Source organism: Oncorhynchus gorbuscha, linkage group LG19, assembly GCF_021184085.1.
Source record: "Oncorhynchus gorbuscha isolate QuinsamMale2020 ecotype Even-year linkage group LG19, OgorEven_v1.0, whole genome shotgun sequence".
Taxonomy (NCBI): Eukaryota; Metazoa; Chordata; class Actinopteri; order Salmoniformes; family Salmonidae; genus Oncorhynchus; species Oncorhynchus gorbuscha.
Genome location: NC_060191.1, coordinates 49,689,224 through 49,758,359, shown reverse-complemented (window position 1 = coordinate 49,758,359; position 69,136 = coordinate 49,689,224). Strand labels below are relative to the sequence as shown.

Here is a 69,136-nt window from a genome sequence, read left to right as displayed (position 1 = left end):
TTGTGAAGAAGTTTAAAGCCGGATTTGGATACAAAAAGATTTCCCAAGCTTTAAACATCCCAAGGAGCACTGTGCAAGTGATAATATTGAAATGGAAGGAGTATCAGACCACTGCAAATCTACCAAGAACTGGCCGTCCTTCTAAACTTTCAGCTCATACAAGGAGAAGACTGATCAGAGATGCAGCCAAGAGGCCCATGATCACTCTGGATGAACTGCAGAGATCTACAGCTGAGGTAGGAGACTCTGTCCATAGGACAACAATCAGTCGTATATTGCACAAATCTGGCCTTTATGGAAGAGTGGCAAGAAGAAAGCCATTTCTTAAAGATATCCATAAAAAGTGTCGTTTAAAGTTTGCCACAAGCCACCTGGGAGACACACCAAACATGTGGAAGAAGGTGCTCTGGTCAGATGAAACCAAAATTGAACTTTTTGGCAACAATGCAAAACGTTATGTTTGGCGTAAAAGCAACACAGCTCATCACCCTGAACACACCATCAACACTGTCAAACATGGTGGTGGCAGCATCATGGTTTGGGCCTGCTTTTCTTCAGCAGGGACAGGGAAGATGGTTAAAATTGATGGGAAGATGGATGGAGCCAAATACAGGACCATTCTGGAAGAAAACCTGATGGAGTCTGCAAAAGACCTGAGACTGGGACGGAGATTTGTCTTCCAACAAGACAATGATCCAAAACATAAAACAAAATCTACAATGGAATGGTTCAAAAATAAACATATCCAGGTGTTAGAATGGCCAAGTCAAAGTCCAGACCTGAATCCAATCGAGAATCTTTGGAAAGAACTGAAAACTGCTGTTCACAAATGCTCTCCATCCAACCTCACTGAGCTCGAGCTGTTTTGCAAGGAGGAATGGGAAAAAATATCAGTCTCTCGATGTGCAAAACTGATAGAGACATACCCCAAGCGACTTACAGCTGTAATCGCAGCAAAAGGTGGTGCTACAAAGTATTAACTTAAGGGGGCTGAATAATTTTGCACGCCCACTTTTTCAGTTTTTGATTTGTTAAAAAAGTTTGAAATATCCAATAAATGTCGTTCCACTTCATGATTGTGTCCCACTTGTTGTTGATTCTTCACAAAAAAAGACAGTTTTATATCTTTATGTTTGAAGCCTGAAATGTGACAAAAGGTCGCAAAGTTCAAGGGGGCCGAATACTTTCGCAAGGCACTGTATACAGAAATGCTGCTAATATACAGTAACAGTGCATTGTACATTGGTGGACATACCTGTTCTCTCTTTGAAACGTTTGAACTATTGAGGACACGGTTGATCTCCCAATATTCGGCTGTACCCTTCGACCCGCCTCAGCCATTGTAAGGCCATGATTGACGACATGGTCTACAATAGTGGCCCTTATGTCATCAGATATGCGCCTATGTCCTCTTCTGCCTCTTCCTCTGTTTTGCTTTCCACCACACATCCTTGCTCCTCTTCTTCCTCCTCTTGGCTGTTGACCCTGTTCATTTCCTGGACCATCCATTATTGGAAAATTGCAACTCTGTGTTGTGGTCTGTCTATATATGCTTGCCAATTGATTCTTCATGAGATGCACCTTTTGAGCAATTTAGACAACTGGTTGATTGTTGGTTGAACTAACACTTTACATTCCTTCATGAGTGAGGGTCAATTTCACCTGCACGATTCATCAATTCACTTTTTTGTACAAAAGGTCTAATAGAAATGTGTAAAACTATGCTTGACAGTTTATGACAAATAGTTCAACAATTTTGCATGTAATGGCTTATGCAAGGAACTAATGCCTAGATGTTTTGAGGGGTAAGACTATTCAACAGAGAACCATCTACTATATTTTGATCAACATGACATGAGCAATTGATAATGTGGACACTTGTACATTATCAATTGCAATTTGTTCAAAGGAATAAGAAATTGCTTTAATGTGCACAAGTGACTAGATGATTTGGAATTTGTACAAGTAGTATCAAGAATTGCACGTTTGATCTAAGAAATGCACCAAAGCGACTGAGAAACTGTAATAAAGAATAAGATTGTAGAATAAAGAATCAAGTTATTTTCATAGATATTGTGCTTCTTTTCCAGTTGCTCCTGAGGTGACGGTGGTGGGATATGATCAGAACTGGTTTGTTGGTCAGGAGAATGTGAAGCTGGACTGTGGAGCCAAAGCAAACCCACCTGCCCACCACTTCTCCTGGACCAGGTCAGGGTCCTCTACCTAGCAGCTTACCCACCCACTACACCCCACAACATGCTATACACAAACCGCATCACAAATAGCACCCCATTGGTCAAAAGTAGTGCTCTATAATGGGAATAGGGTGCCATTTTGGATGCACGACTACTGTGATCATTGCTGGCTAGTAATATCCAGATCATGTTTGTATCCCTGTGTTTGTATATTCTTTACAGGTTGGATGGGCCGATGCCTGACTGTGTGGATATAGTGAACAACACTTTTAGTTTCACTCGTCCTCTGGAGAGAAATGACTCTGGACTGTACAGGTGTGAGGTGTACAACGACATCGGTCCACGCAGTCATGACGTTCACGTCTGGATACAAGGTGAGAGAGTATGGCCTTCGTTAAACCCTTCAAACAGAGTTCTCCCACCATGACACCAGAGGAGAAAAGAGCAGCATAAACACACACTATCAGCACCAAAGGTTCAAACTGTTGTGGTTATGACAACATTAGATATCTGTGATAAGAGAGGTAGTGTTTCACGCTGTTTGTTTTTGGGAACACAGTATGCACTAATATGCAACAATATGCCTGCTTGTCAATGGGACCACATTGTGCAGACATTTAGCCCTTTTTTGTTTATCTTGTTTGTTGTCCAAGGTTATTTGTCAGGGTTGGACACAATGAATTACATACAGATACAGTAACAGACTATATTCCCTCCTCATGAAATAGGATGTGTGCTCCATGCTCTGCTGTAAGAGCTGCATGGAGTTTCCATTCTCTCAAGAGATTACTAATTATATTTACTTTAATTTAATACACATTAATTCATGTCTGACTCGCGAAACATACAGAGGATTTCCCCCCCAAAGCTCTCGAAATAGTTTTTATAAATTTGGCCTCACTTGGCTACGGTACTGGGCTGTTCTGATGCAAAGGAACACTGCTTGGAGAACACACAGCCAGCAGCTTCCCCATCCCTCCTCCTCTCCCTCCTCTTGTCTCCCTCTCCTCTCCTCCTCTCTTTACGTTTGGCTCCTCTATTATTCTTTAGGTATGGAGCATGAGAACTGTGCTCCCCATTTTCCTCCTTCTTCTAATCTATATCCAACCATAATGACTGCTACTCTTAGACACATTCATCCAAGGCATACAATCTCTCTGGTTTCTCACTGAGAGGAGAGCGGGAGAGCAGGCGGTCAAATCAAATTGTATTGGTCACATACACATAGTTAACCGATGTTAATGTGAGTGTAGCAAAATGCTTGTGCTTCTCGTGCCGACAGTGCAGTAATATCTAACAATTCCACAACAACTACCTAATACACACAAATCTAAAGGGATGGAATAAGAATATGTACATATAAATATATGGATGACCGAGCGGCATAGGCAAGATGCAATAAGATACAGTATATACATATGAGATGAGTAATGTAAGAGATGTAAACATTATTAAAGTGGCATTATTTCAAGTGACTAGTGATCCATTATTAAAATGGCCAATGATTTGAGTCTGTATGTAGACAGCAGCCTCTCTGTGTTAGTGATGGCTGTAACAGTCTGATGGCATTGAGATAGAAGCTGTTTTTCAGTCTCTCGGCCCCAGCTTTAATGCACTTGTACTGACCTCGCCTTCTGGATGGTAGCAGGGTGAACAGGCAGTGGCTCGGGTGGTTGTTGTTCTTGATGATCTTTTAGGCCTTCCTGTGACATCGGGTGCTGTAGGTGTCCTGGAGTGCAGGTAGTTTGCACCCGGTGATGCGCTGTGCAGACCGCACCACCCTCTGAAGATCCTTGCGGTTGAGGGTGGTGCAGTTGCCGTACCAGGCGGTGATACAGCCCTACAGTACAGTTGTGGCCAAACGTTTTTAGAATGACAGAAATATTAATTTCCACAAAGTTTGCTGCTTCAGTGTCTTTAGATATGTTTGTCAGATACTATGGAATACTGAAGTATAATTACAAACATTTCATATGTGTCGAAGGCTTTTATTGACAATTACATGAAGTTGATGCAGAGTCAATATTTGCAGTGTTGACCCTTCTTTTTCAAGACCTCTGCAATCTGCCCTGGCATGCTGTCAATTAACTTCTACCCTGTACCGTTTACAAAATAACAGTCTGTCCCCGATGTTTTTCCTGGAGAGAAGTGACTTCTTTGCTGTCCTTGATACCAGGCCATCCTCCAAAAGTCTTCGCCTCACTGTGCGTGCAGATGCACTAACACTTGCCTGCTGCTATTCCTGAGCAAGCTCTGTACTGGTGATGCCCCGATCCCACAGCTGAATCAACTTTAGGAGACAGTCCTGGCGCTTGCTGGACTTTCTTGGGCACCCTGAAGCCTCTTCACAACAATTGAACCGCTCTCCTTGAAGTTCTTGATGATCCGATAAATGGTTGATTTAGGTGCAATCTTACTGTCAGCAATATCCTTGCCTGTGAAGCCCTTTATGTGCAAAGCAATGATGACGACACGTGTTTCCTTGCAGGTAACCATGGTTGACAGAGGAAGGACAATGATTCCAAGCACCACCCTCCTTTTGAAGCTTCCAGTCAGTTATTCAAACGCAATCAGCATGACAAGAGTGATCTCCAGCCCTCGTCAACACTCACACCTGTGTTAACTAGAGAATCACTGACATGATGTCAGCTGGTCCTTTTGTGGCAGGGCTGAAATGCAGTGGAAATGTTTTTAGGGATTCAGTTCATTACATGGCAAAGAGGGACTTTGCAATAAATTGCAATTCATCTGATCACTCTTCATAACATTCTGGAGTATATGCAAATTGCCATCATACAAACTGACGCAGCAGACTTTGTGAAAATTTATATTTGTGTCATTCTCAAACTTTTGGCCACGACTGTATGCTGTTAATTGTGCATCTGTAAAAGTTTGACAGTTTTAGGTGACAAGACAAATTTCTTCAGCCTCCTGTGCTTGAAGAGGCACTGTTGCGCCTTCACCAAACTGTCTGTGTGGGTGTACCATTTCAGTTTGTCCATGATGTGTACGCCGAGGAACTTAAAACTATCCACCTCCTCCACTACTGTCCCGTTGATGTAGATAGGGGGTTGCTTCCTCTGCTGTTTCCTGAAGTCCACGATCAACTTCTTTTTGTTGACGTCGAGTGAGAGATTGTTTTCTGACACCACACTCCGAGTGGCTGTCTACCTGTAGGCTGTCTCGTTGGTATTCAAGCCCACTACTGTGGTGTCGTCTGCAAACTTTATGATTTGAGTTGGAGTCGTGCATGGCCACGCAGTCATAGGTGAACAGAGAGTACAGGAGGGGGCTGAGCACGCACCCTTGTGGGGCCCCAGTGTTGAGGATCAGCGAAGTGGAGATGTTGTTTCCTACCGTCACCACCTGGGGGCGGCCAGATAGAAAGTCCAGGACCCCAATTGCACAGGGCGGGGTTGAGACCCAGGGCCGCGAGCTTAGAGGGTACTATGGGGTTGAATGCTGAGCTGTAGTCAATGAACAGCGTTCTTATGTAAGTATTCCTCTTGTCCTGATGGGATAGGGCATTGTAATGGATAGGGCATCGTCTGTGGACCTGTTGGGGCGTTATGCAAACTGAAATGGGTCTAGGGTGGCAGGTAAGGTAGAGGTGATATGATCCTGGACTAGTCTCTTAAAGCATTTCATAATGACAGAAGTGAGTGCCATGGGGCAATAGTAATTTAGTTCAGTTATCTTTGTCTTCATGGGTACAGGAACAATGGTGGCCATCTTGAAGCAGACTGGGGGAAGGAGCGATTAAATATGTCCGTAAACACACCTGCCAGCTGGTCTGTGCATGCTCTGAGGACGCGGCTAGGGATGCTGTCTGGGCCAGCAGCCTTGCGAGGGTCTACACGTTTAAATGTCTCACGTCGGCCACGGTCCTTGGGCCGTGTCGGTGGCACGGTATTATACTCAAAGCGGGGAAAAAATGTGTTTAGTTTGTCTGGAAGCAAGACGTCGGTGTCCGTGACGTGGCTAGTTTTCTTTTTGTATTCCGTGATTGCCTGAAGACCCTGCCACATATGTCTCGTGTCTGAGCTGTTGAATTGTGACTCCACTTTGTCCCTTTACCGACCTTTCGCTTGTTTGATTGCCTTGCGGAGAGAATAACTACACTGTTTATATTCAGCCATATTCCCAGTCCTCTTTCCATGGTTAAATGCGGTGGTTTGTGCTTTCAGTTTTGCGTGAATGCCGTGATCTATCCACGGTTTCTGGTTAGGGTAGGTTTTAATAGTCACAGTGGGTACAACATCTCCAATGCACTTCCTCATAAACTTACTCGCTGCGTCAGCGTATAAATTGTTGTTATTCTCTGAGGAATATTTCCCAGTCTGCATGATCAAAACAATCTTTAGCGTAGATTCCGATTGGTCAGACCAGCATTGAATAGTTCTAGTCACGGGCACATCCTGTTTGAGTTTCTGCCTATAGGACAGTAGGAGCAAAATGGAGTTGTGGTCGGATTTTCCGAATGAAGGGCGGGGGAGTGCCATGTATGCATCGCGGAATTTAGAGTAGCCAGTGTATTGTCCGCGCGAGTGCTACAGTCAATATGCTAATAGAATTTAGAATTTTAAAAGTTTGCTTTGTTAAAATCCCCAGCTACAATAAATGCAACCTCATTATATATGGTTTCCAGCTTACATAGAGTCCAGTGAAGTTCCTTTATTTAGGGCTGTCGTGGCATCTGCTTGAGGGGGGATATACAATAACCAATGAGAATTCTCTAGGGAGATAACATGGGCGGCATTTGATTGTAAGGAATTCTAGGTCAGGTGAACAAAAGGACTTGAGTTCCTGTATGTTGTTATGATTACACCACGGTCCATCTGTGAGTTGGCCTGGTTCGGACTGGAGCCCTGTTCACTCAAAAACTAAGAGTGCTCCCCAGATTATACCATATTCGCTATATAGTGCACTACTTTTGACCAAAGCCCTATGGACCTTGGTCAAAAGTAGTGCACGATAAAGGTTATAGGGTGCCATTTGGAACGTGATCTAAAGCTTGCTTGACACGCTGTCCAGGAAGGACTTGCACTGAGCAATTATCTAGCCTCTCCAAGCCAACAACATGGAGGAGTCCGGCATATGCCGCTTCTCTCACTCTAAGCCGCTGTGGACATAGATGCATCTAGGCCTAAGCCACAGTAGCAGGCAGGCAGGCAGAGCATGTTGTATCATCCCCTGCCCTTCTCCTTCGTGGCTGTTTCGGATACACTGTGATGTTTTCACAGTGCCTTGCATGGCGCTGCAAGTGTTTCTCCCCACCAGCAGCATCTCATTGATGTGTGTCCCAAATGGCACCCTATTCCCTATACAGTGCACTACCTTTGACCATGGAAGGTGTACAGTGCATTCGAAAGTATTCACGCCATTTGACTTTTTCCACATTTTGTTATGTTACAGCCTTATTCTAAAATGTATTAACTTTTTTTCCCTCATCAATATACACACAATACCCCATAATGACAAAGGAAAAACTAGTTTTTAGACATTTTTACTAATGTATTAAAAATAAACTTAAATAACAAATTTACATAAGTAGACCCTTTACTCAAAACTTTGTTGAAGCACCTTTGGCAGAGATTACAGCCTCGATTCTTCGTGGGTATGACGCTACAAGCTTGGCAAAACTGTGTTTGGGGAGTTTCTCCCCTTCTCCTCTGCAGATCCACTCAATCTCTGTGAGGTTGGATGGGGAGCGTCGATGCACAGCTATTTTCAGGTCTCTCCAGAGATGTTTGATTGGGTTCAAGTCTGGGCTCTGGCTGGGCCACTCACGGACATTCAGAGACTTGTCACAAAGCCACTCCTGCGTTGTCTTGGCTGTGTGCTTAGGGTCATTGTCCTGTTGGAAGGTGAACCTTCGGCCCAGTCTGAGATCCTGAGCTCCATTCATCTTTCCCTAGATCCTGACTAGACTTTCAGTCCCTGCCGCTGAAAAACATCCCCACAGCATGATGCTGCCACCACCATGCTTCACCGTAGGGATGGTGCCAGGTTTTCTCCAGATGTGATGTTTGGCATTTAGGCCAAGGAGTTCAATCTTGGTTTCATCAGACTAGAGAATCTTGTTTCTCATGGTCTGAGAGTCTTTAAGGTGCCTTTTGGCAAACTCCAAGCGGTCTGTCATGTGGCTTTTACTGAGGAGTGGCTTCCGTATGGATGTGCTACAGAGATGGTTGTCGTTCTGGAACGTTTCCTCATCTCCACAGAGGAACTCTGGAGCTCTGTCATAGTGACTATCGGGTTCTTGGTCACCTCTCTGACCAAGGCCCTTCTCCCCCTATTGTTCAGTTTGGCTGGGCGGCCAGCTCTAGGAAGAGTCTTGGTGGTTCCAAACTTCTTCCATATAAGAATGGAGGCTACTGTGTTATTGGGGACCTTCTATGCTGCAGACATTTTTCTGTACCCTTCCCCAGATCTGTGTCTCGACGTTCTATGGACAATTCCTTCGACCTCATGGCTTGGTTTTTGCTCTGACATGCACTGTCAACTGTGGGACCTTGTAAAGACAGGTGTGTGCCTTTCCAAATCATGTCCAATCAATTGAATTTACCACATTCCAATCAAGTTGAAGAAACATCTCAAGGATGATCAATGGAAACAGGATGCACCTGAGCTCAATTTTTGAGTCGCATAGCAAAGTGTCTGAATACTTAAGTAAATAAGGCATTCAGTTTTTATTTGTAATAATTTAGCAAAAATGTCTAAACCTGTTTTCGATTTGTCCTTATGGGGTATTGTGTGTAGATTTATGAGTTTAAATTTTTACCGTAACAAAATGTGGAAAAAGTCAAGGAGTCTGAATACTCTCCGAATGCACTGTATATTGTGCCTATTGGAGCCTATATTGTGCTCAGTGCTCCCCATCATACACCATGTCCCTCTCTAGCTACCAGGATGAGATGGCACTGCAGTGGATAGCTGCTGTCTTACGGGCTCCTCACCAATTCTGCTATTTTGTGTGTTTTTTTACGTAAACTTTTTTTGTACATAATATTTTCGGCATCATTTCCTATGACCTCGTACACATCGACTCGATAATGGTACCCTGGGTACATAGCCAAGTTATCGTTACTCATTGTGTATTTAATTCCTCATATTATTATTTTTCTATTATCCATTTTACCCTCTCTGAATTGTTGGGAAGGACCCGTAAGTAAGCATTTCACTGTTGTTTACAAAGCATGTGAAAAATCAGATTTGATTTGATATGAGGAAGTCCAGCCGTGGAGGTTGGGGGTGGTTGTCTTAAGGCTAAGGAGGAGGCGTTATATATCAGCTCACTGACCTTGAGCTGCCTCTCCCCTCCCCCTTATCCCCCCTTTAGATTATCACTGGTCCCTTAGTCACTGCTTTATAATTGCAGGTTAGTTAGATTCTCACTCAGTCAGGTAAATTGCAGCCATGATGTAATTAGCTGAAGGCTATGCTTGCTGCCATCCTGATTGCATTTGATGAGGCGTAGCTAAGACTCCAGTGTTAAGGAGAGATACAAAGCTGTCCTAGTGCAGCTTAGACTCCAGTATTAAGGGGAGATACAAAGCAGTCCTAGTGCAGCTTAGATTCCAGTATTAATTGGAGATACAATGAGGTCCTAGTGCAGCTTAGATTCCAGTGTTAATTGGAGATACAATGCGGTCCTAGTGCAGCTTTCAGTGTGTCTTTGTAGTCAGGCTCTTCATGTGTCTCTAGATACAGGCTGCTTTTTGTCCTGAAGGGAAGTCAATATTCAGACACAGTAATCCTCTCTCTGTCTCTCTGTCTGTCTCTCTTTGTCTGTCTCTGTGTCTCTATTGACTGTCTTCTCTGGCTCTGGGTGTCATCATAGTAACTAGCCACTGAAGGACAAACCAGAGGCAGGAACCTCTCATCGATCACACACTGCTTAATCTTCTCACATGACTTCCCAGAGAGAGGGGAAGAACAAATCACACGCATGCACGCGTGCGCACTCACACACACACACAGTCATCTTCCCCTCTTAAATCCACATTACTTTCCACCAGAGTCACTCACTCCTTTACAGAGCCCAGAGTCACTCACTCCTTTACAGAGCCCAGAGTCACTCACTCCTTTACAGAGCCCAGAGTCACTCACTCCTTTACAGAGCCCAGAGTCACTCACTCCTTTACAGAGCCCGGAGTCACTCGCTCCTTTACAGAGCCCGGAGTCACTCACTCCTTTACAGAGCCCGGAGTCAGTCCTTTCAGAGCCCGGAGTCACTTTACAGAGCCCGGAGTCACTCACTCCTTTACAGAGCCCGGAGTCACTCACTCCTTTACAGAGCCCGGAGTCACTCACTTTACAGAGCCCGGAGTCACTCACTCCTTTACAGAGCCCGGAGTCACTCACTCCTTTACAGAGCCCGGAGTCACTCACTCCTTTACAGAGCCCGGAGTCACTCACTCCTTTACAGAGCCCGGAGTCACTCACTCCTTTACAGAGCCCGGAGTCACTCACTCCTTTACAGAGCCCGGAGTCACTCACTACTTTACAGAGCCCGGAGTCACTCACTCCTTTACAGAGCCCGGAGTCACTCACTCCTTTACAGAGCCCGGAGTCACTCACTCCTTTACAGAGCCCGGAGTCACTCACTCCTTTACAGGGCCCGGAGTCACTCACTCCTTTACAGGGCCCGGAGTCACTCACTCCTTTACAGGGCCCGGAGTCACTCACTCCTTTACAGGGCCCGGAGTCACTCACTCCTTTACAGGGCCCGGAGTCACTCACTCCTTTACAGGGCCCGGAGTCACTCACTCCTTTACAGCGCCCGGAGTCACTCACTCCTTTACAGCGCCCGGAGTCACTCACTCCTTTACAGCGCCCGGAGTCACTCACTCCTTTACAGAGCCCGGAGTCACTCACTCCTTTACAGAGCCCGGAGTCACTCACTCCTTTACAGAGCCCGGAGTCACTCACTCCTTTACAGAGCCCGGAGTCACTCACTCCTTTACAGAGCCCGGAGTCACTCACTCCTTTACAGAGCCCGGAGTCACTCACTCCTTTACAGAGCCCGGAGTCACTCACTCCTTTACAGAGCCCGGAGTCACTCACTCCTTTACAGAGCCCGGAGTCACTCACTCCTTTACAGAGCCCGGAGTCACTCACTCCTTTACAGAGCCCGGAGTCACTCACTCCTTTACAGAGCCCGGAGTCACTCACTCCTTTACAGAGCCCGGAGTCACTCACTCCTTTACAGAGCCCGGAGTCACTCACTCCTTTACAGAGCCCGGAGTCACTCTTTAACAGAGCCACTCACTCTTTAACAGAGCCACTCACTCTTTAACAGAGCCACTCACTCTTTAACAGAGCCACTCACTCTTTAACAGAGCCACTCACTCTTTAACAGAGCCCAGAGCCTTTGGTGTTTGTCCAGACACTTTACTTATTTAATCAATATGCTCTTTCAAAACAACGTCTTAGAATTTCAATTAAGCTTTTTTGTAAACTGTCATTTTCTAACAGGTTATAAACATTAGTGTATTCTATTTGTTCTGTATTCAATTATTATACTGTTTCACCAATCAGATTCATACTAAAAACATTGATTCCTACAGATTATTAACTGATATTAAAAATATATATATTCTGTCATGCCATTCCCTCCCGCCATTAAACCTCATCTCTGCCCCCCCACCCCCTCTCTTTCTCCCCCATCCTCTATCCATCCTTCAGATCCTCCCCCCACCACGGCACCAGTCCCCACCACCTCTACTCTCCTCTTCCTGGACACCAGTGACACCAGCATGGCCCCCAACAAGCGGCGAGGAGCGAGCGGCCACTTCACATCCCCCACCCTGGCCTCCCTGTCAGACAGCAGCCTGGGTACCATAGTGGGCGGGGCTGTGGGCGGGGTCCTGCTCCTGGGGTTGCTGCTGATCCTGGGCGGAGCTTGCTTCATGCGCCAGCGGAGGACCTTCAGGGGTGACTACTACACCAAACAGTACCTGGGCCCCTCCGACATGCAGAAGGAGTCCCAGCTGGACGTGCTCCAGCCCCATGAGCTGCAGGAGGTCTACGGGGACAGGCACAACTCTACCTGCAAGGACAGCCAGGAGCTGAAACCCAAGCCGGGACTGGGAGGGGACATAATTTATCCCAATGACATCAAGGACAAGGAGGACTGGGGCGACGGCCACAGGGGCCTCCGGGAGGGCAGCTACTACCCTGTTGAAAACCACAACAACATCCACCACCCCAAAGGGTCGCTCGTTCACACTCCCACTGTGACCAACGGCTCCCCCTACCTGCCGGAGGACTGCTATGACAACGGCACAGACAGCGAGTATGTGTCCCACATGGATGGGTCTGTGATCTCACGCAGAGAGTGGTATGTCTGAGAGCTACAGGGGAGCTGGAAAATACCTTTTGGCCCAAAATGACTCGGTGAGACAATAATTTAACAGGAGTTGAAATAGATATATTATAGAGAATTTGTCAATTCAATAAACAGACTCTTCAACACAAGAATGAACATTCCCGGCTCATTTGTGTGCTCTGACCCCAAGGACTTCCATATGACTTCCATATGGAGTGTGTTATAATGTCGTAGCATCTCAACAGATGATCGCAGGCTGGGAATGGCAGTAATCTGCTGTCATTATCCGCTTAACTTTAGAACTAGGGTTCATTTGGCAAGGGTTTCTCTGTACTATGTTGTTTCAACAGATGTGAGTGGTTCACTTTGTGTCGTTCTGCTTTTATGTATTTAAACACCTGTCTTACGTCATGAGTCTGGCATTTCAGCCCTCATTAGTGAAATATTTCTATCCCTTTTGAAAATTCTAAACTATGTGCCCATATGTTGCATCAATTCAAACCCCTCATATTCAATGACATTTCCAAAACAATTGCCTGTAATCATATGACTTTATGACTTTTTCATAAAGGTTACATTCTGATTGCTTGTTGCTGTTGGGAGCACCTAAATCAGATTATATTTTAGTTTTCAAACTGTTATACAGATGTGAAAGGGAAAAGGATTCAACAATGTGACAAAAAGGGAGCAATTTGCCAAGTTTATGGTTCTAGACGACGATAGAATATATCCACATGTTGTGAGCAGGATGTACAGTGATACTGGCAGGACTATGGGACGTGATAAGACTCTAAGCACATCGGAGGAATACATCTCAAGGTTTGTATCTACTTAGGACAGTGTATTGTTCTTTAGCATTTGTGGCACATTCTAGATTGTGTCCCATATGGCACCCTATTCCATATACATTCAGTGGCCAGTTTATTAGGTGCACCCATATAGTCCTGACTGTCATCAGAATGACGCGATAGGAACCAGAATTTGTTGGACCAGGCAAAACTCAGTGTGTGTCAGTGTGATCTGTGATGGGTTTTTCCAGTACACAACCAGGCACTATGACATGGTCTTTGTCCCAAATGGCATCCTATTCCATACATAGTGCACTACTTTTGAACAGAGCTGTATGGGCCTTGGTCAAAAGTTGTGTACTATATAGGGAATTAGGATTCCATTTGGGAATGAGTCCATGACATGAGGTTGTAGCTACTAAAGGGTTGACATCACCAGTGATTCTATCTCCATTAGCTGGTATTGACCTTCCATTTCCTGTTACTGCTCAGCCGGTAGCTTCGTTCTACCTGAGAAACTAAAGGATCAAAGTTACCTCTCCAAAGCCTCGCCGTTAAAGGAAAGATCTCTTCAGTCAATTGGTCGGGTGGAGGGGAGCATGTATACACTGACTGTTGGAGGAGGGGGTTGTAGAGGGGGAGATCTCCCTGTGGCATTTCAAGATGGGGCTTGGCTTTAGCCTGAGGTTTCTTTGTTTCTTCTGGGGTTTTGCAAATTGAGGGCACACTCTTTTTAATTTGATCCTTCTTTTTTTGTTGCTCCCAACCCTTTGGTGGCTCATAAAACACTTGCGTATCACACACACACTCCACATGCTGCCTGCTGCCTAGGCCACTCCAACCCTGTCATGTTCAAAGCCCAGCCTTCACCTCAAAGTTTTAGCTTTTTAATTAACTTCTCTTCTCTGGATGGACTTGGCGAATGCTTGACCTCAGTGACGTGTAGAGCATCTGTGTATGCAAGCACACTCATGTGTTTTTATCTGTTTGAGTCAAGGCTTCAAAGCTTTTCTTAGTTTAGCTACTGCTCAGACATCCACCCAGGGGTTGTGGGCACGTAGGCTAGATACAATGCAGGGATAGATTCTCATGTCTTTGACTGTTTGTCTGTACACACAATGTGAGGTTAGCTTGGTTTTACTCCCTGTTTTGAACATTTGTCCAAATACAGGCTGACCTTTGACATGTAATTTCATTGGGAGTGGAAGAAAGTGATTGAATGTTTAATTTGGCAAAGCTTTTGTTTTCAACTTGACCTTCTTTGGAATGGAAATATATTAAGTTATTGTTGTGCCTATACTGCCTTCATTTCATTTGAATCCTTTATGGTTTATTCTTCTGCTTATGTATATATGTTCATGGTTTTTATGTGTGATGATTCATGTGTTGATTTAAGTCCTGAAGGCCCCTGGAGAGAAAGGTTGGTGCCTTATGCCTTTTTATGTCCTTCTTTTTAATATTTATGATTTTGTTGCTTGTTTTTAAACCAGCACAGTTGACTTAAGGTGAATTGTTTAGCCTTATACACACAGACTCTTGTAGCAACTTAAGTTACAATGTACCTGATAATTGTATTTCACTGGAAAATTACATGGGTAGTACTAAGCAGGCCAGAATCATAGTCAATGTTATTGTTTTGAAAATATGCTGGCTTTTTTTATTCTTTATTAAAAAAACAAAAATGTTTTGTATTTTTTTGGTCTGAAATTGTCACAGTGCATTAGATTATTTTACATTATTTTTTAAAATGTTATTTCACCTTCATTTAACCAGGTAGGCCAGTTGAGAACAAGTTCTTATTTACAACTGCGACCTGGCCAAGATAAAGCAAAGCAGTGCGACACAAACAACACAGAGTTAACAAATGGGATAAACAAACGCACAGTCGATAACACAATAGAAAAATCTATATACAGTGTGTGCAAATGTAGTAAGATTAGGGAGGTAAGGCAATAAATAGGCCATAGTGGCTAAATAATCACAATTTAGCAATTAAACACTGGAGTGATAGATGTGCAGAAGATGAATGTGCAAGTAGCGATACTGGGGTATAAATGAGAGAAAAAAGAAATGACAATATAGGGATGAGGTAGTTGGGTAGGCAATTTGCAGATGTGTGTACAGGTGCAAAGATCGGTCAGCTGCTCTGATAGCTGATGCTTAAAGTTAGTGAGGGAAATATAAGACTCGAGCTTCAGTGATTTTTGCAATTCGTTCCAGTCATTGGCAGCAGAGAACTGAAAGGAAAGGCGGCCAAAGGAGGAGTTGGCTTTGGGGATGACCAGTGAAATATACCTGCTGGAGCGCGTGTTATGGGTGGGTGCTGCTATGGTGACCAGTGAGCTGAGATTTTAGAAAGAGGGTCCAGATTGTCTAGCCCAGATGATTTGTAGGGGGTCCAGATTTTACAGCTCTTTCAGAACATCAGATATTTGGGTTAAGGAGAAATGGGGAGTCTTGGGCAAGTTGCTGTGGGGGGTGAAGGGCTGTTGACCGGGGTAGGGGTAACCAGGTGGAAAGCATGGCCAGCCGTAGAAAAATGCTTATTGAAGTTCTCGATTATCATAGATTTATCGGTGGTGACAGTGTTTCTTAGCCTGAGTGCAGTAAGCAACTGGGAGGAGGTGTTCTTATTCTCCATGGACTTTACAGTGTCCCAGAACCTTTTTGAGTTTGTGGTACAGGATGCAAATTTCTGTTTGGAAAAGCTAGCCTTTGCTTTCCTAACTGCCTGTGTATTGGTTCCTAACTTAGCTCAAAAGTTGCATATCGCAGGGGCTTTTCGATGCTAATACAGTATGCCACAGGATGTTTTTGTGCTGTTCAAGGGCAGTCTGGAGAGAACCAAGGGCTATATCTGTTCTTAGTTCAATTGTTTTTTAATGGGACATGCTTATTTAAGATGGGGAAGAAAGCACTTTTAAAGAGTAACCAGGCATCCTCTACTGGGGTCAATATCCTTCCAGGATACAGGGCAGCGGTTAGAGTGTTGGACTAGTAACCGGAGGGTTGCAAGTTCAAACCCCCGTGCTGACAAGGTACAAATCTGTCGTTCTGCCCCTGAACAGGCAGTTAACCCACTGTTCCTAGGCCGTCATTGAAAATAAGAATATGTTCTTAACTGACTTGCCTAGTTAAATAAAGGTAAAAGAAAAAGAAAAAGAATACCTGGGTCAGGTATTAGAAAGATTAGAAAGGCCTGCTCGCTGAAGTGTTTTAGGGAGCGTTAGACAGTGATGAGGGGTGGTCATTTTACGGATGCAGGCAGTGATCGCTGAGATCATGGTTGAAGACAGCAGAGGTGTATTTAGAGGGCAGGTTGGTCAGGATTGTATCTATGAGGGTACCCTTCTTTATGGATTTAGGGTTGTTCCTGGTAGGTTCCTTGATCATTTGTGTGAGATTGAGGTCATCTAGCTTAGATTGTAGGACGGTCAGGGTGTTAAGCATATCCCAGTTTAGGTCACCTAACAGTACAAACTCTGAAGATAAATGTGGGGCAATTAATTCACATATGGTGTCCAGGGCACAGCTGGAGGCTGTGGGGGGTCTATAACAGGTGGCAACAGTGAGAGACTTATTTCTGGAAAGGTGCATTTTTAAAAGTAGAAGCTCGAACTGTTTGGGCACAGACCTGGATAGCATGACAGAACTCTGCAGACTATCTCTGCAGTAGATTTAAACTCCACCCCCTTTGACAGTTCTTGGCTGAAAAATGTTGTAGTTGGGGATGGAAATTTCAGAATTTTTGGTGGCCTTCCTAAGCCAGGATTCAGACATGGCTAGAACATCAGGGTTGGCGGTGTCACATCTAATCAAGGTGGGTGGAATCAGGCGCAGAGAGCAAATAGCGATATAAAGTTTATTCTCCGGTGAACAAAAATAAACACGGTCAACGCAAATACACACAGGGTGAAATTATCCAAAACAGGATAACAGACTAACCGGAGAATAATACACACAAAAACACAGACAGACGAAACGAATGACAAAATAAACAATCCAGCACAAAACAAGGGCGGGACAACCTACATTATATACAGACACTAATTAACTGAACAACACACAGGGGAAAACAATCAGACAAAACCAACAGATACACGAAAAGGGATCGGTAGTGGCTAGTAGGACGGTGACGACGACCGCCGAGCACCACCCGAACGGGCAGGAGAGCCAACCTCGGCAGAAGTCGTGACAGTACCCCCCCCCCCCCTGACGCGCGGCTCCCGCAGCGCGCCGCCACCATCCTCGAGGACGACCCGGATGACGAGGTGCTGGGCGATCCGGGTGGAGGCGGTGGAATTCTATCAGGAGAGAAGGGTCCAAAATGTCCCTCAACGGAACCCAGCATCTCTCCTCCGGGCCGTACACCTCCCAGTCCACGAGGTACTGTAGGCCCCCCACGCGGCGTCTAGAATCCAGAATGCCTCGAACTGTATACGCCGGGGGGCCCATCGATGTCCAGAGGGGGAGGAGGGACCTCAGACACCTCACCTTTTTGCAGGGGATCAGCCACCACCGGCCTGAGGAGAGACACATGAAACGAGGGGTTAATACGGTAATACCTAGGAAGTTGTAACCTATAACACACCTCGTTTATTCCCTTCAGGACTTTGAATGGCCCCACACACTGCGGCCCCAGCTTCCGACAGGGCAGGCGGAGAGAGAGGTTTCGGGTCGAGAGCCAGACCCTGTCCCCCGGTGCAAACACGGGGGTCTCACTGCGGTGCTGGTCAGCGCTCCTCTTCTGCCGTTCTCCCGCTAACCGTAATGAGTCCTGAACGGCTTTCCAGGTGTCCTTGGAGCGCTGTACCCATTCCTCCACCGCAGGAGCCTCGGTCTGACTCTGATGCCATGGAGCCAGGACCGGCTGGTAACCTAACACACACTCAAAAGGAGACAAGTTAGTAGAGGAGTGGCGTAAGGAGTTCTGGGCTAGTTCAGCCCATGGAACATACCTTGCCCACTCACCAGGCCGGTCCCGACAATAGGACTGCAGAAACCTGCCCACATCCTGGTTAACACGCTCCACCTGCCCATTACTCTCGGGGTGAAAACCTGAGGTTAAGCTAACCGAGACCCCCAGTCTCTCCATAAACGCCCTCCACACTCTGGACGTGAATTGGGGACCCCGATCAGAGACGATGTCCTCAGGCACCCCATAGTGCCGGAAGACATGGGTAAACAAAGCCTCAGCAGTCTGCAGGGCCGTAGGAAGACCGGGCAACGGAATGAGACGACAGGACTTAGAAAACCGATCCACAACGACCAGGATCGTAGTACTTCCCTGGGACGGGGGAAGGTCGGTAAGAAAATCCACCGATAAATGTGTCCACGGCCGTTGTGGAACGGGGAGGGGTTGTAATTTCCCTCTAGGTAGGTGCCGAGGAGCCTTGCTCTGAGCACACACTGAGCAGGAGGAGACATAAAATCTCACGTCTTTAGCCAGTGTGGGTCACCAGTATCTCCCTCAGACTCTGCACTGTCCTCTTGATACCAGGATGACCCGAGGAGGGAAAAGTATGAGCCCACCTAATCAGCTTGTCCCGGACCACCCTCGGCACGTACTTGGTCCCTACTGGACAGTTAGGAGGAGCCGGCTCTGACCGTGCGGCCCTCTCTATCTCAGCATCCACCTCCCATACCACCGGTGCCACGATACATGACGGTGGAATGATGGGAGTGGGCTCTACTGACCGTTCCTCGGTATCATAGAGGCGAGACAGTGCGTCAGCATTGGTGTTTTGGGAGCCTGGCCGATATGTGAGGGTAAACTGGAACCTAGTAAAATACATGGCCCATCTATCCTGATGTGGATTTAGTATCTTAGCTGCCCGGATGTACTCGAGATTACGATGGTCAGTCCAGATGAGAAAAGGGTATTTAGCCCCCTCAAGCCAATGTCTCCACACCTTCAGAGCCTTGACTACAGCTAACAACTCCCGGTCCCCCACATCATAGTTTCGCTCCGCTGGGCTGAGCTTGCTCGAAAAGAAAGCACACGGGCGGAGTTTGGATGGCACGCCCGAGCGTTGGGACAGCACGGCTCCAACCCCAGCCTCGGACGCATCCACCTCCACTATGAATGCTAAAGAGGGGTCCGGATGCGCCAACACTGGCGCATTGGTGAACAGCTCCTTCAGACGACTGAAAGCTCTGCCCGCCTCTGCTGACCAGCGCAAGCGCACCGGTCCTCCCTTCAGCAGTGAGGTGATGGGAGCAGCCACCTGACCAAAACCCCGGATAAACCTCCGGTAGTAATTGGCAAACCCTAAAAACCGCTGCACTTCTTTCACCGTGGTCGGAGTCGGCCAATTACGCACGGCTGTAACGCGATCATCCTCCATCACCACCCCGGAGGTGGAAATACGATACCCCAGGAAGGAAACGGACTGTTTGAAAAACTCACATTTCTCCGCCTTGCAATACAGGTCATGCTCCAGTAGTCGCCCAAGTACCTTACGCACCAGAGACACATGCTCCGCGTGTGTGGCAGAATAGATCAAGATGTCATCAATGTACACTACCACTCCCTGCCCGAGCAGGTCTCGGAGAATCTCATCTACGAAGGATTGGAAAACGGCTGGAGCATTCTTCAACCCGTATGGCATGACGCAGTACTCATAATGACCAGAAGTAGTACTAAATGCGGTTTTCCACTCATCCCCTCCCCGGATACGTACCAGATTATACGCGCTCCTCAGGTCCAGTTTTGTGAAGAATCGCGCCCCGTGAAATGATTCCATTGCCGTAGCGATGAGAGGTAGTGGGTAACTAAACCCCACTGTAATGGAATTTAGACCTCTATAATCAATACACGGACGCAGACCTCCATCCTTCTTCTTCACAAAAAAGAAGCTTGAGGAGACGGGTGATATGGAGGGCTGAATGTACCCCTGTCCCAGCGATTCGGAAACATATGTTTCCATCGCAACTGTCTCCTCCTGGGACAATGGATACACGTGACTCCTAGGAAGTGCAGCGTTTTCCAGAAGGTTTATCGCGCAGTCCTCTCGACGATGAGGTGGTAATTGGGTCGCCTTCCCTTTGCTGAAGGTGATAGCCTAATCGGCATATTCAGAGGGAATGCGCACGGTGGAAACTTGGTCTGGCCTCTCCACCGTAGTCGCACCAACGGCAACTCCTATACACCTACCTGAACACTCCTCTGACCACCCCTTAAGAGCCCCCTGTCGCCAAGAAATCATCGGGCTGTGTTGAGCTAACCAGGGAACCCCCAACACCACTGGAAACGCAGGTGAATCTATAAGGAACAGGCTAATCTGCTCCTTATGATCACCCTGCGTTACCATGTCCAGCGGCACCATAGCCTCCCTAATTACTCCTGACCCTAATGGTCGGCTATCTAAGGAGTGCACGGGGAAAGGTCGATCTAACGACACCAGGGGAATCCCTAGCCTTAACGCAAGCCCACGATCCATAAAATTCCCAGCTACGCCTGAATCAACTAGCGCCTTATGCTGTAGAGAGGGGGAAAACCCAGGGAAAGAAATAAATACAAACACATGACCGACAGGAAGCTCTGAATGAGTTTGGTGCTTACTCACCTGGGGTGATCGAGCAGTGTTCCGCCTGTCCTCCCGACTCCTAGACGAGTTCCTCCAGCACCGGTCGGACGTGTGCCCTAGTCGACCACAGCTGGTGCAGGAGGACACTCCTCCTCCGGTCCCCCTCGAAGCCGTACCTCCTAATTCCATAGGGATAGGAACAGGAGGGCTGGGGATTGGAAACGACAGGACCTGATCCGAACACCCGCGAGCAGCCAGCAGGTTGTCGAGACGGATAGCCAGATCGATAAGTCCATCCAGTGTGAATGTGGTGTCCCGACATGCCAGCTCCCTGCGGACGACCTCCCTGAGACTACATCTAAAATGATCAATCAAGGCCCTGTCGTTCCATCCTGCTCCTGCTGCCAAAGTCCTAAACTCTAGGGCAAAATCCTGTACGCTCCTCGTCTCCTGACGCAGGTGAAACAGCCGTTCACCCGCCACCCGACCCTCAGGTGGATGGTCAAAAACAGCTCGGAATCGGCGGGTGAACTCTGGGTAATTATCCTTAGCCGAGTCCGGACCATTCCACACTGCGTTGGCCCACTCGAGGGCTCGCCCAGTCAAGCAGGAGACGAGGGTGCACACGCTCTCCTCTCCAGAGGGAGCAGGACGCACGGTAGCCAGGTATAGTTCCAGCTGAAGGAGGAAACCCTGGCACCCAGCCGCCGATCCGTCAAACTCCCGTGGGAGTGTCAGCCGAAGAGCCCCAGAGCCAGATGTGGTCGCAGAAACAGAAGGTGCTGGAGAAGGGGTTGCTAGAGATGAGGTGGGGAGGCCACTCCTCTCCCATTGATCCATTCTCTCCATCATTTGGTCCATAGCAGAACCAATCCGGTGAATCACGCTGGTATGATGGAGGACCCTCTCTTCCATCGATGGGAGAGGAGACGCTGCTGCTCCTGCTGATTCCATGGTGGGTGCGGGATTCTGTCACGTCTAATCAAGGTGGGTGGAATCAGGCGCAGAGAGCAAATAGCGATATAAAGTTTATTCTTTATATATATATTTATATATATGAACAGAAATAAACACGGTCAACCCAAATACACACAGGGTGAAATTATCCAAAACAGGATAACAGACTAACCGGAGACTAATAAACACAAAAACACAGACAGACGAAACGAATGACAAAATAGACAATCCCGCACAAAACAAGGGCGGGACAACCTACATTATATACAGACACTAATTAACTAAACAACACACAGGTGAAAACAATCAGACAAAACCAACAGATACACGAAAAGGGATCGGTAGTGGCTAGTAGGACGGTGACGATGACCGCCGAGCACCACCCGAACGGGCAGGAGAGCCAACCTCGGCGGAAGTCGTGACAGGCGGAGTGTGCTAACGCAGTGAATAAAACAAAATTAAGGAGGAGGCTTCTGATGTTAACATTGTAATGCCCGGGGTGGAGTGGAGGAAGAAGTCTGGCACAGGAAACAGAGAATTCAGAGTAGCGATACTTTTTTATTCACCACACCGGTGAAAATGACGCCACTCAAACAAATGCCCCAAAACACAGGGGAACTAAACAGTCCAGAACAACACACGTCCACGCAAGACCATGACTTACAGGTGTGCACAAAAGTACACAGAAAACAATCCCGCACACCCAGCAGGCAGGCCCGGCTGGATAATAAAGCCCAACCAATTAACCTAACTAAACACAGGTGTAACGAATAAACAGACAAGGGAGAAAAAAGGATCAGTGGCAGCTAGTAGGCCGGTGACAACGACCACCCGAACAGGAAGGGCAGCCACCTTCGGTAGGAGTCGTGACAAACATGCATGAATCCAAGGCATTTACGGTTACAGAAGTCAACAAAAGATAGTGCCTGGGGAATAGGAGTGGAACTGGGGGCTACAGGGCCTGGGCTAACCTCTACATCACCAGAGGAACAGAGAAGGAATAGGATAAGTGTACGGCTAAAGGCTATAAGAACTGGTCGTCTTGTGCATTGGGGAAAGAATATAATGAGCAGATTTCTGGGCATGGTAGAATAGATTCAGGGCATAATGTACAGACAATGGTATGGTAGGATGTGAGTACAGTGGAGGTAAACCTAGGCGTTGAGTGACGATGAGAAAGGTTTCGTCTCTGGAGGCACCAGTTATTAAGCCAGGTGAGGTCTCCGCATGTGTGTGTGGTGGGACAAAATAGCTATCTAAGGCATTTTGAGTGGGACTGAGGGCTCTACAGTGAAATAAAATAATAAGAACTAGCCAAGACAGCAGTAGACATGGCATATTGACATTAGAGCAAGGCATAAAGCTAACACAGGTGTTGTTCAGAAGAGCTAAGACAACGGGTAAATGGTGATGAATGGGCAGAGCGGGTTAGTTAGGTACATACAGGACCTGAGTTCGAGGCTGGGGCCGACAGGTAAACATAATGAGGTACCGTGTTATTGGAACAGTCCAGGGAACATCAGCTGTGTGGCCGAGTGATATTAGGGTCAAAAGAGCAGCAATAGGTGAGTCAGGGTGCCGTTCGGTAGTCACTACTACACTAGGCGAGCAGGGGACACAGCGTTCAGAAAATCTAGCGGGCCCTGACTAGTAGATTTACACAGATATTAGTGCTCAAAAGTTTGTGACTAATTATTTTGTTGCCAATTAATTAGTTATCTGTTTGTAATAAGAATATCTTATCTGAATCATACTGAACTGTGTTGACCCATAGGTTTATATTCCCATCTCTGTTGCAGTGATAGTCAGCAATATCTTTAACCTCAAATCACATAACAGGAACAAACAAGAGCTTTATGGGTATAATAAGAACAGGTTGTTTGTTTTTCTACTAATAGTTTTTTTCTTGGCCCATAAAGTGTAATCTGATTGCATTGGAAGAGGCTGAATTGTGTGTCTCAAATGGCATCCTATGCCCTATATAAGTGCACTAATTTTAACCATTGCCCTATTGGACAGAAGCAAAGAGTGGAGTGCCCGAGGGGCCCGGATCAAAAGTAGTGCACTATATAGGGAATACGGTTCCATTTGCATCCACTTTGAAGGGACAAAGGTGTTCCCCTCTCTCAGACCCTAACCCATCTATCTCTGTCACCCTCAGCAGCCTTCACTGCCCACACCTTTGTTGATCAGTTGCTGACCCATCACCCCTCTCCTGTCTCATTCAGCACCCTCTCTATCACTGGCCTACAGAATAGACCCACTCTCTGATGGACAAATGGATCACACCTGTACTGGGATAGGTGGTTGGGTTTGGTTTCTGAACCTGTCCCCAAGCCCATTAGTCACCAATGAGGTCTTGAGTGATTGCTGCGAGATGAGTCCCATTCTTTTATTGACCTTTATTTGGTGAAAAAATAAAGCCTTATTCCATGAAGTTTCAGAGCGGGTGTTTCCTCTGTACTTTGGATTGAATTCAATAGAATATGGTGTAACGTGTTCATATCCCACTTTTATTTACCATGTTAAATGCAAAAAGAAAAGTATTGTATCAAACTGCATGATGTTCACAAAAAGGCCCCTTTGTTACATAATCGTTCTGTCGTATGCCAGCTCAGATCTTCAATTTGGCCTCTTCTTCCTCTAAGTGTTAGTATCTAATCCTCTATGTTAACCTGCTTCTGGAGGTGGCATGAAGAGTATCATTGTATGTTATTCAACTAAGCCAGAGTGACACTCACTCCCCTCCAGCCCAGATAAAGAGAGAAACCAGATCTAGTATGTCAGACTGAAATCTCCCCTCTTTCAGTCTTGGAGTCTATCCCAAATTGCACCCTATTCCCTATATAGTACACTATTTTTGACCAGGCCCCACTACATATGGAATAAGGAGCCATTTGCGATACAGCCTAACTCTGCGTTCATCACTTGACTGGCCACAGTGGCCCCGGCTGTTCCAAACACACCCGCTCTATTACTGTCACGTTACCTGACCGGGATAACCCTGGCCAAATTCATCATTGTTACTATCTGCATGTTTGTACAGGCTGCAGGAGTAAATAGCTCTGTTGGTGGGCTTCAGTTGTTGTCTCTCTCTCTTGCAGCTGTCTGCTAGAATTTTTTTTCTTGGTTTGTGTTTTTTTCACGCTTAATGAATCTGTCAGCGAATGTGTTTTGCTTTTGTTAACTTGTTATACAGCAGCCAAAACTTTCAACATTCTTGGTAGACCCCACCCAATGTTTGAGTCTTTCCATAAACAACCCAACAATTATTAGCTAATTAACACAAGCAGTGCACCAGGGAGAGAACATCAAAGGCCACAGCTGAACAGAGAAATTGTTTGGGCTCATGGGCTCGGAAATAACTAAATGCTGCAGAGGGTGGGAGAGTGCAGCACAGTTACAACAAAAATGTTGTCAAGGTCCACTCCCGGCCAGGCCAGCTCTCCTTGATGTGATGTAACGAGGACTGCGGACTGCAGAACACCTACAACAGAGATGTGATGGCTGTCTGTCAGATGGGTGTCGTGATCTGGTCATACTGCCCAGTTTGGTAACAGGACCCCCTCAGTCCCAGATGAACACATGGGTCAGTGCTGCACCTCTGACCGAGAGAGAGACGGGGCGCCAGACGAGGGGGAGAGCGGGGCGAAAAAGGTTCTCCATACATCAGCAGTGGAGTGCTGTCTCCACGGCGACTTGGTTCAGTGCACTTCATAAAGCAGGCCAGGCCATGGAGAGGGTTAAGGGTTTACTTCTGAAGCCTTTGTTTTTCACCATTTTCCTTCCCTCTCTATAAAACTGCCATTTCTCTTTCTTTACGTGTTTGGCAGACATCATGTAAGCCTGAAAACATGCAGTATCTACAAAAAAATGTGTTTCTATACTCCCCTAGTCACTTGACCTTTTCAAATCATACATGTGGCTGAATGTGGAGTACTTTAAGTAATTTGCATGCGTGAAACTTCTTTGACAAATACCCGTGAAAGGAACAGGGCAATTTAGGAAAGAAAGAAGCAGACGTTTTTGTTTGAATGAATCAGTGGATATTCATTGTTTTCGGCTAAAGGGTTGTGTTCGGTAAAAGACTAGGCAAGGACAGCACAACAAAAGCCCTTTTGTACTGAGCACCTCCTCTGAGACTGGGAGTAAAGACAATGAAGGTTTTCAGACTGAGGGCCTTTCACAGATTATACTCTACTGTAGTTGTGCTGTTCCCAGCCTGCGCTCTCTCTCTCTCTCTCTCTCTCTCTCTCTCTCTCTCTCTCTCTCTCTCTCTCTCTCTCTCTCTCTCTCTCTCTCTCTCTCTCTCTCTCTCTCTGCTGGATGAGAAGATAGCTGTGTTTGTCACAAAGTTTTAAAGAGAGGGTGGAGAGTGATGGGAGCTTACAGTTGTGGCCAAAAGTTTTGAGAATGACACAAATATTAATTTCCACAAAGTTTGCTGCTTCAGTGTCTAGATATTTTTGTCAGATGTTACTATGTAATACTGAAGTAAAATTACAAGCATTTCCTAAGTGTCAAGGGTTTTTATTGACAATTATATGAAGTTGATGCAAAGAGTCAATATTTGCAGTGTTTTTCAAGACCTCTGCAATCCGCCCTGGCATGCTGTCAATTAACTTCTGGGCCACATCCTGACTGATGGCAGCCCATTGTTGCATAATCAGTGCTTGGAGTTTGTCAGAATTTGTGGGTTTTCGTTTGTCCATCCTTCTCTTGAGGATTGACCACAAGTTCTCAATGGCGTTAAGGTCTGGGGAGTTTCCTGGCCATGGACCCAAAATATATATGTTTTGTTCCCCGAGCCACTTAGTTATCACTTTTGCCTTATGGCAAGGTGCTCCATCATGCTGGAAAAGGCATTGTTCTTCACCAACCTGTTCCTGGATGATTGGGAGAAGTTGCTCTCAGAGAATGTGTTGGTACCATTCTTTATCCATGGCTGTGTTCTTAGGCAAAATTGTGAGTGAGCCCACTCCCTTGGCTGAGAAGCAACAACACACATGAAGGGTCTCAGGATGCTTTACTGTTGGCATGACACAGCACTGATGGTAGCGCTCACCTTGTCTTCTCCGGACAAGCTTTTTCCAGATGCCCCAGACAATCAGAAAGGGGATTGTCTGGGGCAATCCCTTTTAATAAATATCAGAATATCAGTCGGGGTGGTGCCCCGATCCCGCAGCTGAATCAACTTTAGGAGACAGTCCTGGCACTTGCTGGACTTTCTTGGGCACCCTGAAGCCTTCTTCACAACAATTGAACTGCTCCCCTTGAAGAGCGTCTGCTAAATGACTTAAATGTAAATGTAAATGTAAGTTCTTGATGATCCGATAAATTTAGGTTGATTTAGGTGCAATCTTACAAGCAGCAATATCCTTGCCTGTGAAGCCCTTTTTTGTGCAAAGCAATGATGACGGCATGTGTTTCCTTGCAGGTAACCATGGTTGACAGAGGAAGAACAACAATTCCAAGCTCCACCCGCCTTTTAAAGCTTCCAGTCTGTTATTCGAACTCAATCAGCATGACAGAGTAATCTCCAGCCTTGTCCTCGTCAACACTCACACCTGTGTTAACGAGAGAATCACTGACATGATGTCAGCTGGTCCTTTTGTGGCAGGGCTGAAATGCAGTGGAAATGTTTTTTGGGGGATTCAGTTCATTTGCATGGCAAAGAGGTACTTTGCAATTAATTGTAATTCATCTGATCACTCTTCATAACATTCTAGAGTATATGCAAAATGCCCTCATACAAACTGAGGCAGCAACTTTTGGCCATGACTGTGCAGTATCCCTCAGTGGACAGTACTACCATAATCTACTTCAGGCATACTGTGTCTATTCTCAGAGTCCAGATGTGCAGTATGGTCGGTACTGTCTTTGGATACCATAGGTATGTCTATCAGGGTTTTATGACAGCCATGAGCCAAATGCCCCTTTAATAAAATCCACCATTATGCATATCTACATCCCAGGCCTGCAGTAGCTAGCCTGAGTGCCAGTCTGTTTGTGCTATCATGCTAAATCCTTGTCACTTGGAAAGAGCACAACAAAATCTGGGACCAGGTTAAGATACTTCAACACAAAAACATTGACATGCTGCAATGAAGGCAGGCAGGGGCAGAGAGCTGCATGCTTTCACATAGGTCGGATTAAGCCCCTTATGGATCAACCTCTAATTGCCCTCATGGTATGCAAGGGGCTGGGATTAGAATGGGTGGGCAGTCATCGCACTGGGACGTTACAAGACCCCCACATCCCCGACATTGTTCTCAGGGCTGGAGCACATATAATCCTCAATGCATTTAAATCCTTCAGGCCCAAACACTGCAATGGTCCCTGGGAAATAGCCTACAAAAAAACAACAGAACAAGGGAGAGCATGTGGAGGTGGAGGCTCAGATACTACTATAGTAGTAGGACTGGCCTGGTGTCAAATATACTGTCCATACAGTACATAACTGGGTAATGTATTTGACCAAAACGAACATAATACATTCCGATATCCTAAGACATAATTGTCCTGACTGACGCAACAAACTAGCGAAGATTGTCAGAATTAGTGTGCATCCCAAATGACACCCTACTTTTGACCAGGACTGATCTCTGTTCAAAAGTAGTGCACTACACTGCTATAGGGTGCCAGAGAGCACCATCTGTCTAGTGATTTCACCTGGCTGCCTGAGAGGTCTGTCGGCCATCTTGTTGTTCTTCAGAGATCAGCTGCTGTTATCCTTAGCATTAAAGCTGTGTTTATTCCACCTGTCCTCTGGCTGTCTGTCACTCAAAACAGACAGGCACTCCTCCTGACAGACAGCTGCGGAGTAGCAGGAGTAGACACCACACCACACACTCCATGTCTCATCCCTCCTCTCAAACATAGTGCTGTGCTGTCTGTTTGCTTGACGGACTGACAGTATTGTCTCCATATAGAACACTTGTTATAGTGTCTTTGATTGTCTCCTTGCTCTTCTCTACTACCAGCTGTGCCTTTGTACATGTGACACCACACATCATATGACTCCTGCTTTGATGAAGAGTCACACAGCCAAGAGAGTTGTCGGTTTTGTTTGAGCACCACTTGAGATTGTTGTCTCAGATATAAGTTCAAAACCCTAATGCACTGACAGTGCTATATGCCTGCTTTCACTACTGCTTGGAACTTGCTCTCTTGAACTACTTTTGTTGGCCTTGTTTTTTAGGAAAGTTTGGCCTTAAAGATACGTACTAGTTTTAAGGTTTGTCCATTGTAAGACAGAGGCACTTTTGATTTAATTAAACACAATCAGTACAGTATCCAGCATGGTAGATGATAAAATACGAAAATCAAACAAAGGGAGCAAAGTAATACCATTGTTCCACAAGACAGCGGAGGGGAAGATGAGGTGAAAACACAACTGATGTCAAACTAATAAATGACATGACATATAAAGGGAGGTGATGTGAGAGGCCCCATCTAGAGGCCTTTAAAGGTGAGCAGCGTGAAGTCCTAATTACAGGGACTTAACACTGGCCTGTGCTGCACTCACGCTGCGCTGGTCTGGAGTTTAGACCTGCTGCTCCCGCTGCTAGGAGGAAGGAGAGGAGACTGACTGACCCTTCTTCTGAAGGCAGTGGATTTGTCCCTAATGGAACCCTACTCCCTATGTAGTGTACTACATATTTTACTAGAGCCCTATGAGCCCAGGTCAAAAGTAGTGCACTACAAAGGAAATAGGATGCCTCTCAGGTCTGAGACTTGGGGCATAACGGGACGTTATAGAGGCAGATATAATCCATTGTCTGGAACGTTAGGTATAACCAGGTTAGGCAACATTCTGACCTTGACTGGACCAGTCTGAGGGAGAGAGGAGGGGAGGACTGGAGAGGAATATTCTATCATCAAATCAGCTACTTTCACAACATTACTCCTGTCAGGTTGAACCTTCATGCTCACTGAGTTTACCTGCAATAATGATCCCAATTTACTCCCCGCTGACCAATCACATGGCACTGCCTGCTGTTCACACTGAGAGAAGAAAATGAACTTGGAAAAGGACCAGACATTGAGAGAGAGAGGAGCTGGTCAAGACTTACTGATGGCCTTGTCCCAAATGGTAGGCACCCTATTTCCTATGTAGTGCACTACTTTTGACAAGAGCCCATAGTGCACTACATAGGAAATAGGGAGCCATTTGCGCTACATAATACAGTACCTTATAGAGGGCATCATGAGGGTTAGATATTTACCATGTGAATCAGATTGGACATTGTTAACCTTGGCCCTCGTCTCCTCCCTCGCTGTGCTGTCAGGGTTGGAACCCTCTTTTATACCAGTTAGTGCTTGTTTTTATCACACAACTTCAAAAGGAAGTTGTGGAGTATATTCACATGATCCAAGAAGATGAAACGAGACAGATTCGTATGGTGTAATAATGCCTAGTGAGAGATGACTTAGGTGACTGTTACTGTGCATAGAGTAAAATAACAAATCCTTTTAGATTATGCCTCAACTAAAAATGGCTTTCAGACAAAGACGGCTTTATATGCCCTCAAGGGTGATTAAGTTATTGAGCTCTTCCAATTAGCTAAATCTCCAAGCGGCTCCCGTGGTGACAGCAGAACAAATGTTATGTGGCAGCTCTCTTTTGGCCACGCTGCCGTTTGGACCCATGGCTTTTAAATTGACCCCTGGCTGTGCTACCTGGAGAGGAGGGGTCATGAAAGTGTGTCACTCTAGCAATGAGGATCAGAGGACTGGCAGCTAGCTGGTAACCGTGACTATGCACTTTCATTTTTCAGCCTGGCTTGTATAATCCCAGAAGGCAATAAAACCGTCTGGCCACCATGTCTGGCTCCAGACCTTTTTTATTGACTGAAAATGTTGAGCCCCTAAAATTATTAGGTGGAATATGTGGCAAAAATTTGACTTTTTGGTGACTATTTTTTTCTCTTTTTACTTGATGTTGGACTTCATTAAGCAGACACTGGACAGGAGTGAGTCACTAATTATAGAGGAGAGAAAGTCCTATGTCTGTGTCCCAAAAGGCACCCTATTCCTAACATAGTGCACTACTTTTGAACAGATACCTATGGGCTCTGGTCAGAAGTGCACTGCATAGAGGACTAGGGAGCCATTTTAGATGCAGCCCATGTGTTTTAATGAGGCTCTGCATGTCTACTGTACCAAACCATGACTCCGGTAACTCTGTTGCTAGGGACACAGGTCATCCCAGTCAGACTCAATATTTACGTGTGCCAATAGAGCAGGGTTTCCCAAACTTGGCACTACACAGCTGATACAAATAACCAACTCATCATCAAGCGTTGATGATTTTAATCAGCTGTGTAGTGCTAGGACAAAAACAACGTGCACCTAAGGGGGACCCAGGACCGAGTTTGGGAAATAGAGAATAGGCTTTGCAATAGAGAACAGGCTTTGTGCAGATGTGTGTCTCTGAGTCTGAATGTGGAGTCATTATTGATATATTGTGAGAGGGAGAGAGAGAGCCGTGGAAGTGTGGACACGGCGATCAAGTAAAGCCAGAATAGCCAGAGGAGGTTGGGGCGCCAGGCAGGGCCACCCAACTGTGACAGGGTCTGCTGTTTTTTCAGAGCTGGGGGATGGGTGTTGATTCTTCCTCAACATGATTCTCCTGGGTGACTAGTCATTCCACATCCATATGAACAAAGATTTGATAGGACAACTACTTTAGTCTTTAGTTATAACCTAATTAATATTAGAATCCTTAAATGAAACAATAACAAAGCAATAACGCCTCTGTTTTGGTAAGACGTGCCTCTGGGTAAATGTAACCTTTCTCAAATTCATAGACAGAGATATGGACGCAAGGACTACTGTAACCATCCAAGATACAGAAATGTGAGTTTTAACCGTGATTTGAGGCCATAAAGTGTTTGTGTACATGTACTTTGTTTACAAACAAGCTTGTGTTTTGGTTTCTGATGGGGTACAACAGTTGAACTAAGCTCATGAGGCATTTATAAGTTATATTCTTCAAGATGGATATATATATTAATTTATAAGTTCAAAAATGGATGTAGCAACTAAGGATTCTACCTTTAAAACTCTGCAGCACTTTTTGTCTCCATTTTATAGCTATGAACGTACATTGGGGAGAACAAGTATTTGATACACTGACGATTTTGCAGGTTTTCCTACTTACAAAGCATGAAAAGGTCTGTAATTTTTTATCATAGGTACACTTCAACTGTGAGAGATGGAATCAAAAACAAAAATCCAGAAAATCACATTATATGATTTTTAAGTAATTAATTTGCATTTTATTGCATGACATAAGTATTTGATCACCTACCAACCAGTCAGAATTCCGTCTCTCACAGACCGGTTAGTTTTTATTTAAGAAGCCCTCCTGTTCTCCACTCATTACCTGTATTAACTGCACCTGTTTGAACTCATTACCTGTATAAAAGACACCTGTCCACACACTCAATCAAACAGACTCCAACCTCTCCACAATGGCCAAGACTAGAGAGCTGTGTAAGGACATCAGGGATAAAATTGTAGCTTGGTTAGAAGGCAACAACTGCTGGCGCAATTATTAGAAAACGGAAGAAGTTCAAGATGAAGGTCAACCACCCTCGGTCTGGGGCTCCATGCAAGAGCTCATCTCGTGGGGCATCAATGATCATGAGGAAGGTGAGGGATCAGCCCAGAACTACACGGCAGGACCTGGTCAATGACCTGAAGAGAGCTGGGACCACAGTCTCAAAGAAAACCATTAATAACACACTACGCCGTCATGGATTAAAATCCTGCAGCGCACGCAAGGTCCCCCTGCTCAAGCCAGCGCATGTCCAGGCCCGTCTGAAGTTTGCCAATGACCATCTGGATGATCCAGAGGAGGAATGTGAGAAGGTTGTGTGGTCTGATGAGACAAAAATAGAGCTTTTTGGTCTAAACTCCACTCGCTGTGTTTGGAGGAAGAAGAAGGATGAGTACAACCCCAAGATCACCATCCCAACTGTGAATCATGGAGGTGGAAACATCATTCTTTGGGGATGCTTTTATGCAAAGGGGACAGGACAATTGCACCGTATTGAGGGGAGGATGGATAGGGCCATGTATTGCCCAGCGACAGCCCCGAAACCTGAAGGATCTGGAGAAGGTCTGTATGGAGGAGTGGGCCAAAATCCCTGCTGCAGTGTGCAAACCTGGTCAAGAACTACAGGAATCGTATGATCTCTGTAATTGCAAACAAAGGTTTCTGTACCAAATATTAAGTTCTGCTTTTCTGATGTATCAAATACTTATTTCATGCAATAAAATGCAAATTGATTACTTCAATGTGATTTTCTGGATTTTTTGTTTTATATTCCGTCTCTCACAGTTGAACTGTACCTATGATAAAAATTACAGACCTCTACATGCTTTGTATGTAGGAAAACCTGCAATGTCAGCAGTGTATCAAATACTTGTTCTCCCCACTGTAGCTGTTTTTTGTTTCCAGTGAATGATCCATTTATACCAGTCTTTTACAGTAATTAGTGGTTCTAAATTGTTATGGGTATAATTCAAAGCCTTTAGTTAATAGTCAGCACTAGACGTCTATCAGCGTCTTCTGTTGATATTTCCTTTCGTGAGTTTTTCTCAAGTACAATAAAACAAAGCCATTTTTATTGGTTGCCACTTTTTGAAATAGTTGCTAAGTGGAAAAAACATTTTTGTTACATTTTCGTTTTACATTTCATTGTTTTGTATTAGGAAGACGCATCCGATTCTTTGATAAAGTGCAATTTCCTGTTTCCCATTTAAGTGGTTTTCAAGTTGTTTGAGAGAATTTAGATGCAAATCCAATGCCACTGGAATAAATCTCATAAACTGTATCATAAAGATCATCTCTCAGGTTTGAAAACGGCGGCAGGCATTTTACTATCCAATCTACTGTATGCTAAAGAAACACAAACCGTAAAATTCACTGAAGGTTATTATTTCAGTTTAAACATCTTCCATTGCTACTGCCAGGCACTGAGTCACTGAAACATGAATCTCAATCATTAACCTCATTTCCTACACTGACTTAGCGTGTCTCAAGGACAACATGAACCCCAATCTTTTCCCTCTCATGCAGGAAACTAAATCTAATTAATGTAAGAAGAAACTGTTGTGACCTTTCTAGGGCTGTTAAGGCTGTTTTGAAGGTGTTGTTTGTACTTATCTTTGATGGTGTGGTGGGCCTGGGGAATAATGGAGTTTATTTATGGATCGCAGGCCTGCCTCTGATATGGCACCAAAGCTCACAGTCAGTGACATTTAGCCTGACATTCAGGTGAGAGACCATCCACAGGGTCCGTGGAAGGACTGACTGCCGCTCTTTTCATTACATGGATATAAAAGGATTTCTCTTGTTGTCCTGTCTCACGCTGAATATTACAAATGATATCATACACTGGTAATGTATAACATCTACTATATAAACAAAACATACAGTATTATTATCACTGTCTGGTGACATCTTTCATATTTGACATACCTTAGTTATTATTTATTATGTTAGATTTGATGGTAATATGTGTGTGCACATATTATATGAAGTAGCAGCATAGATTTCAACAGGATCAGAGCCTCAGGCATAGAGTTGACTATAGGTTACTCCCCATAATATAGGTGCAGGACATGACTAATTGCTTTTAATTAACCTTGGCCCATTAAGGGGATCAATGGCTCCATCAACAATGATCCAGGGTGGATGAGGCTTGGAGAGCCTGGAGAGAGGAGGATGGGGTGCGGAGAGGTAGGGCTGGGGTTTGAACTATTGCCTCTCAAACCTATACTGGGCTGTCATCAGCAATCACCACCATAGATCACACTCGTAGATAGACACCAGGTGAACATTGGTGTGAACGCTAACTCAGCACAGGTTCAACACAGGTCAAGATCCATAAGGCGAAGAGAATAGGGATAAAGGTCATTCAGAGAGAAATATCTCTCTGTTTGGATGCTTATGTGAAAAGCATTGGGTGAATGGTTATATATTGATCAGGCCAGGTCGTGATCAGGTCTATTGTGATCAGGTCTATTGCTGCTGTGAGGTTAAATGTTAATTGGACAGAGAGAGTCTGGCTCTATAGATCCAGTTGTGATTATGGTGATTCCTGTATCAACACAGCTAGTCTTCCAACCTGTAGTAAAGTGAGTAACAGGAATGCTTTGGTCCGACGGTCGGTGAATACACGTAGAGGCACCATGAAGGATTTCAGGGAGCTCTGCTCTCATCATCCATGCATGTGTATTCTTGGCCCAGACCTTTGGATCATCCCTGGTCACTCTGTCGGGCCAACACCCTGGAGTCAGCCTTTGAGTGCTAAATGACACCCTATTCCAAATAATATATGCCATTTAGCAGACGCTTTTATCCAAAGTGACTTATAGTCGTCCGTGTATACATTTTACGCGTTGATGGTCCCGCGAATCAAACCCACTACCCTGGTGTTAGAAGCAACATGCTCTACCAACAGAGCTACAAATGGAACTGTCACGTTGGCGTGAAGGATCAGGAGACAAGCACAGGAATGCGTAATAGTTTTTTTTATTGCAACCAAATTACAGCATGCCATGTAAAGGCACAGGGACCAAACAAACACATATGCAACACACAGGGTTGAAACCCAAACGAAAGAGCGAGGAGTACCTCGAATAGATAACAGAAGAGCACAATGATTATCACACGGGACGAGACCGTAACCATCTGCGCAATCCACAATGGCATGAAAGGCAAAACACACAGCACAGGTACTCACACGATCAACGGACAAAGTAACAATAATCGACCCCCCAATGAAAATCTAATCCTAATACAAATGCCCGGTCTTAGGTCAGTTAGGATCACCACTTTATTTTAAGAATATGAAATGTCAGAATAATAGTAGAGAGAATGATTTATTTCAGCTTTTATTACTTTCATCACATTCCCAGTGGATCAGAAGTTTACATACACTCAATATTATTTGGTAGCATTGCCTTTAAAATGTTTAACTTGGGTCAGATGTTTTGTGTAGCCGTCCACAAGCTTCCCACAATAAGTTGGGTGAATTTTGGCCCAGTCCTCCTGACAGAGCTGGTGTAATTGAGTCAGGTTTGTAGGCCTCCTTGTTCGCACACACTTTTTCAGTTTTTACAATAAATGTTCTATAGGATTGAGGTCAGGGCTTTGTGATGGCCAATCCAATAACTTGACATTGTTGTCCTTGAGCCATTTTTCCACAACTCTGGAAGTATGCTTGGGGTCATTGTCCATTTCGAAGACCCATTTGCGACCAAGCTTTAACTCCTTGACTGATGTCTTGAGATGTTGCTTCAATATATCCACATCATTTTCCTTCCTCATGATGCCATCTATTTTGTGAAGTGCACCAGAACCTCCTGGAGCAAAGCACCCCCACAACATGATGCTGCCAAAGTGGTTACATTTCTCCAACCCCATTCATTCTTGGTCATTGAGCAGACACTCTTATCCTAAGCAACTTGGGTTAATAACTTTGCTCAAGGGCACATCGAGAGATTTTCAACCTAGTCAGCTTTGGGGATTCAAACCAGCAACCTTCCAGTTCCTGGTATAACGCTCTTAACCGCTAAGCTACCCTCAGCTTTTTACAGAAACAGGGGTGGGGAACTTTTATTATTGTTTCTACTGCTACTTGCCACTTTAAGGCTAATTGTAGTTTAATTATGATCTGATGGAACTAGAGCGAGGAGGAGGCAGAAGTAAGGAGGACACAGCACTTAGACCCACGGCCATTTCCCTGGCCTAGTGGATGGATGCAGTCTCATATAAAAGAGAGAGATTTTGTCTAGGAAAGAACAAATGTCTTCTTTTATTTTACAGAGCTATGATGTCATGGAATTTTTTTTTTTGTCACATTTGCAAGCGTAGCATTTAGAGCTTGTGAGTGTACTGTAGCTTTTCCTGGCTTTTACATTATTTTCTCTTTCCTCATGTCAGAGATGTCCATTAGTAACTGCAAGCCTATAGATGGCAGCCATGAGTTGAGTTTGACTGCTACAGTATGTTTTATTTTATGTCCCTTTAAAGGTGAATATTGAGTGTGTTGGTGCATGGCAGGTTTGAAACAGTGTTGAGGATGGCTGACGTGAAGGAAAAATAACAGTCCTAGGTTGAGTCCCATTGGGCCATAGGGCCCTGGTCAAAAGTAGTGCACTATAAAGGGACTTTAGTGCCATTGGGGACACAGCCCTAATGTTCTCCATTACCCCACCAGGCAGCCTGCATGTGGGACCCTCCCCATGCCTCCTCTCAGTCCTCCCCTGGAGAGACTAGATCAAACATGACTGAAAATAGGCCTGCTAAGAGGGAACATTTATGTATGATTCAGGCCAATAAAACCATATTGATTTGCTGCTTCCCTCACTCCACTCCACACACCCCATCCTGGCCAGTGTCTGGTAATCTTTCCCCCAGGTCTAAGGTTGCGTGTGAATTTTCTGTTGTGTCAGCTGAGCTGGGTTTAGCTAGCAGCACATGCAGTAGCGCTGCTTGTCCGCTTCAGAGGTGGAACTCAAATTACACTGCTTTTAATTAAGACCTCGTTGCCAAGGAAAGCAACATCTTTAACTCGTTTAATGCTTCTAGCAACCGGACATCTCCAAACTGCGATGGGCACATCTATCAAGATCAGCATAGAAGTATGCGTGCACCTCGGCTTTTCACGATAACACTCTTAAGATAATTCCCTCAAGCAGGGAGTAGAGGTTTTGTGGCGGAGAGTACAGTAGGAGAATGGGGGCCACACAATGTACAGCATGCAGATTTCTTGTGATATTCAATGGTTTGTTCATGATGCTTTCTTGACTGTTGACTGTCAACATAAATGACCTTTTCATTTGTGGCTCCTCTGCTTTGCTCCTTGAAGCGTTGTGGTTCAAAAAGGTATTTCCTGAGGTACTGTGAGCATTCTAGCTAGTGCACCAACAAAAACAACAACAGTCAAAGGCATTCTTAGTCCATGCCTAAGGTCTTGGTTGTGAACAAAGAACATGCATGCCTCCCATATTTGGGCACTGCTATTGACCAGCTCTTGGATGATGGGCTGATATTATGAGTCACCTCCCCCATGCTTGGGACCTGTAGGTTTGGTTGGCACTGGAAGAAGCTCTCTGCCTATACTCTGGAAAGATCCCTGCAGCAGGGGATACCAGCAGTGGTGCCAGGCATGGTGGACTCCACCTTGGATCTCACTGGCCTAGCCAGGACAAGCCAGGCACATACAGTAACCAAACCAGAACCCCATCTGCTGTCCATTTTCACTGCCATGCTCTTTTGATACTCTCCCTGCCAACAGCACTTCACCCCAGGAGTGATCTCACACACACACACACACACACACACACACACACACACACACACACACACACACACACACACACACACACACACACACACACACACACACACACACACACACACACACACACACACACACACACACACACACACACACACACACACACACACACACACACACACACAAGCCTACTCTGAGTGTCCAGTCCCTATTCCATTAACACAGCACAGCCCATTGCCTATGGCAAGATCTCTGCTTTTATGGACAGGGGCTGGTAAGTTTTTATGTCAGATTGTGTCATGTGATACATTTAGATTTTAGCAGATGCTCTTATCCAGAGTGAGTGCATACACTGTTTTCATACTGGTCCCCGTGATAATCTAACCCACAACCTTGGCATTGCAAGTGCCATGCTCTACCAACTGAGCAACACATGGCAATTGTGAGTTTAAAAAGAAATACAGACTGCACCTCGCTGTATTTCAAAAGGACACCTGGGTACAGTGCCCCCAGTGTAAAGCAGCCTAGCTACCACAAACTGTATTAAATGACTTGATACTGCAGGAGTAGCTCATATACAGTATGCAGGTGGCCATTTACCATAGACTGCCATCATTGTAAGCTATACCACTACTCTAATGATAGATGAGTCAACACAATCTGCTGCTGTGCACTCTAGTCAAGGAGACCGACAGAGTAATTTCTCTCCACTCAACAGCCATCAAGCACTCAGCCTTTCAGCATGCTCTAAGCATGAGTAAAATGTCATGTTCAGGGGAGGAGAGTTCAGTACAATGCATGAACGGGCCATGCCTTGCTGAGTAAAGAGTGAAATGTTGCTGTACCTCTCTTGCATAAAACAGAAAGGAAATAATACCAGAAAATAATTTATAACACCACAATCACTTCCCTCCCCCATCTTTTGTTTCGTAGGCATGGGTTCTGAACAGGTGGCCTGACAACCAGGACACTTTACCTGAGCCTGATGGGAAGAGAAGCCCTGACAACTAACCAATGCATTTTGCCAGGTACACATTCCTCAAAAGAAAGTTGGTCTTTAGTCTTAATTGTCTTAGTGTGGTCATTTTGTGAGCTGTCCATGCTGTGGAGAATGACATCTCAGAACCTGCCCTATGTGCCCAGGTCAAAAGTAGTGCACTATAAAGGGAATAATGTGGCATTTGGGACGCAGACGTGTTTCCCCTCTCAGTTTGGCCTGCAGCACAGAAATCTCATATGTCTTCATTCTTCCACATACCTCAGATTGCTTCCCGAGTAATAGTATATAAATCAAGTCTGGAGTCAATGTGGAATCTATAACAGTGCCATGCCTAGGAAGGGAATGGGGGTTGGGAGGTAGGGTTCATATGGGGAACAGGGGAGTGCAGAAAAATGGAGAGACATTATCTGTGATTTTTTACAACTTCTGGAAAGAATGATGATATTCTCCTTTCCATCGGGTTAAGTGGCTCGTCACAGCCCTTAAGTGACCCATCTCAATGATCTGTCCCATGAACATCATTACGGGCCTGATCATCTGCCACCTTTTCCACTCTCTTTTCCAAAGACACAATGTGTGTGTGTGTGTGTGTGTGTGTGTGTGTGTGTGTGTGTGTGTGTGTGTGTGTGTGTGTGTGTGTGTGTGTGTGTGTGTGTGTGTGTGTGTGTGTACACTTGCGTGTGTCAGAGAGAGAAGGGTGTAACTACACTTATGAGATAGATGGATGCCAACAGTACATCTGTGAAGTTCATAAATACCACAAATAATACATGTTTTATCCCTAGTGAATTACAGAAGGTTTCAGACAGTCCGCAGACAGTAGGTTGTAAATGGCAATGAGAAGAAGTTAAAATTCCTGACTATTCCCACTGCTAAACTCCCCCTCTCTCCAGATTTCAGGAAAACCATTGAAGGTAATTTCATTGGGTGGAAAAACAGTTGGAAGACTTTATGCTCATGTGATTATTCACATTATGTCAGGGATGAGAGAGTATTTCTTATTAATAGGTAATGGCCCATGTAATTCAATTATATTTTTGAAATCAGTATCACATGATATGATTTACTATTAGTTGATAAAATCATCAGTGTTTTATGCCTGTAAATCATGCCTGCAGCAATGACAGTAAATGACAGAATCATCAGATATAGAGTGATTGTAAACAACTCATAGTATTGATTAAACTGATTTACTGTAGTGTAGAAACATATCAGAATATGGATTATAGTATATTTTCAAAATGTCCTGCTGCTGTTCCTAGTCACTTTCAGCCTGATGAATAGACCTTAATGAAGATACAACAGGAAACGCAGGGAGGTTAGTACTTGACTTCAGGTCTTCCTGTTTACTGCAGAAACTGTCAGTCTGTGGTGTGTGTGTGTGTGTGTGTGTGTGTGTGTGTGTGTGTGTGTGTGTGTGTGTGTGTGTGTGTGTGTGTGTGTGTGTGTGTGTGTGTGTGTGTGTGTGTGTGTGTGTGTGTGTGTGTGTGTGTGTGTGTGTGTGTGTGTGTGTGTGTGTGTGTGTGTGTGTGTGTGTGCGTGTGTGCGTGCGTGCGTGCGTGTTGCGTGTTCGTGTGCGTGAGAGAGAGAGCGCGAGAGAGAGAGAGAAAGAGAGCGAGAGAATGAGAGTAGAGAGAGAGAATACTTATCTGACATAATGAAAAGTCAAATGTATTTTCTAATGGCTTCCAGATTCAGTTATAGTCCATTAACACAGGATGCTTCAGCTACAACCTCACTGTCAGTACCGGCTGTGTGTGTGAAACGGTTTTCTATCTCTCTGAATGAGTCAAAATGTTACAAACAAACCACAAACTTTCTGATGACTCCACAGCTTTTTTAGTCAAGTCATTTCACTTAGTGTCATTGCCAATAGATCACTATGATGTACTGTAACACTAGTACCAAAGGTGAGTACAAGGTTATCAGCTTTGACAGGAAACACATTTACTAAGAGGGTGATCGTGTAGTCCACAATGCAAAAAAGAACCATACTACTAAAGATTTGATGGAATGTTAGTGAAATAAACAAACCCTGCAATACTCATCCATCTGTAGCAGCCTCTAAGATACTGTACTAGCTTACATTACATAGTGGCCGACAGATGACCACATGTTTACAAATTCAGGGGAGTCAAGCCTTTGTATATTTAGCTTTTCTGGGCTCATCAGACCTCAGAATGATCCTGGAAAACTGGTGTAACATTAAAGTTAGCTAAAGGAGACACTGAGGAAAAAGGCTGTTGAATTTGAGGAGGATTCCCAGTTGGCCTATTGTGTGAAGGGGCTCCCGAGTGGTGCAGCGGTCTAAGGCACTGCATCTCAGTGCAAGAGGCGTCACTACAGTCCCTGGTTTGAATCCAGGATGAATCACATCCAGCCATGATTGGGAGTCCCATAAGGTGGCGCACAATGGCCCAGTGTTGTCCGGGGTTGGCCGGGGCAGGTCGTCATTGTAAATAAGAATTTGTTCTTAACTGACTTGCCTCGTTAAATAAAGGTTAAATAAATAAAGAGGGTCTTACTTCATGCACATTCTGCTCCATGATTCACATACTCTGGAAGACAGTTGTTCTGGAGGTACAGCAGCACAGATGTAGCCAGCTGGAGAATTGAAGAGTATTCTTTATGTGCATAGTATTCCTACACATTTGTCTCCCATTGTGATTTTCCCGGCAGGGCATTTCTAATGACAAATTATATTTATTAAATTGCCAAGTCTGACTAAAAGGAAAACACAGCCATGAAGTGAATTAGAGGGAAATATTGTCTTGTAAAACAATGCCTTTGTGAGGGATTTCCAGAGCAGCAGGCGAGAAACAGTGAATTGGCTTCAATTTAGACAGGCTGTCTCTCTCTGTCTCGTAGGACTCCTGAAGGGATGAGCTGGGCTGGAGGATGCATGGCATCATCGCGGCCAACAGGGACACTTTGTTATACAGTATGAGGTGACTGAGGAGCTGAACAGACATATCCTGCAGTATGACATGCAGCTGCTACTACTAGGAAGTGAAAACGCTGGTTTTCTACTAAGTGAGATGTGAAATAACAACTAATCCATAGAAGAAGCAATTCTGTTCAAACAGATTTGTGCACATAGTAACATTTAGGGTAAGGTGGTTCTAAACAACATAGCCCTACACTGTGTGTGTTTGTAAAAACAGCCCTGCTCAGAAGTCTGGAGCACACACCCTCTACAGCTGACTCTGACAGCTTCTCTTGAACACACACACACACACACACACACACACACACACACACACACACACACACACACACACACACACACACACACACACACACACACACACACACACACACACACACACACACACACACACACACACACACACACACACACACACATATTTGAATACCCTCATAGGAGGACTTGCTGTAGTCAAATTGAATCATCACTCTCAGTGATACCACCATGGGATGCTCAGGGCTGTTGATTTTGGGCTTTGTCCTAAATGTGTCTCACTGCTTGGACATGCTGGGTAAGTCTGAGGAGTTATAATCCATCTGTGAGTGTACAGTTCTGTTTATGGGTTGAGTTTACTAGACCTTAAAGACTTGTTTAACCTGTGGCATTTTATACCGAACAGAGGTGCATTAGTTTTCCTGCTTGATTAGTCTAAATATAAAGGCTTACAAGCAATAAACCCAAGAGCAGAATCAATTTGAAATATTCTGAATGTATTTTAACTGTAGCATTATCAACACACGAAAAAGGATGGAGTCGATTCATTTTATTTTAAACAACGGTTTATTGCTGACATGTTTATATTACAATATTGGCTGTTAGTCTGCAATTATTGTCCAATGGTATCAGTTATTAAAACCATTTTGGTTGCTTTATGACCTTTTCAATTCCATTCATGACCTTCAGTGATACCATTAATAGTATTGCAATGGCTCTACTAAGTGTACCACTGAGTTTAGGGGAAATCCCTGTGTTATTAGTCAACTCTATTTTATGTTAGTCAGAAAAACCTCACAGTTTGATGTGTTTGAACTTAACTGAGGAATCTCTTCAGAGTGTATTTTCAATCGGCAGATGAATGAGTGCCTCTGAGGAATAAATAGGTATGTAGGTTAGAACCACTGCACCGACAGTATGACTTTCCATCCCCGGATCTCTCCACTAACACATCATCATACAATTCATTAGTTACATCACCACACTGATCTATTTGTTGAATCAAAAGCAGTTCTTTGTCAATATAAGTTTACATTTTCAGTTGTCTTGCTACCATCTGAAAATGGAATCATCTGCAAGCATCCATGTACGTGAATGCCTGCTGTTGGGTAGAAGCCCAGATGAAACCACAGCAGCGTCATGTGACTATACTACGATATACTGGCCTTATATGGTACTTGGGTAGCCTACATTTGTTTACATCCCTGTTCGTGAGCATTTCCATCCACCTGACAGGTGTGGCATGTCAAGAAGCTGATTAAACAGCATGGTCATTACACAGGTGCACCTTGTGCTGGGGCACAATAAAAGGCCACTCTAAAATGTGCCATTTTGCCACACAACACAATGCCACAGATGTCTCATGTTTTTGAGGGAGAATGCAATTGGCATGCTGACTGTAGGAATGTCCACCAGAACTGTTGCCGGAGAATTTAATGTTCATTTCTCTACCATAAGCCACAAGGGATTGTCTGTGGTGGGTTGGTGCTGAGGAGAATTTCTGTCTGTAATAAAGCCCTTATGTGGGGAAAAACTAATTCTGATTGGCCCACAGTGGATGGGCTTATGCCCTCCCAGGCCCAACCATGGCTGTGCCCCTGCCCAGTCATGTGAAATCCATAGATTAGGGTCTATTTCATGTATCTCAATTGACTGATTTCCTTATATGAACTGTAACTCAGTAAAAGTGTTGAAATTGTTGCATATTGTGTTTTATATTTTTGTTCATTATACATAAAGCACCCTAACCTTAAACAGAGATAGTTGTCAGTGTCTTAGGGCCACAGAAAAAGTGCTAGTGGACATTATTGTGTATTTCAGGCTGTTACTATGTGTTTATTGGTAGTGTATCCTTTTAGCGTGCCTCAGTTATGTACATTTTTGAATACCTTTTCCATTTTTATGAACCATAAACCCACAAGACAAGATATATTTGTGTGACCAATGAATACGTGAGCATTTGGGGATATCCTCAACGTTCTGATTGTATCCATATGTTGTGATATACAACCCACCACTTCTTGCTGTTCTCTGAATTGATTTGGTCAGAGAATTTCTAGTTGGAGACATAAGTGTGGTCCTCATCAAAGTGTCCCAACAGCAGTATTTTATAGGATAGGTGATGTGAAGTGTTAGACTGGGTATCCATTGAGTGTTCCCCATGACCCAATGTACTCAGCTGTCATCATTCAGCACTTAAGGTTCAATTTGACTTCTACTTTCACTGGCTAATAGATCAACTGTGTCCTTAAGTGTTACATAATATAGAAATGAGAGAGAGGAGAGTGAGTTGGTATGCATTGGAATATGCGTACTATGATCCTCCCAATACTCAAAACTGTCAGGCTGCTTTATTTTATGTCCCCTTCACTGAAACATCCCCTAATCATGGCCAATGTCTTAGAGACAGACTGTAGCTCTGTTCTTTAACAAAATGGAGTCTTACATTAAATCTCCACCGGTGGGATCAGTCCCGGCTGCATTTAAGTGTCACAATCAATGTGCACAGTTCAGCCCTCGTCTTTAGCCTTGGATCAACACATAACCTATGTTAGTCTAGAGAGATAAGTCTCATCACTTAGTACATATTACCTTTTAGCACTGCAGCATCTCTATCTTCTGCATTCCACAAAGTGATTGTTTCCATTGACAGTCATTATGTTCTCTGCCCCATATACAAATGGCACCCTATTCACTATAGTGCAGTACTTTTGACCAGGCGACATAGGGAATAGTGTGCCATTTGGGACACAAGCATCTGCTTCATCCAGTCTCACCAAGAGACAATGGGATGGACACACACAGACAGGGAACCCTTTTTATGGAAATCACACCAACAGACATCCACCATCTCACTGCCCTTCCTTCTCAACAGAAATCACATTTGCTGTTGGTTGTTTTTAGCAACGTATACGGAATATCTCATCAATTAATCAAAGTGCATCCCACTGAGATATGAGTGATTGTGAGTGACTAAGGGTTGCATCCCAAATGGCGCACTACTTTTGACCAGGGCCCATAGAGCTATGGTCAAAAGTAGTGTACTAGGGAATATGGTGCCCCTTTGGGACACACCATGACAGAATTACTAATCATTTATGCATATCACAATGTTCTTTTCTCTCACAGATATGGAGGAGGACATGGAGATTGATCGTAACGTCACTGGGATCCTTGGAGAGGACATCTTCCTCCGCTGTCAGTACCTGGGACAGAATGACATCACAGACGCCTCATGGAAACGCCCAGACTCTAGAATGAAGCGATCGATGAAGAAATTAACAGGCTACAAGAACAACAAGGCTTTCAGCAAAGACCCAGACTTCTCCACCCCAGCCTCTCCCACCAATCTGACTGTGAAGATGAGGGTGTCTACTCTGGAGGCTCAGGGGGAGTACACATGCGTGTTTGCCACTGATGAAGAGGAGATCACTAACAGCATGTTTCTCACTGTCCTGGGTAAGCTTGATTGATGAATATGGCCCATTTAGAATACTGCATCCTTCCTTTTCCCCCTCCTATAAGTAATCACTAATCTGAGATGACAAGATTGGTGTAACTAAACTTTCCACTGCATTGCTTTGACCAGTTAGGTTATGTCAGATCAGATCATTGATTCCTTCAAGAAAGTGAGTAAGGAAGGATGCATTTTAAGAATATTCGAAGGGGGCCTCTAATGGGTGATGCAAAAGTACTTAACACCTAGATGGTAGAGAAAAACAACAGAAGTAAACATGGCCTCATGATGAAATTGGGGGGGGGTTGGATAGAATAAGTGACATTATCATTGCCTGTTGTATCCTTACCTTACTGTACCTTCAGGTCATAGCAAAGACAGAATCATACAAACATCCATTGCATAACTGTTTCTGGTACCAGCATCATCCCCGTCATGTGTTTGAATGTTTTTGTTTTGAAGCTCGACCTGATATCCACACAGAGGTGACAGAGGACACAGACAACGCTACCCACTACCAGTCAGTCACATGCTCAGCTACCAATGGTAAACCTGTGGCTCTGATTCGCTGGGAGATCAACGGCAGTTCTCCTACTGACAACTCCTCTGTGGGGATGAGGAACACCAGTTATACCAATGGCACTGCCACTGTGACCAGCATTCTCCGCTTCCCCACCCACCTACAGGACCAGGACAGGGTGACCTGTGTGGTCCAGCACCCAACCCTGCCTGACCCCACCACACATGTCACAGTGGGGGTGGAGACCTTCAGTAAGCCTGCCAGTTCATGTACACAAGGACTGCATCCTAAATGGCACCCTATTCCCTTTATAGTGCACTGCTTTTGACCAGGAAGAGTGACAAGATTTGAGACGCATCCTTGATGTTTTTGTTTGTGTGTACAGTACTTGGCATTTCTTACTTTCGTGGGCAAGGATTTAGTTTGGGAAGAGGTTAACTCTGACATGACCTGTGGTGCTAAGAATCAATGTCTGAGAATGATCTGTAGATATTGGATTATGCTGGGGCTGGCACCACCCCAAGCTCACTGGCACAGATATTTACTTTCCTTTGTTCCACGTGGTCACCTCCCCACTCCCCAACCGCTACTCTCGCCATGTACCAGATATTGTGTGTTCCCTGTAAAGTCGTCGCAATCAGCTGTGGCACGACAGAGACAGAACATACACCATCATCATATTCTCATCATATCATATGTCGATATTCCTCCCTACCACATTAGAGACACGTTTTATATACAGCCTGTCAAAGAGGATCATATGACAGAAATATTCTATGTCGTGTCTTTGTTATCATTAACTGAAGACTGATAGTTTTTATCAAAGATTCTCTGTAATTAGTTATTACGCGATTAGATTGATTAATCATGTAACCGTAATTACTAGATAGTCGGGGCACCAAGGAATAATATTCAGATTACAAAGTTATAATTTCCTAAAATAACTTTTCAGATATTTTATCTGATCAATTAGTCTTCAAATTAATGAATTATTTACTTTACCTCACGTTAGTCTCATTCCAAACGTCGTAAATTGTTGGTTATCTGCACAAACCCCGTCTTCAATATGAGTCATCCATACATCAATTGTCTTAAATCATTTATTTATTACTAAGTAATTCACAGAAATGCATAAACAAACAAACAAACAAGGTAAATGTGGTTACATGAAATGATAGGAGATGGCGGCTTGTTAGACAAAAGGGGCATGGCGGCTTGTTAGACAAAAGGGGCATGGCGGCTTGTTAGACAAAAGGGGCATGGCGGCTTGTTAGACAAAAGGGGAAGTGGGGGTCGACTAAGAAGTCACTACAGAGTGATAATTATAACAATTGAAATGCTAATCCTTTGCACATGAACGCTCACTCATTCGGGAACAATTGCAATCAATATATATATTTACGCTCAGTGTGTCATCTTGATAGCTGGTGAAAAGTTTGTTTATTTTGTAGAATTGTCCGTCTCTCTCTCTCTCGCTCTCTCTGTCGTGGTTATAGTGGATAGTTCAGAGTGACATTCATTTTTCGTTTTGTTATAGAATAGATGTTTCAGCGGTTGTCGTTCTTTGCGTTCAATGATACCGAATACCTAGCTGCAGACTAGTAATTAATATCAAAGACTTGTTCTTATTCTGTCGGTATCGATAGTCTAAGAGTTTAACCACGTGGTATGGTTAAAAGATTCAGCAATGGTCTACAACCTGTGTCTCCCCTAATGGAGAAAAACATGGTCTGCAACCTTAAGCCATCTCGTAAATTGAGGTAAGCTCGGTCTGCTGATCGAAAACCCGTCAGGGTTTTATTCGGAAGGCAGAAAAGGGCTGTCCCAGGACGCCTGACCCTAACTGGGCTCAGGGGCGGTCCTCTGATTTAAACTCCAATCCCCTTTTTGAGTTTTCCTTCATTAAACAGTCCAAAATCATATTACACACTTTTACAAACAGTATCATACTCACTCATTCATCTTATACAACAATTAGATATAAACCTCGTATATGAGGTTTATATTATATAAACAGCTTTATGGTAATGTAGTCACACCGTCTCCCATGAACTTCCCCAAGTTGTGACAAACGGACCAGTTCATAGCTGGATCCTTCACCGATCTTTTATACTTTCTCCGGAACATGAAATCTGTTCGTACCTCAAGTTCTGTGAGGTGGAAGGATTTCCTTTGTCCTCTATGAAAATTTACTCTCTCTATACTGTGTGTCCATGAGGAGATCCTCAGGAATTTATGACGTCTCTCTGACCACAGCAACCCAGTTGAAGGAGGAAAGGGGGAGGCAGGGAGAGGGGGATGGGGCTTGCTATACCCAAAGAGGCCAACGTCATGACACCTCCCTTATCCATATGTGGTAGTATCAAAGTCTTTGATAATCGGCAATAGAGTGATGCCTTTCTATATCAGCAGTAAGTCTGTATTGAGATGTGTAAAATAGTGTGCTTCCCAAATGGTACCCGATTCCGTATATAGTGCACTACTTTTAACCAGAGTCATATTGGAAAGATGGTGCCATTTGGGATGTAGGCATAGTCCTGTAGTTCTAAGCCCCGCCAGCAGATCTGCTCTCAGCTGTAGCCTGCTGAACAGATGGAACAGGTGAGAAGTGTCAGCACTCTCCTCCTAAACCCAACCGGCAGCCCTGTTATGCCCTGTGCTAATCTTTCATACGTCTATCCTTTCACTTCAGCCTTCTCAAAAATCTAAACCACAGCCGTAGAGGCCCAGACATTAGATTTAGGACTCACTGTTGTTATACTGATGGACCATTCCCACCTGCTCATGTACAATTATTATTTATCTCTGCCTGCAGTGGCTCCCAATGTGACCATTGAGACATACCTGGTTCTAGAGGACGGAGAGGAATTCTGGGTGGTCACCTGTGGTGCAGCTGGAGGGCGACCCCGAGCTGACATCACCCTGGTGCTGCCCAATCGGGAGGTCAGTTCCATGCTACAGAAGGAGGTTGTCATGGATGCAGCAGACACATGGGTCAGGTCATACCGCTTCCCAGCTGAGCTTCATGAAGGGGAAAACATCACCTGTCTGTTTGACCACCCCAAGTTCCCACACAGAGAGCTACGGACCACCACTTTGCCGGCATTCTGTGAGTACTGATCACGAGTCATAACTGAGGATTTGGAGCCAAAAGTATGGTCTTAGGAGACTGCTTTTCATTTACTCTACTTAATAAAAGACTCTGTGTTGGATATTCTGTTTTCACTTCCTATTGTGTAGATCTGTCTGCTGTTCGGCTGCTGAACCCAGGGTTGGCAGACCGCAGCAACAAGAGCCAGGCTGTAGAGTCAGTGGTTCTGGAGGAAGGACAGAGCAAAACCACCATCGGGCTAAAGGTCGTTGGGGATGTACCACGTTACAGTATCGTATGCACCAAGTAAAGATACCTGTATTACTATCATAATACAGACAAGATGTCTGTTGATCTCTCTTGATTGTTAACTTCAGTTCATCTCAGATAAAGGACAACATTAACATGTTGTGATAATCTTATCAATCAGCGAACAGTTACAAAAAAGTTTGCTGTCCCATTTTGCCTTATAGCAATTTCATTCATTTCTGCTATTGTTGCTATACTATTATTTGCATCATTAACACAGGTGTTAACATCACATACATATCGTGTTAGGCAGCTGTGGTGAGAGGTTTGGTTGAAAACCACAGGCAATAGACAGGCACTAGACACACATCCTGCAGATTTGTTGTAGAAGCATCCAGCTGCAGATTTTGCGTGCTGACACCGAATGGGCGACAAACCTCAAAGCACATGCGTCTCATATGGTATTTTTGCATTTTATGCGCACGTGCAACCTAGAATTTAGACATTTGTTGGTAATGTGCTACGAACATACCAGTCGGCGCACTAGCTCCGATCCGTCTGGGCATTATATTAATTAACCACTGTTGCTTGTGTAGCTAGCTAGCACACACTAGTTAGCTGGCACACACTAGCCAGCTCGTACAACACTATCTAGCTAGATAGTACATGTTTGCTCTAGTACACACTAGCTAGCTAGCTAGTACACACTAGCTAGTACCCATCTTATAATTCTAAATGTAATTTCACCACCTGCGCTGTTGGTAGCGGTAACGCACCATCCTCTCTGAACAGAACATAACATATCGCAGTATAGCAACAATAGTATATGTCTCACAGCGTCTGTGGCGTGAGAAGATATCTGCTGCAGCCAGACCATTTTTTATCAACTTTGAATAGCAATCACCAAGTTGGTGACATTATCCCTGGATCTAACTATGTGAGAACAAAAGCTCTTAGAGGTGCTGCTCTTTTTTAATTTAACTAGGCAAGTCAGTTAATAACAAATTCTTATTTACAATGACGGCCTATCGGGAAACAGTGGGTTAACTTTTTTTTTTACCTTGGCAGCTTAGGGATTCGATCCAGCAACCTTTCGGGTACTGGCCCAACGCTCTAACCACGGCTACCTGCCTCTGGAGAGTGCAAACTGTGGACACTGCCCACAATATGAGGTGGAAACTGAGCTGCAGTTCCTAACCTACTGCCAAATATATGACCATATTAGAGACACATATTTCTCTCAGACCCAGAAAGAATTAGAAAACAAATCCAATTTTGATAAACCAAATCTATTGTGTGAAATACCACAGTGTGCCATCACAGCAGCAATATTTGTGACCTGAAAAGTGCAACCAGTGCAGGACAAACACAATTGCAAATACAACCTATATTTATGTGTATTTATTTTCCCTTTTGGAACTTTTGTGAGTATAGCATTTACTGTTAATTTGTTATTGTATATTTCACTTTTGTTTATTATCTATTTCACTTGCTTTGGCATTGTATACATATGTTTCCCATGCCAATAAAGCCCTTTGAATTGAGTGTCTACCTGTAACAGTGTCTGGTCTTGTGTTGTCTCCTAGAGAAGAGCAGTCTCTCCCTGAGGGTGTGGAGGTGATTGGCAGTGCTCTAACCCTGCAGGGTCCTATGGAGCTCTACCATGCAGGGCTGTATGAGTGTGAGGCCTCCTACTACAGCCACAGGGCATCTGTACTGCTGGACATTACCGTTAACCCACAAGTCAAGCAGTCTGGTACGAGCAGAGTCTTGTCTACATATCATAGGTTGTGTCCCAAATAGTACCCTATTCCTGATATAGTGCACTATAGTGAGAATGGGCCCTGGTAAAATGTTTGGGATGTAGACTACATATCATATAATTTGGGATGCAGCCAACATATCGTCTTCATCATTTGACAATGCCATATCTGGCAGTCTGTAATTTGTAGCGAGACAGCATTATGTTAATACAAGTGACGTCTATCATAAATTGTATTTTTTAAATGTAAGAAATATTGTTAGTAAAAATCTGAATGTTTATTTTCCTGCACACTGTAAAGTTAAGCGATTAGCATGTTTATTGCCTTCTATCCTCTGTGTGCTAGTGACTGTTCCTCCCAGCATAAGGATTGATGTCCAGGACAGACTGGGTAACAGGTTCATTGAGTGCCTGGCTGCAGACTCTGTCCCCATTGCCAATGTGTCCTGGGTTCTACCTGAGGGTGTGTCTGGGCCCTCCTGGTCCAGTTTCACATCCCATAATGGAACCCACTCTGTCAGCAGTGTGTTAGTCCTGCCTGCCTGCTCAGCCCAGGAGCTCAATATGGAGTGTGTGATAGATCATTCTGTGTTTGTGTTGCCAGAGAGAAGACAGATAACACTCCCTGTGTGTGGTATGTTCAACAAATCATCGAACACCATCAATTAAAGCTCTAGTGTTAAAATTTTTTTTTAACTTTGAGAACATGTATCCTATATCTCTGTTATTTTATTTACATTGAGAACGTGTATCCTATATCTCTGTTATTTTATTTACATTGAGAACATGTATCCTGTATCTCTGTTATTTTGTTTACATTGAGAACATGTATCCTATATCTCTGTTATTTTATTTACATTGAGAACATGTATCCTATATCGCTGTTCTATCTACATGCAGCTCCTCCTAACATCACCATCCAGTCCAGCTCTGAGTGGGAGGAAGATGTAGCATACACACTGGTGCAGTGCACTGTGGACAGTGTTGGACCTGCTGCCACTATCTCCTGGAGTCTTGGAGACAGGGACAGTGACAATAGTACCCGTCAGCTTAAAGAGGGGCAGGAGCAGGTAAAGGGTGATTGGAATCAAAAATAGATACAGCAAAAAATGAAGAAAAAAAAACAGCAATCATTTGGATATAATTTGCACACTAACATATGTTTCGCTTGCAGGATCAGGGGAAGCCTGAGCACCATGTCAATGGCTCTGTGACGGTCTGTAGTGTGTTGAGGCTCCCCACTTCCATGTTCTCTGGTCAGAATGTCACCTGTGTGGTGGATCAGCTGGGTCTTGAAAGGCCAGAGAGAAGAGGGATACTGCTGCGTGGATTGGGTAAATTACTTTATGACTTGTAGTATCCATGTTTCTCCACAATACATTATGTGCATCCCCAATAACACGCTATTTCCCCTATTGGCCCTGGTCAAAAGTAATGCACTATAAAGGGAATAGGGTGTCATTTAGGGACGTATCCATTGTATCCAACCACCACACAATGTCACTCCCTCCCTCAGAGTCCCCTGTGATGCGTGTTTTTGTTGCGAGGCAGAGCAGATCTCTGTGGCTGGCTGTGTGTGAGTACAGAGGGGACGGGATCAGAGCACACCTCTCTTGGGTTCTACCTGACAACACCACAGGCCAAATCTCCTTCCGCTCTGGGTATGAAGGTGTGAGAGTGCTAACCAACCTCACCTATGAGTTCCCACTGGCCCTCCACGAGGGACAGGACCTGACTTGCCTCTTTCAAAATCACCATGGACTTAAGGAGAGGAGGACAGTCCATGTCCCTAGATACTGTAAGTGTAATAGAGAATAAATACAGACAGAAATGATTCCCTTTTTTTATATAAAGCCCCCAACACCACAAAAGACGTGTTATACAACACATACATTCTGTACACTGTTAGAAAAAAGGCTTCCTGAACGGTTCTTCAGCTGTCCCAATAGGAGAAGCCTTTTTGGTTCCAGGTAGAACTATCTTTAGTTTCTCTGTAGAAAGGTTTGTTCATGGAACCCAAAGGTTTTTTTTAACCTTGAACCAAAAGGGTTTTTACCTGGAACCAATAAGGGTTCTTCAAATGATTCTCCTATAGGGGCAGTCGAAGAACCCTCTTAGGTTTTAGATAGTACCTTCTTTTCTAAGAGTGTACTGACACTTCTGTCGTGACATTCATAGACATACAGTACCTGCCAGGCATGCCATGCTTCAACATCCCAGTCAACAGTCAAATACAACTACCTGTCTATCGATTGTGTATGTATTTAGGGAGTGGTTTGTGTTTTGCCCCCTGTTGACCACTTCCCCTTCCCCTTCTTAGACATATCATCTGTCAGACTACTGAACCGAACCACTCCCCTGGACAAACATTATGGAGATGAGTCCGTCATACACCGAATGTCTCTAAAGGAGAATTTCCAAAACCAGAGGATCCTGCTCAAAGTGTATGGCAGTGTACCAACTTACAACCTCACCTGTCACAGGTAATCCTCTTTGCTAGACTCTTTTTTAATACAGTATTCATTTCCTCCAGCTTCTGAACTGTGGAGGCTGAGTGAGAGCACTACAGTAGGATGGAAGACAGAGTAGGGTAATATTACCACTACACAGGGCCGGTAATTTGTACAATCATTGTTTTTCTTCAAAACGGAAGTTCTCATATGTATTGTTTTATGAGAGCTTTTACCTAGACAATCAAATAAGTGCAGTGTCATAAAGCTGCCACTATGCCTTATTAAGATACTATCAGGACTTCTGTGCTGTGGGGCCTGGAGAAGGTCCTGACTGGCAGGCCATGCGGTCGGTGGTACTAAAGAACTCTAATATCAGGGACAATGAGTGACTCATAAACCTGACACTCTCCTGTCCTCCCATACACAGGCTCCTAAATTGTGTTAAGAGTTATTCTGTCAAGCTATTCTGTGTAAAGCTGCGTTCGTATCTGCTAAGGTGGATGATACAGTTACTTATTTATACACCTAAGTAGATATACAAAATACAACGTCTCGTTAGATTTATGCCACTCAATGTCAACTACAGCAGTGGTTTTATTATCATATTTTGGAAGGTATCAAAGTGTTGCGATAGCAGTTTCCCCCCTCACTTGCTTATCTTATTCTCTCTTCATGAATGTCTTCTTTGCCACTTAGCTGATAAACAGATCAAAGAAGCGTGTGTACTATGTAATGACCTTCTGTGTCCTGCTGCGTGTTGAAGGAATGATGGCTCATTGGTCCAGATGGATGGCGGAGCTCTGTTGTTCCAATCAAAGGTCACGGAGCAGGATGCGGGCCTCTACACCTGCCACGCCTCTTTCTACCACCATAAGGCCTCAGTCCTCATTCAAGTGGAGGTCACCAGTGAAGATAAACAGCTCAGTGAGTGTACACTCGCCTTATCTTGCATCAGTGATACAACAAAATGTAAGATATGTCAATGGTTTCTGGTGAACATCCCAAAATGATTGGCATATTATTACATATAATTGGCATTAACTTCCATTTACAACAGGTGTTCCATTCCATTTACTTCCATTTTGTGTTACCTGATGTCTTTCTCCTGTGTGTTTGTGCAGTGATGGTCTTCATCGTCTGCTTCTCCTCGGCTGCGGCCATCTCGATCCTCCTCATTGTCACTTGGTGTGTTTTCTGGTGAGTCGACCAGCAGGTTGGCAGGTGACAAACAGGAAACCAGGTCTGTGCGTCTGATGCTAGGCATGACAAAAGTAGCACAGAGCTATTCAAAAAACAGGATGCTCTGTGGCTGGAGCAGACAGGTACATCAGCCACCACAGCTCTGCCAGACAACTCACACAGTCTGATTCTCTCTGTTTCTGTGGTAAAGACAGATTTATTTTCCATCTAATGTTATCATAGGGCAACTATAGAGCTGTACTCAGAGTTACTACTCTGGAAGTAAGGTAAGCTATTCAAAAACTTCACAGCTGAAGAATTCATATTGTAATTCAATCCCGGTTGCAATGCTTGGAATGAGAGAAATGCATAAAGCAGTCGCCTCTTGTTGCTGGTCATTGGATCTGACCAGATCATAAGACAGGTGTCTCACTACCACAATTTTTGGATACACTTTGAGATCCTAAATGTCTTTAAAAGCATCTGATCCACAAATCCACTAATGGTCCATGAAAACTCTCCCACAGGGCTCTGTTCAAAAGTAGTGCACTGTGTAGGGAATAGGGTGCCATTTAGGACGTAGACTAACTTCCTCTTTGTCCTGACTCATGTGAGAAGGGATGGTAAATATATAGACAGACACACTGACTGCACTTCAGGCTTATTCATTGTATCTTTGGTCAGTACATTCGGTCAAGGTGCCATTGGTGTGATGAGCATCACTGTCCCATTATCCCTGGTTCCTGTGGGAAGATCCGTCAGGCTAATTTGGAAAGGTCAGTCAGTCGGACAGTATACACAAGAGAAAATATGATGCCCCAGGGGAATAGCTATTCCGAGATTTGCATCACCCACGGGTCACCAGCACTAGCAACACTTTTTGAAAAGAGCAGGTCTTCATTGGCCTGGTTGGTGTCATTGGGATCATGAGAGATGAGGAGAGTTACTGCTTCTGACATCAGAGAGATCAATGATGATGTCTGGGGTCACCATCATTCAGTTTATATATTCACATAGCATAATGCATGCACACACTCAGTGGCTCAGTGGAAGTATTTTCACTCATACAACAGCGCCTCCAAGGGGTGCAGTTTGGCCATGCAGGTATATTTGGCCATGCAACTTTATTAGTGAGTGAGGATGAAACCCAACTGTATAAAAACAACAGAAGAATTAGACAATATTTGAAATGCTATCTGTCACTAACTCAAATGACAATGAATTGTTTTAATTGTTTTTTGCAGCAAAATAAATGGAGGAGACCGCCCAGCATCTAAGGTCAGTCATTCTTAGATCTTTTCTCTAACTGATGAGTTCTCAAAAAAACATTATACACGCTTTGAATTCATGAGAATGGTCCTCTCGCCTTCATTCTTCTATTCCTATAGCTTCTATCCATAGGTCTTTATTCAACATTTGATGTGCTTTGTCCCCTTGTCTCCTATCTTCTCTGAACTCCTGTAAGAAGCGCGAGTCGCTGGCACCCCTGACCTCTCTGACCCAGGACCTGTGCTCTCCAGAGTTGAGGAAGGGGAAGGCAGCAGTGACAGTACCAGGAGGAGGCCAGGAGTACAACCAGCTGCTCAGCTACTCTATTGTCATTGATGCCAGATCCACGGTGTAAATAACAGGGAGCACTACTTGTGCACTGTATAGGAAATAGGGTATCATTTGAGTCTGGTTGATTTAGTTTGGTAGGTTAAAAAAAACATACTCAGTAAATGCATTTTAAAAAACTTGACAGGGATATCGCAAAAGTCAGAGACTTATTTCCATTGTGGTCCCTAAATTCCATGGTGCAAAAACATTACAACATCACATACAGTTGAAGTCGGACATGTACATACACCTTAGCCAAATACATTTAAACTCTGTTTTTCACAATTCCTGACATCTAATCCTAGTACAAATGCCCTGTCTTAGGTCAGTTATGTTCAACACTTTATTTTAAGAATGTGAAATGTCAGAATAATAGTAGAGAGAATGATTTATTTCAGCTTTTATTACTTTCATCACATTCCCAGTGGGTCAGAAGTTGACATACACTCAATATTATTTGGTAGCATTGCCTTTAAATTGTTTAACTTGGGTCAAATGTTTCAGGTAGCCTTCCACAAGCACAATAAGTTGGGTGAATTTTGGCCCATTCCTCCTGACAGAGCTAGTGTAACCGAGTCAGGTTTGTAGGCCTCCTTGATCGCACACGCTTTTTCAGTTCTGCCCACAAATTTTCTATAGGATTGAGGTCAGGGCTTTGTGATGGCCACTCCAATACCTTGACTTTGTTGTCATTAAGTCATTTTGACATAACTTTGGAAGTATGCTTGGGGTTATTGTCCACTTGGAAGACCCATTTGCGACCAAGCTTTAAGCTGCCTGACTGATGTCTTGAGATGTTGCTTCAATATATCCACGTAATTATCCTTCCGCACGCTTTTTTTATGGCAGTTTTGGAGTTGTGGCTTCTTCCTTGCTGAGCGGCCTTTCAGGTTATGTTGATATAGGACTCCTTTTACTGTGGATATAGATACTTTTGTACCCGTTTCGTCCAGCATCTTCACAAGGTCCTTTGCTGTAGTTCTTAGATTGATTTGCACTTTTCGCACTAAAGTACATTAATCTCTAGGAGACAGAACGCGTTTCCTTCCTGAGCGGTATGATGGCTGCATGGTCCCATGGTGTTTATACTTGCGTAATATTGTTTGTACAGATGAACGTGGTACCTTCAGGCGTTTGAAAATTGCTCCCAAGGATGAAACAGACTTGTGGAGGCCTGCAATTTTTTTTCTGAGGTCTTGGCTGATTTCTTTTGATTTTCCCATGATGTCAAGCAAAGAGGCACTGAGTTTGAAGGTAGGCCTTGAAATACATCCACAATTACACCTCCAATTGATTAAAATGATGTCAATTAGCCTATCAGAAGCTTCTAAAGCCATGACATAATTTTCTGGAATTTTCCAAGATGTTTAAAGGCACAGTCAACTTAGTGTATGTAAACTTCTGATCCACTGGAATTGTGATACAGTGAATTCTAAATTAAATAATCTGCCTGTAAACAATTGCTGGAAAAATGACTTGTGTCATGCACAAAGTAGAAGTCCTAACCGACTTGCCAAAACTATAGTTTGTTAATAAGGTATTTGTGGAGTGGTTGAAAAACTAGATTTAATGACTCCAACCTAAGTGTATGTAAACTTCTGACTTCAACTCTAGATACATGATTTTTTGTTTTGTTTATTAGTGTATTATTATGTATGTCATGCTTTGGTGTTTTCAATAATCGTAATATGTTGTAAAGAAATGTATTGCAAAACTGCTAGAAATGATGTTGAAAGTAGCAACTGTTTGTTTTACTGTTTTGGATTTCTGGTCCCCACAAGTATTAAACTTTGAAAGGTTGTTCATTTTGGTTATCTAATGTAGTAAAATCCAAAGCATTATCATTAAAGTTACTGTAAATGTGTAACTTGTTAAAACTGCCTTGTTTGACAGGTTTAAGACTAAATTAATTGACACGCGCACACTCTTGTAGAACTAACTTTGTGGGGGCAACACAATTCAGTCCCATTCAAAATCCTATTTTCCCTAACCTTAACCCCAAAACCTAAACCTAGCTCCTAAACCCTAAAACCCCTAGAAATAGCATTTGACCTTGTGGGGACTAACAAAATGTCCCCAGTTGGTCAAATGTATGTTTGTTTAATATTGTTGTGGGGATTTCTGGTCCCCTCAAGTATAGTTAAACATGTCCAGACTCACTCACTCACTCACTCACTCACTCACTCACTCACTCACTCACTCACTCACTCACTCACAAGTTCTTTGCACTAACCCTGAGGGTGTCTGGGTAATAAGACACTCCTAATAGAGCTCACGTCATCACTTGCAGAAGAGCAGTAATATTTATTCTCACCTGAGAGAATAAAGTAAATCAGGTTGGATCGGGATTTGCATAATTTCAATACAGACTGCAGCTTGCTGTGATGAGTTTAATCCAAATGTGTGATGTGGCAAGTTTCTTCATACCAATCATAGTAAGAAATTAGTGTCTTGTTTACCAATGCTGGGGCAGTCAATTATATGTTATACTACTCTGGTTGTGAATAATGCATTTTAGTCCATGTTAAATTATGTAAATTAAAGTTAAAAATGTATTTCACTCCCAATTACTTATTTAGCATCTCCTAGCGCCCCCTTATGGAACATAAGAGATCCCACAACATGGACCATAAAAATTGACGTAACGTCCCATGTAACTACGGGAACGAGACCTACTAATATTTTGTCGTAGACCAAGTTTGAAAAGTTAGGTAGCTAAGTTAGATATTTAATAAAGCTTTTCCCATCTCTGCAGACTTATCAGGCCTGCTGCAAAGTCTGGAGCAACAAGTTCAGGCTTTGGCCAACACCAACAACCCCTTGGTGTTAGTTTTTAGTGCTGGTTTGGCAGGAGAGCTGGGTTCACAGCCAAACCTTGAACACCCTGCTTTAAGACTCCAAGTAGCTCTTTGGCAGGGTCAGGAGCACCAACGAGCTGATCCACCCAAGCCCGGGACAGACTACTAGCCCTGAAGGACAGCTTGGGACGCAAGGATGACATCAGGGTTGTGAGTGTAGGAGCTCCATCCCTGGGACCCCTATGCTACTTCCTCCAGGCAGAGTGGGACGGACTGGTTGATGTGGTTTCCTACCTGCGCTCTGAGCTCAACCAGCCCATGCGAAACAGCAAGCGGCAGGATAGCCTAGTGGTTAGAGCATTGGACTAGTGACCGGAAGGTTGCAAGTTCAAAGCCTGAGCTGACAAGGTACAATTCTGTCGTTCTGCCCCTGAACAGGCAGTTAACTCACTGTTCCTAGGCCGTCATTGAAAATAAGAATTTGTTCTTAACTGACATGCCTAGTTAAATAAAGATTTAAAAAAATATTTTTAAAAGCCCGCAGTCTCCTCTCTCCTGACCGTCTCAAGCCTGTTCCGCCTAGAGAGCAGAGGTGTTTTTTTCTATGTGATGAGGCCACCAGTGGTCTAACCAACGCCTACTGCCTTCTCCAAGGCCAGGGCCTTTCTGTGTGTTAATCAGGGAGGCTGCCCATGTCAGCAGAGGGACATCAGCAACATCTCTAAACTGCCTCCCAAAGCTACCAGTACCACTTGTTCTTATTAGACCTACTAAAAATCACATTCCATTTATGAATTGCTGTTTCGCTGTGTCTCACTAGGTGCTGAAACATCCCCAGCCTCTTTTCCCCTGAACGGTGTGTTCCAGAACTGAGAGGGGCACTGTGGGATACACAGCTAGGAGCCCTGCAGGACACACTCTCTCCAGCCCTGCCTGCTCCCCCTCCTCAGGGTCAGAGCACGGGTGAGAAACACAGACACTGTCCGAGCCCCAGACAGCCCCCCTCTGCCCTCTCTATCTGGATAGAGAGCATGGGTATAGTAGATACTGGGAACTGGCTGAGAATAACATTATCACCCGTGGTCCTCTAGTGGCCAATCTAGATCCTGTGCCATGTACACGGATACGAGTGAGGCCTGCGAATACACTTTGAAACTAGACTGCATGTACACTGAGACGAGTGAGGCTTGCGAGTACCCTTTGAAACTAGACTGCAGAATGCAATGCTGCGATTATGTTGAAGCACTTATAGACAGAAGTTTTTACAACAGACTTTAAACTATACATCTTATAAGAATGTTTCTTCTTGCTTTATAAATCTTAAATTGTGCATGGTAAGACTTAATGCAATACAATTCTTTTTTGATTTAATAAAAATATACCAATGTTGTGTAAACAACTTTTGAACATGTTTTCTCTTTGAAACAACATTTGAAAGCCCACAAACGGTTGACAATATCAACAATCCTTGATACATTGTTTAGGGGTCAAAAACACCAGCTCATCTATGAAAGTCATTTTTCATATTTACAGTTACATCCAGTAGAAGATACGTTTTCTGTTACTGCCCTTCCTGCTTGACTTCTCTCCTGGGGGTGTATCCCAAATGGCACTCTATTCCCTATAGAGTGCACTACCTTTGATCAGAGCCCCATGGGCCCTGTTCAAAAGTAGTGCAGTATAAAGGGAATAGAGTGCCATTTGGAACATATGTTTGGAACTGTTTCTCCCATGTTCTCATCACTGTTGCCCTCATCGTTTCTTGTACAAACAAGGCCTCAGCTCCAGTCCTGCTGCCTTCTTTACCCTCTCTGGAGCTTCTGCAATCTTTTCAAACTCAAAGGAGTAAAAGTGGCTATTCTCTGTGTCCTAAGGAGGGAGCAAAATTAATAGGGTAGGGTATTGTAAAAATGCATTTCTTAAAGCTAAAGACAAAAACATGGCCATCCCAGTTTACTATGATTACTGCCTTACCTTTGTGACCAACTTGAATCCCAGGCTGGACAAAGCACCCATGAAGTTCCTCACATTCTCAAATCTACTTGCCACCTCTGCAATTTTCAGGATACCCCTGCAAAAAATGACAAATTGTTTAATAATAAATGATGACATAAATATGGAAAATAAATGGGAACACCTTCTACTCCAGCATATTGACATACTGTAGCTTTGTTTTTCTGCACAACATATCTTACCCCATCACCAGCACACGGTTAGCCTCAACTAGAAAATCCACAAGGTTAGTCCCCATAAGAGAGAGACAGAATACAGCTATGTCCACAGTACCATCCTTGAGCGGTACCTGCAGACAGGTGGGACAACAATAGAAATCATACATCATTATTACATGAAAAACAGACTGCATAGTAAACAGGCATGGATGAAACAGATTCGGGATCAATGTAAAGTTGGACTCACATTGGCCATGTCGCAGACAGTTACACGGTCACAGATAGGTGCCAAGTCAAAACTGTGCACTTTGTTCTTCAAGCTAAGAGCAATTTTGCAGTCACCACAGCCAAAATCTGCCACTACCAGAGAGGCAGGCCTGAAATCAACACAAATGGTTTTACAAAGAAAGCCACATGCTATTTCAATGTGGATTCCCCACCCCAGAACCAAGACAATAAAAATACAAAAACTATGCAAACAGACTTATTGCAAACAATGCAAGTATGTTAGGGTCAGATAGAAGCATAACACAACTCACGTGCGGCGTATGTAGGAGATGATGGCGTCGACAGGATTAGCTGGCCAGCGCTGGACCTGTGCCGTAAAGCCCCCGTGGTAGATGCTAAAAGCCTGGGGGTCTTGTCTGAACATGCGTTTTGCCTCCCCACTAGACGTGGTGTACAGAACCTCGTTAATATAGCGGAACCGCGCTGACTCCAAACGCTGCTCCATGCGGGACCTCAGAGCAGTCGAGCGGTCTGCAGAAGCCTCTTTCACCTCCTCTGTGGTGCGTGTCTCCTCCTCCTGCTCAGCAGGTTTCTCTTTCTTTTCCGGGCTCTGGCCATGGAGCATTCTCCTGAGCTTTTCTCTCCGCCAGTCTTGCCCTTTGCCCCCGTCCTGTTTCCTCCTCTTACTGCCGGGTGGCTCCGCGTGCTGCTCCTCCCTAACCAGCTCCCGAGGTTTCTCCTCTTCTGTCATTAACTCTTTACCGAGTGGAACTGCTTTTTCATGAATGCTCCCCTTTGTCTTTTTCTCTGACAAGTTCTTATTGTTTTGAACTGTTTCTGTGTCTGGAGTGGAAACAGTCTCATTGAAAGTCGTCTCTTTTCCCCCTGAGACCTTTTTCCTTTTCTGTGTTTTACGCTCACCCTCTTTCTGCTGTTTTTCCCCCTTTGTGTGGCGGTGTGTCTGGACGACCACGGTTTCCCTGTTCACACCAGAAACTGTTTTTGGTCCATCTTCTGTATCCTTTTGCACAGTGGTCTCTGCTTGTGTGTTTTTTGGGGGGGTGGTATTCTCTCCATTTTTGATTTTGTATTTGTTTTTACATTTCTTCTTGTTCTTCGTCTTGTTTTTCCATTGCTTTCTGTTTAATCTCTCAATCTCAGCATCTGTTGCTGATTTTCCTTGTTTACTACCACCCATAATGGACTCTCTATTCTTGACCTTTTTGAACCCTAGGAAATAAAGAAAACCTCAAACCTCTTCAACTTAAGACAATCCATTGACAGTTGTGCTTGTGAAACTCACCTGCTTTTATTGGTTTCTTTGCTTTTATTGGCTTCTTAGCTACAGGCACTGCAGTCTCCTCGGCACACAAATCTCCACTGTCCTTATCGGTCTCTTCTCCTGAAACAGCTACTTTCTTGCATCCTCTTTTGCTTCTTTTCTTCTTCCTCTTGGTGTGTGGTGTCAGTATGGCCTCTGTTTCGCTGTCACTGCCTGCTTCCCAAGGGGCACCATTGCTCTTGCTCCAGTTTGGTACGGACCCCAGTGTTTGGAGGGTCCGTAACAAACTCTTCTTCTTCCCAACAAATTTTGTCTGTCCGGGAATGGAGAATGAAGGTGTCAAATTAAATACCATGGGAAAACCAAAATTCAACCCTCTATTTGAATATGTGGTCACTGGCAACGTGAGTTGTGCCTGGCTTGCTAGCTACATAGGTACATTTAATTATAAAGAAAATTGAGATGGCTGCTCACCGTGATATTGGTGCTGTCAGACAGTTTGAAACTGCTGATGACCGTCTTGGTCAGAGCTTTGGCTTCTGGGTCATCGTTCCACTCATCCTCCTCAGCGAACATGCTTGACCCGCGCTGTAACTAACCGTAATGCATTACGTGAACAGGTAAAAAAGAACGCACGTGTATTAGAATAAATGGTCGCTAGATTAGTGTGATGATTTTCGGTACTGGCAGTAGATTCCAGAAAATATTAAATCAACGCTAACCTGCTTCTAGATTGAACAAGCTAGCGTTATATCAGACATTGTATTTAGCAGCCATACGTCAAAACTGCTAGCAACATTCATTCCAATACAACGACGACAACTTCACTCACCTGTCAGATGACTTATCAACACGATATGTTAACGGACTTAATTGAATCGATGAAATGTGAAGAATTACAAGTTTATCTGTGGATATTGCCAATTTCTGTTAAGCCACGTTTGGTTCGCACATTGACGGACCAAAACAAGCGCACGTGAATGACGCAATTTTCTCCGCAAAGGATGATGGTACATGAGTCTTATTTGGTTTGTATGACTACCAATGGAGGACACACAAATACGTTTAAAAAAATCACGGAGCACTGGCAGTTACGAAATTAACCTTTATTTTATAAAAGGCAGCGATGTACAAAATAAAGTGCCTGTGATTGTTCTCCTGTTTTCTAATGTGCTGATGTGCTGTGCATATTGACAAAATGTATGTAATTCTGTAACTGTCCCAGAACCAGAAGAGAATGGAGGACCTCCACTGGCAAAATGTACTCTCATGACAAAAACGTTGATTGGTATGAAACTAAAAAAGAAATATACCACTAAAAGATAACATAGCATAAAACATCTTCAGTACTAGACATTTGATGTGACTAGGATTCATTATCTCCACCTAGTCCATTATTAATGTATATTTAAATATATTTAGCAGACACTTTTATCCAAAGTGACTTACAGTCATACATACATACATTTTCCACATGGGTGGTCCCAGGAAGTGAACCCATTACCCTAGCATTACAAGCACCATGCTTTACAAACTGAGCTACAAAGGACAATGTTTGACCTTCAACTCTCAGACTCCTGTGTTGTAAAACATTGTTTTGAACATCGCCTGTGCAGTTTATTATGACGGTCAGACTTTTAACCCCTGAGTGGAGATTCTTCTGTCCTGGTCAGTCCAATAACGGAGCCCTTCTTCCCCTGAGGAGAAGTGTGCTTTGTAATTTAAGTGTGCTTTGCACTACAGTAACTTATCTTGTCCAATCGAATGCTCAATTACGTTTTCCATTTCAAAAACCTTTGCCCACCCCCCCCCCCCCCCATTAGATGTTTTTACGAGACCTGTACTGTATATAATAAAGGAGCAGCTACAGAAACAAATGTTATACAATTCATTCTATACCAGTAAATTCATGCTCAAACTGAAATTGTCCACCCACACAGACAGCGCCTCTTCAACATCAGGAGGCTGAAGAAATTCGGCTTGTCACCAAAAGCACTCCCAAACTTTTACAGATACACAATCGAGAGCATCCTGTCGGGCTGGCTGTATCACCGCCTGGTACGGCAACTGCTCCGCCCACAACCGTAAGGCTCTCCAGAGGGTAGTGAGGTCTGCACAACGCATCACCGGGGGCAAACTACCTGCCCTCCAGGACACCTACACCACCCGATGTCACAGGAAGGCCATAAAGATCATCAAGGACAACAACCACCCGAGCCACTGCCTGTTCACTCCGCTATCATCCAGAAGGCGAGGTCAGTACAGGTGCATCACAGCAGGGACCGAGAGACTGAAAAACAGCTTCTATCTCAAGGCCATCAGACTGTTAAACAGCCACCACTAACATTGAGTGGCTGCTGCCAACATACTGACTCAACTCCAGCCACTTTAATAAATGGAAAAATGGATGTACAAAATGTATCACTAGCCACTTTAAACAATGCCACTTAATATAATGTTTAGATATCCTACATTACTCATCTCATATGTATATACTGTACCCTATACCATCTACTGCATCTTGCCATCTTTATGTAATACATGTATCACTAGCCACTTTATACAATGCCACTTAATATAATGTTTACATACCCTACATTACTCATCTCATATGTATATACTGTACTCTATACCACCTACTGCATCTTGCCTATGCCGTTCTGAACTAGAAGCACAAGCATTTCTCTACACTCACATAAACATCTGCTAACCATGTGTGTGACAAATTAAATTTGATTTGATTAGATTTGGATTTGATCACCAGAGCCCATCATAATAATAATAATAATAATAACAAAAACACCTAATAATAAAAACACCTGTTTGCCTTTTAGCTGCTTCCTTGGTCTCCCACTTGGCCACCTCCTCTCTGGCCACGCTGCTCAGCTCATACACATCCACCTCATGGAGCACAGGAATCATGGAAGATCACCAGTCCAGCTGGTCCTCCTGGTCCTCCAAAGAGCTACGGGGGAGGGGGAGTCAGGTTACCGTGCAGGAGAGATGGGGATTGATGTGTAATATGAATTCTGGGGATTTAATGGATTGTTCTGAAGTGATCAGAATATAGTCCTGGAAGTCTTTACCGTTGATGATGGATGAATGTGAACCATGGATCCGTGCCCATACATTGTCCAAAACACCTTTCCAACTGACCTGAGAGAAAACCACAACATTTCAGTTATCTTTCTTGACTTTTTAACATTGCTGGGATAAAAGCCGGACCTTCTTGCCATGTGTATCTTTGAGCGCCCCTGGTTCAGTAACCAGTGCATAGGCATCTCCTGAACAGCTCACTCTCACAACAGCTCACAACGGACATACCCTGGTTATAAATCTGTACATACATGCTCAGAGCTTCACATCATAGTTTTAGCTACACAAAAACTAATAAGATAAGTAAATAAACAAACAACAAACTGACCTGTTGTATTCGTAGGAGGAACTCTCTGAGCTGGGTCTCCTCGCTGAAGGCTGACTTTAGCGCCCTCCGGTGTATATAGTTGTCTTTACATCACGCTGACGGGGCATCACAACAAGTAGGCAGCAAAACAAGCTCACGTTAGATGGAGAGTCATGAATATGAATGCAGTGAATTTAATGTAGCTTATTAAATACATCAAGAGGAGTTATGTTTGTATACCTGGCCTTCTCAAACACACTGAGCCACATGGTGAAGTCCTTACAGCTGCCCGTCTGCACTCCCAACTGCCTGTGCTTCTGATCTGCCTCCTTCTGCTTCTCTGGATGGCCTGCAGAGAGAGAGAAATGCCAAACATTTAGATTAGAACTATGACTTGGGATTATGTCTGACTGAAATCCAATGGAATACATCGGTAAAGGCCATGATGTATACATGTGTATTTCTGACATAACCACATCTTCATTGGCTAAACCGAGGCCTCATGCCGTTATTGTCCACCTGGTCTGATGAAAATGTTCTCCACAGACAGCATGGTGGCTTCAGGCAGCAGGAGGTTCCTCAAAGCCTAGGGAGACAGCCTGGAGCAGGGCCCAGGTCAGCCCTGGGGGCAGGGGGAATTATACCATCAGCTCACCCAGCTGGGTCACTTTACCTCTCCTACAGACACCACACAGGGGAGGGGGATATTGATAAGAGCTAACAAGAGCTATTAAAAAGATTGAGTCGTGATAGTCATGAAGAACTGCATGTAGTAGGTTCCCTCTGTTCTTGATGGTGAAAACAGCAGAGTTGTATCCCTATGTGGTTGTAGATGTATCTGGTGGAGATTTGTATAAGCAATGACAGATGTACCCGAATATACAGTGTCTATATCTCTCACCTGTCGATGGCGTCACATTGGTAAAGCAATTTCAATGCTTCTAGGATGAACCTCTCCTCTGGATGGTCCAGGTAAGGGAACCTTAAGAGGGACAGACCAAGCAACCATGGCCTCAAATGACTTGTTGGATTGTATTGTATTATCACAGTCTTGAAAAACGGACACTGGTTTCTCTGAGCACTTGAGGAAGTGGAGTTGTACCTACCTGATGACATCATGAACTTCTAGGCACTTTAGTGTGAGGATAACAGCGGTGAGACTGGTCCTCTGGATCTCTGGAACGGTGTACTCTTGCATGCACCTATCCCAGGACTTCTGACTATAGTAAGTCCCGGCGGAGGTTCTCCCTGCTCGGCCTGCTCTCTGCAGGTCCTCGCTCCTACAACATCACAGTTCTGTTCATTAGGCACAAAATGAAAGGAAGCAGACAAACAGGGACTTCCGGGACTTACTTTGAAATCAGAACCACTTCGAGGATGTCCATAACCCCTGAGTTATGGTTGAGTTGCTTCACTAACTCACGGTCAACAATATACCTGCAGTGAGCAAATTACAGTCATGAAATTTGAGGCCTTGCATTTTGTGATGGATAAAAACAGCTCTATGCAGTCATGTCATGACTTTATTCTTTTGATTTAGCAAGCAAATGACATGCTAAACTGTGTGTAAAAGGAAACTCCATCTGTTTTTCTATATGTGCATGTCACAGTGAGGGGTACTCAGACAGTGCCGGAAATCTTACCAGTGAGCATAGATCTGTACAGGGGCAGGATCAGCAGCCCTTCCACTTTACGGTCCTGCAAATCGTAACGGTAGTCTATGAATTAAGCCTTCGCATACAACATGTCACAGGCCTTCTCAATATCAGACAGCCCTGTTATAAACAGTTGTATCGAAGAAAAAAAAGAACCTGTAATCATTACATTAATATTCTGGAGATTATCATTAGGTTTACCTGTTAGAAACACAAGGATATCTCCAGCCATCTCACTTGTGTGCACATCCAATTCCACCTTGATAACCGGTCACAGACAAGAGGTTTGTTCATACTTAAAGTTCCCCCCATATTTTTTCCCCATACATACACTAGAGACAATATACCATACCAATCAAAAGTTTGGACACACCTACTCATTCAAGAGGTTTTCTTTATTTTTGAAACTATTTTCTACATTGTAGAATAATACTGAAGATATCAAAACTATATATGGAATCATGTAGTAATCAAAAAAGTGTTAAACAAATCTAAATATAATTCATATGATATTCATCAAAGTAGCAACTCTTTGCCTTGATGACAGCTTTGTACACTCTTGACATTCTCTCAACCAGCTTCACCTGGAATGCTTTTCCAACAGTCTTGAAGGAGTTCCCGCATTTGCTGAGCACTTTTTTTGTCACGACGTCCGCCGAAGTTGGTCCCTCTCCTTGTTCGGGCGGAATTCGATGGTCGGTCGAAGTCGCAGACCTTCTAGCCATCGTTGATCCTCTTTTAATTTTCCTTTGGTTTTGTCTTGTCTTGTATCACACCTGGTTCCAATCCTATTCATTACATGTTGTTTATTTAACCCTCTGTTTCCCCTCATTGTCCTTGTCGGTGATTGTTTGTTTGTTAGCTTTGTGCAAGATATGTTCTGGTTTTGTACCCACTTTTATTATTTTGTATATTTTGTTTTTTGAGTTTTTGAGTACTTATTAAACTGTTACGTTTTATGCC

General features: G+C 44.1%; 3 protein-coding genes and 1 pseudogene across 7 annotated transcripts in view; 2 read left to right on the top strand and 2 right to left on the bottom strand.

Moving 5' to 3' along the window:
* LOC124005285 (nectin-3-like protein) overlaps positions 1-15,007 on the top strand; it is a 74,542-nt gene extending 59,535 nt beyond the window's left edge. For both annotated transcript variants that reach the window (XM_046314404.1, XM_046314403.1), the window contains exons 5-7: positions 2,091-2,208; positions 2,418-2,569; positions 11,886-15,007. In XM_046314404.1, coding sequence (XP_046170360.1) covers positions 2,091-2,208; positions 2,418-2,569; positions 11,886-12,550 — 935 coding nt within the window. In that variant the 3' untranslated portion in view covers positions 12,551-15,007. The remainder of the gene's footprint in view (positions 1-2,090; positions 2,209-2,417; positions 2,570-11,885) is intronic.
* Positions 15,008-42,491: 27,484 nt separating this feature from the next.
* si:ch211-149e23.4 lies at positions 42,492-56,979 on the top strand. Of its 3 annotated transcripts, none has more exons than XM_046316005.1 (15): positions 42,492-42,624; positions 45,456-45,785; positions 46,246-46,554; positions 49,119-49,412; positions 49,544-49,700; positions 51,230-51,399; positions 51,752-52,039; positions 52,306-52,475; positions 52,580-52,739; positions 52,922-53,203; positions 53,726-53,888; positions 54,622-54,782; positions 54,980-55,055; positions 56,282-56,315; positions 56,506-56,979. In XM_046316005.1, exons 1-15 carry the CDS (start codon positions 42,558-42,560, stop codon positions 56,659-56,661), a joined length of 2,817 nt encoding a protein of 938 aa, XP_046171961.1. In that variant the 5' UTR covers positions 42,492-42,557; the 3' UTR covers positions 56,662-56,979. The 3 variants fall into 3 exon arrangements, with proteins under 3 accessions (XP_046171961.1, XP_046171960.1, XP_046171962.1); XM_046316004.1 differs by having other exon boundaries at positions 56,503-56,979; XM_046316006.1 differs by lacking the exon at positions 52,922-53,203 and having other exon boundaries at positions 56,503-56,979.
* A 3,800-nt stretch (positions 56,980-60,779) lies between these two features.
* Positions 60,780-64,124, bottom strand: LOC124006145 (ribosomal RNA-processing protein 8-like). 2 transcript variants are annotated; one of them, XM_046315953.1, is made up of 8 exons: positions 63,948-64,124; positions 63,590-63,709; positions 63,137-63,428; positions 62,145-63,063; positions 61,853-61,982; positions 61,630-61,736; positions 61,409-61,505; positions 60,780-61,303 (listed from the first exon to the last, which is right to left on the bottom strand). In XM_046315953.1, exons 2-8 carry the CDS (start codon positions 63,689-63,691, stop codon positions 61,187-61,189), a joined length of 1,764 nt encoding a protein of 587 aa, XP_046171909.1. In that variant the 5' UTR covers positions 63,692-63,709; positions 63,948-64,124; the 3' UTR covers positions 60,780-61,186. The 2 variants fall into 2 exon arrangements, with proteins under 2 accessions (XP_046171909.1, XP_046171910.1); XM_046315954.1 differs by having other exon boundaries at positions 63,590-63,703.
* Positions 64,125-65,811: 1,687 nt separating this feature from the next.
* Positions 65,812-68,898, bottom strand: LOC124004921 (annotated as a pseudogene).
* Between the last annotated feature and the right edge of the window lie 238 nt (positions 68,899-69,136).

Bases quoted from the DNA above. Each gene is read 5' to 3' on its own strand.
- si:ch211-149e23.4 (XM_046316004.1), top strand. From the start codon at position 42,558: ATGGGATGCTCAGGGCTGTTGATTTTGGGCTTTGTCCTAAATGTGTCT. The intron at 42,625-45,455 runs GTAAGTCTGAGG...TTTCTCTCACAG, and splicing joins TCACTGCTTGGACATGCTGG to ATATGGAGGAGGACATGGAG. The intron at 54,783-54,979 runs GTGAGTGTACAC...GTGTTTGTGCAG, and splicing joins CAGTGAAGATAAACAGCTCA to TGATGGTCTTCATCGTCTGC.
- LOC124006145 (XM_046315953.1), bottom strand. From the start codon at position 63,691: ATGTTCGCTGAGGAGGATGAGTGGAACGATGACCCAGAAGCCAAAGCT. The intron at 63,064-63,136 runs GTGAGTTTCACA...TTTATTTCCTAG, and splicing joins AAAGAAACCAATAAAAGCAG to GGTTCAAAAAGGTCAAGAAT. The intron at 61,737-61,852 runs GTGAGTCCAACT...ACCTGTCTGCAG, and splicing joins CTGTCTGCGACATGGCCAAT to GTACCGCTCAAGGATGGTAC.